This window comes from Botrytis porri (genome assembly GCF_014898465.1).
Source record: "Botrytis porri strain MUCL 3234 chromosome Unknown BPOR_009, whole genome shotgun sequence".
NCBI lineage: Eukaryota > Fungi > Ascomycota > Leotiomycetes > Helotiales > Sclerotiniaceae > Botrytis > Botrytis porri.
In genome coordinates this window covers 2,492,351-2,564,439 of record NW_024066083.1, presented here as the reverse complement: position 1 = coordinate 2,564,439, position 72,089 = coordinate 2,492,351, and the positions used below count along the sequence as shown (strand labels likewise).

General features: G+C 29.4%; 6 protein-coding genes across 6 annotated transcripts; 3 read left to right on the top strand and 3 right to left on the bottom strand.

Moving 5' to 3' along the window:
* Positions 1–9,504: 9,504 nt before the first annotated feature.
* EAF01_007495 (uncharacterized protein) lies at positions 9,505–11,077 on the bottom strand (the record flags this gene model as incomplete). Its single annotated transcript, XM_038915750.1, has 4 exons — positions 9,505–9,924; positions 10,000–10,117; positions 10,176–10,470; positions 10,525–11,077. 4 exons carry the CDS (start codon positions 11,075–11,077, stop codon positions 9,505–9,507), a joined length of 1,386 nt encoding a protein of 461 aa, XP_038769388.1.
* A 1,395-nt stretch (positions 11,078–12,472) lies between these two features.
* On the top strand, positions 12,473–14,800 carry EAF01_007494 (uncharacterized protein; the record flags this gene model as incomplete). The annotated part of the gene is made up of 4 exons (XM_038915749.1): positions 12,473–12,642; positions 12,780–13,380; positions 13,430–13,839; positions 14,779–14,800. 4 exons carry the CDS (start codon positions 12,473–12,475, stop codon positions 14,798–14,800), a joined length of 1,203 nt encoding a protein of 400 aa, XP_038769387.1.
* Positions 14,801–17,946: 3,146 nt separating this feature from the next.
* EAF01_007493 (uncharacterized protein) lies at positions 17,947–19,016 on the top strand (the record flags this gene model as incomplete). Its single annotated transcript, XM_038915748.1, has 4 exons — positions 17,947–18,043; positions 18,105–18,483; positions 18,580–18,835; positions 18,897–19,016. 4 exons carry the CDS (start codon positions 17,947–17,949, stop codon positions 19,014–19,016), a joined length of 852 nt encoding a protein of 283 aa, XP_038769386.1.
* A 1,739-nt stretch (positions 19,017–20,755) lies between these two features.
* On the top strand, positions 20,756–21,832 carry EAF01_007492 (uncharacterized protein; the record flags this gene model as incomplete). The annotated part of the gene is made up of 4 exons (XM_038915747.1): positions 20,756–20,824; positions 20,889–20,910; positions 20,960–21,028; positions 21,078–21,832. 4 exons carry the CDS (start codon positions 20,756–20,758, stop codon positions 21,830–21,832), a joined length of 915 nt encoding a protein of 304 aa, XP_038769385.1.
* Positions 21,833–46,817: 24,985 nt separating this feature from the next.
* Positions 46,818–48,614, bottom strand: EAF01_007491 (uncharacterized protein; the record flags this gene model as incomplete). The annotated part of the gene is made up of 3 exons (XM_038915746.1): positions 46,818–46,865; positions 46,919–47,542; positions 47,622–48,614. The coding sequence occupies 3 exons, from the start codon at positions 48,612–48,614 to the stop codon at positions 46,818–46,820; spliced, it is 1,665 nt and encodes a 554-aa protein (XP_038769384.1).
* Positions 48,615–49,866: 1,252 nt separating this feature from the next.
* EAF01_007490 (uncharacterized protein) lies at positions 49,867–51,465 on the bottom strand (the record flags this gene model as incomplete). The annotated part of the gene is made up of 1 exon (XM_038915745.1): positions 49,867–51,465. One exon carries the CDS (start codon positions 51,463–51,465, stop codon positions 49,867–49,869), a length of 1,599 nt encoding a protein of 532 aa, XP_038769383.1.
* Positions 51,466–72,089: the final 20,624 nt, after the last annotated feature.

Sequence of the window (72,089 nt, the reverse complement as noted above, 5' to 3'; positions counted from 1 at the left end):
TGAGATAGGATAATCACTCTATAAATTGCCCAGGTATTTGAGGTATTTATAGGGTATATAATATATATTGAGAATATTTAAGGGTATATTTGAGATTTGAAAGATTGTAGGTATTATAAAACAAGCTTTTTCTTAGTTCTTTAGGATCAAAAACAATTATAAGCTTGTTAACACTCTTTGTAATTATTTTTCATACCCCTTAGGACCTATACCTACATTTATACTGCATAGTTTTATTAGATATTTAAATAATTGAATAGTAATTGAATAGTAATTGAATAATAATTGAATAGTTAATTATATAATTGTTATTAAAATTAAAATATCAAAACTGTAAACATATTTACAATTTTTAAAAAGAAAACCGAGCCAATCCCATTCTATTCCGTTTTGAACCCCTTTATTTTGATTCTACTTATATTTAATTAAATCTCCATATACTTATAAAGTATTGGAAAGAATTTGAATAATATAATTTAATGTTTTTGATTCTATTATTTAATTAGGAATAATCTTTTTAAATAATAATTATAGAATAATTATATAATATTTATTTGTAAGTATTCTGGGTATTCGGGTTATTTGACAGGTATATACTCTATTAAAGCTTATAGGGTAGAGTATATTACCCTATGAGGCCAGATACCCCGAGTAGGGTATGAGTACCTAGCCCTAATATCAAGTCTCAATGTTTGATTAGGAGCTTCATAGAAGAAGACGATATCATGTTGCCACGAAGATCTTACTAGTCTAGTAATTATATTGAGGGCTAAATTTCATCGTGCTACAAGCGATATTTCAAACTACCGAGTGCCAGGTTCTCAAGGTCTTTGAGCAGCCACAGGGCCTGAAGCCATGAATCTAGAAACAGCGAGGAAGAACCGCCTTAAATTTTTGCAACTGCAGTCTTCTGACTACGAAATCAAACATTTGATGTTCTGTAAAGCGTTCTGTGGCATGGCTGACGGGCACTAAGTACTCGTCTACCAAGCAACAAAGGGAATCAGCGATAACTACCTGTGTTGCGACTCTCGCTAGAAAATTCAGCCATCGGGTTTGCTAAACCACACTGCAGCCTTCGAAAGCGTCACCCATGCTTCTTTTGCGGGCGACACAGCTTGCCGGACCGATCCTACTCGCCGTCGTGGCAGCCTGATGAAAGCCGGCGACAACTGAATATTGGTTATCTTGCTGATTGATTGGCAGCTTTCTATGCGAGTAGGCTGCAGTTGTTCGAATGGGACTCCAACCTTCCATTTCAAACATTTAAGCGCCTGACAGCCCCATCAAACTTCGCAGTCGCCCTCCTCTAATTCACATTCCAGAAGATAATCTTCGACCCGGATTGAGATAATTGTAGTATAGTGACACAAGGCTGTACATAGGTTCCAAGCAAAGACTTAGAATTGACAACTTACTTGATTGATTGATTGTTATTTTTCGTCCAGCAGGCGCGTGTAGCACGGCACGTGACCCTAGTAGGACATGCTGGACTGAAAAACACTAGCATTTTTTATCTCATGCTCATACCCTTTAATGATTACATAGTGTAGACCTAGATTTCGAGGTATATATATTCTAAGGGTTACTAAAAGATCTAAAACAGTTTAGTTTTAGTCTTGATATGAAAAATATAATATTTCGATATTTTTATAATTATTTATTTTATTAAAGGTTTATCTTCTTAGTAATCTTATTATTTATAAGAATCAAAGTACTATATATATAAAGAAGTTAATTTGATAAGTCTAAAATCTGATTTAAATATTATAATTAATTTAAACCTTTGTATATAATATTCTTGGTACTGTAATATTATTCTATTATAGCTTAAAATAATTTTTTCTAATAGAATTCAGTTTAATTATCTTATTGAAGTTAATTTCAATTGAATTAAAAAAAGAAAAAGAGATAGCTATATAAAATAAGCTACATGTATATCGTTGTACTATTGAATATACAATCATCTAGTCATCGGTTAATCTTTAAAAAAAAGAAATCATTCAACTACTGAAACGATCACGAATCAACTACATCTAAGGGCCTCACAGGAGGCTCCCCTATGCCGCTAGTGATGCGCGCCCCCGGCGCGCCGAGCGGCTCCCCAACCCAAGAGGTGATCCCCCCTCAATCAAGTACCATTACCCCAGGGGCAAGCATTGCCCCTCCACCAATTATAAGATCGCTCACAGGCTCTGCCCTTGGCGTAATTAAGGATCGATTCGAAAGGATCGATAAGACAGAACGGGAGAAGCGAGAGGTGATCGAGGCGTTCGCAGCACTAGCGGATAAGCTTGCACAAGGCTTCCAGGGTCAACAACATAGACTCGCAGTGAATATTAAAGGGACGATCATCTCCACACTGCTGGGAGCAGCAAAGGCTACTTCTGATCAATGGATAGGGCTCACAACAGAGCATTCACGAACAGAAAGCAATAAGCAGAAGACCTACACTGATGCACTGAAAACTCGGATAGTGCCTGAGGCAGAAAGCCCCACTAAGGCCCCCACCAACACAGGACGCCCTGCTCCTATTGGAGGAGCGAACACTGAGCGTATAGAAGCACGCAGACTCAAGAGGGAGAATGACCGGATCGAGAAAACGATCCTTATAATAGCTAATGGGGAAGCTCTGCTCTCAGAGACAAATCCCTTCCTACTAAGACTCAGAATAAAAGAGGCAGTTACTGGACTCACATTAGCAGAGATCCCCTTCCTTCAAAGGAATAATACGGGCTGGACTCTACGATGCAGCTCTAGCGCCAGCCGGGAGAAGATCATGAAAGCAGATAACTCTGAGCGGGTGCTTAAGACCCTCCATGCAACAAGCATGCGCAGACTAGAGAAGTGGTTCATGTATGCAGTCCCACAAGTACCTCACGATTTTTATCACATCGAAGGAGCTCCTGCTCCTATGCCTACTGAGCTTATCAAAGAAGAGATCACAGCTCAGACCGGCAAGCAGCCGGTCAACTACCGACTGGCACGTAGCGGGGTTAACCCGATCACTAAAAGAGCCACCTGGATCATTGGCTTCAATACTGCAGTATCGCGGTTCCGACTATTCAATAGTAGCTCCTACTCGGTTCTCCTAGACAAACCCCGGGAAATTCAACTTCACAGTACTGGCTGCCTAGGGTACTGCAACCCCTTCACCTGCAACAGAGCCTCACGATGCTCGACATGCAGTAAACTAAACACTGAGCACGAGGGTGCACTCGTACACCAACAATGTACTAGAGCAGCTCAATGCGCCAACTGCCACGGACCCTTCCGCGCTGGCCACTCCAACTGCCCAGCTGCCCCTAGGGTCTATGCTAAGCGACGGATCGTTCTGACCGCAAAGGAACTGGCCGCAGTCAGAGCTGTCGGCAGAAAAGACTACGAGACGCTGCACAGAGCAGATATAGACGAGGCAGAACATACCTCTGAATCACCTCTGTCTCCTATCGTAACAACCACAGAAACCCCGATCACTTCGGGGGCGAGGATCATAGCATATGAGAATGAGCGCCTCAGCAAGCGCCCACGCAGGCTCAGTACAAGTCTGCCGATCGCACCAACCGGATTACGCACACGCTCAGCTCGTAACCAGAGCCAACGGAATCTCAATATAGAAGCGCTAGCAGAGAAAGCCTTCACTCCAATAGACCTGGAGATGATCGATACAGAAAACTCTATAACAGTTGCCACTGCACCTAGACCCTCTCTATGAGTGATGCAATCAATGGGTACACTCAAAGAAACAAAGGCCTCACTATCGCTTGGGCGAACGCAGGCCGGGGACACGCGAATCATATCACACTACTACAATTAGCAGCGGAGGCTCAATTAGATGTGATCTGTATACAGGAGCCAAGACTATACTGGAATTCAACAACACAAAATCACAACGCATACGATCGATATCAGCCGACCGACAACTGGAACCTCCGAGGAGACTTGGAGGAGAACGAGCAAGGCCCTAGGGTCATGACATATATACGAAAAAGCGCGAACCTGAAAGTAGAGCAAATGAGTCGACTCGGAAACAGAGACCTACTCTGGATACGAGTCAATGGATACTCGATCCTGAATGTCTATAGAGCTCCGTGCACTTTGGAAATTATTAATTACATTACACACCTGGTTCCAAATGAGCGTACAGTCGTAGGAGGGGACTTTAATGCAAAGCACGATCTGTGGGAACCGGGGGTGATCACAGCCAACCAGGGGGCACAGCTCGCAACATGGGCAGACGAGCAGGGCATGGAGTTTATAGGTACTCCAGGCATACCCACTCACGCAAGAGGGCACGTGATAGACCTGACCTTCTCCAACATACCGTTCGCTTATACAGAGGTACTGGAAGAACTCCATTGTGGATCTGATCATGCTACCCAGGTCACTACTCTGACGAATCGTGGAACAACAGAGTGGGATCAGTATCGCTATCGGATAAAGGAAGTGGATCTGCCTAGATTAGATGGACTAATGGCCAACCAGCTAGCTCACCTCAATGATGTAGACATTCAGACTACAACTGAGATTGAAACCCACGTCAGTGAGCTGGCGAATGCGTTAGAAAAAGCGATCCGAGCAATCGGCAAGATTGATCGGAAGGTAGGAAAAGCCTCGCCGTGGTGGACGGACGAGTGCAGAGAAGCCCACCGAGCACACATAGAAGCACGGAGGGGATCAGACCCGGAAAGGAAGACTAATGCTACTCATCTCTTACAAAAGGTAGTGCGACAAGCCAAGAGATCCTACTGGGCAATGCGTCTCGACGGAGTCAAAGACGACAAAGAACTCTATCGGGTTATGGGATGGCACAAATTAACCCCCGAAAGTAATGCGAAATCCCCCTCCCTAATAATCGGCGAGCGGGTGATCTGCGATACAAAAGAGAAGGCAGATGCTTTATTCACAGCGGTTCTGGATCGTTTCAGGGCAGACGACGACCTACCAAACGATCCGCTGCTCAATCAAGCACACAAAGGGATACTCCCCTGGAAAAGAACGATCTCTGCAGAAGAAGTGGAAAAACATGTTATAGGAGCTACTTGCACTGCGCCTGGAGTGGATCGAGCCACTGTGCGCATCCTCAAGGCATGCTGGCCGAGCGTCAAATCACTGATCCGGGAGATATTTGCATCTTGCCTAGCTCTAAACTACTATCCAGAAGGTTGGAAGCTAGCGGAAGTAGTAATGATCCCTAAGGTGGGCAAGAAAGACAAAACGTCACCGCGGTCGTGGCGACCGATAGCCCTGATCTCCTGTATCGGTAAGGGGCTCGAACGGTATATAGCTAGTCAAATATCCTGGACAGCCCTGAGACACAAGGTAATCAGCCCGCAGCACTGCGGAGCGCTCCCCAGAAGATCAGGTACTGATCTAACGGCGGCTTTCACTCACGATGCGGAGCTTTCATTAGCAACGGGTAATGTGGTCTCGATTGTTACAATGGATGTTCAAGGAGCTTTTGACGCTCTCCTAAAGCGCCGACTCCTGAGCCGAATGATCAAGCAAGGATGGCCAACTCCGCTGCTCAAACTAATAGACTCGTTCCTTACAAATAGGAAAGTCAGAGTAAGACTCGAAGGCATCACAACAGAGGAATACCCAGTAGCATGTGGTACTCCTCAGGGGTCCCCCCTATCACCTATACTCTATATGCTATATCTCGCTGAGCTCCTCAACCGAGATACCAAATATCGCTTTGGCTACGCTGACGATATTGCGATCTATCACTCCTCCAAGCATCTCTCCACGAATGCCAGGATCCTTCAACGACGCGTTCGACAGATCATCCGATGGGGTAAGGAGAACAAAATCCTATTCGCCTCAGAGAAATTCGAGCTACTCCATATAACCAGACGACACGATACCACCAACCCACCACTAGTCGTTAACCCGGATCTGATAATCACTCCAGTACCGATTGTAACGAGTGGAAGCACTCAACCCACTCTAAGATGGCTTGGTGTCTTCTTCGATCGTCGGCTCTCGTTTCTACAACATGTCAAAACACGCACAGCGAAAGCCATGAAAGTAGCCTCGCACATCAGGTCGATCGCCCGCACTCTGCATGGGCCACCAGCTTCCTACTTGAGAAAAGCAGTGATCACCTGCGTCCTTCCAGTAGCACTATTCGGCACTGAAGTATGGTACGCTGGCAAACTCAAACCGAGCCTCGGTCAAAGCGAAGCAAGCACAGGCACAGGTATCAAAGGCCATCTCCGCTACATCAACAAAGTGATCAATACCGCCGCAAGAGGAGCGATCCCGGTATACAAAACTACACCGACCGCAGCTCTTATCAAAGAAGCCGGCCTGCCATCGGGGATAGTCGCATTAGAACACGCCAAGCTGCGATTCGCACTCCGCTTAAAAACGGTCGACAATCAGCACCTGCTAGTGAGCCGCCTGAAACCCACAGTACGAAAGCGCGGGCGAGGAGCAGGCACAGCTAGAAGGCCCCTTACAAGAATCCAACGGCTCGGCCTCCTCATCCCAGAGACCCAACGGCCGAAGTTACTTCGCCCGCACTTCTCGATAGGCTGCAGAACGGATCCGACGGAAGGGCTAACCAAAGAGGAAGCAGCTCAAGCCTTCAAAGAGTGGTGGCTGCAACTCCCACCTGAGGACTACACGATCTTCTCCGACGGATCAGAACAAACCATTGATCGTAAACACTGTGTCGGATACGGATATGTAATATATCACAATGGCACTCAATTAGCCTCCGGATCCAAGCAGATCCGGAGCGATTCACATGTGTTCGATGCAGAAGCGATCGGAGCGTGGCGAGGGCTGGAGCACCTGATCAGCACGTTTAAAGATCCCCCGAGTGGCCGGATCTGGATGTGTATTGACAGTACATCGGTCATCTGGGGTGTTCGCGGAAACGCGCCGCCCACAACGCAATGGGCCTTCCATAAGTGCCATAAGGCAATGAAACAACTTGACATTAGAGTGAAGTGGTCACCTGGTCACATGGAGATCGAAGGGAATGAGGAAGCAGACCGCCTAGCAAACGCAGGCGCAATTGGACCCATGGACCAGGCGATCGACAAGCTACCAACAATTAGCGGTGTCCGGACGATCGTTCGCCAAAAGCGCCTACGCGCAGAGACTGAGTGGTGGGAAGAGATGAATCCCTCTCTCTCTGCTAATTATAAAGAATGGTCTCCCAAGTACAACACAAAGGAGCCGAAGGAACTAACTCTGCCAAGAGCAGTCCTTCACCGACTACTAGCTATGAAAACAGGTCATGGCGACTACGCCGCTTACCATCAGCGATTTGGTCATCAAAACAACAAGCTGGACTGCTCATGCGGCAGCGCTAAGGAACCATATCACTTCTTTAAATGCACTATAAACAACCTAAAACGTTCAGACTGGCCCCTGGCCCCTGTAGAAATACAATCTAACAAACAGGCGATCACATATATCAAGAAACTCTTACACACACCTAGCAAGCTCACTCAGCTGATTACCGACTCAGAGTTCTACACTCAGATCTGTCCTAACTACTAAAGGACCCTTAGAAAGCGACCATCTTTTCAACAAAGCCCGCCGCCCCTTTTATAAACTTACCACTCAACTGATCACTCGAATATACCACACCCCTAAAAACCGCAAACCCAATATACAATATAAGAGCCTTGCCGCTCGGCTAAACAAATAGCAACCCACTCCCACTTCTTCTCCTTCACCATAGGGATCGGAGCCCACAACGAGCCTATCCACCCGGGAACCAAGCTCTACCCTAACAAGAACCCGGATCAGACGTACCCTTCTGGAAACAGAAGTGGATCGCACCTGCAGAGGAGCGAACAGCCCCTGGCATTGAAGTTAAATTGCTAAATTCGGTTGCGACGATCACGCCGCTCAAATAGTCCCTTATCTTAGCACGTCTAAATACCCTTAGGGAGGTTCAAGACAGACGTTAATTAATATAAAAAAATAAAAATAAATAAGGTTAACTTTATATTTTAATCGATATTGAAAATATCAAGAATTTGTTTTCATATAAAAATAATTCAATTAAATCCTTATTTATTGCTTTTTTCAAATTTTTGAAAAGCCTAAAATTAAAAGATAAAGAGATAATGATTAAATTCATTTATTTTATAGATTATCACTATTTCGTTTTCGAAAACTATTATAGCTTTTTTTTAATCTTATTAATCCTAAGCTCTAGGGTTAGCTTTACAATTTAATTAATATTGAAGATATCAAAAATCTGATCTTATATATAAATAATTCAATTAAATCTCTATTCACTTCTTTTTTTAAATTTTTGAAAAGCTTAAAATTAAAGGGTAAGGAGGTAGTAATCAAATTCACTTATTTCGTAGATCACCACCCTTTTGTTTTCGAAAACTATCATAGCTTTTCTTTAATCTTATTAATTCTAAGCTTTAGGGTTAGTAATACAGATCGATTAATACTAAAAATATCAAAAATCTAATCTTATATATAAATAATTCAATTAAATCTCTATTCACTTTTTTTTTTAAATTCTTAAAAAGCCTAAAATTAAAGAATAAAAAGGTGGTAATCAAATAATAACTTTTTGTTTGAATCATTATTACCCTTAAAATTATGATTATTATTCTTTTGTTTTCGAAAATTACCATAGCTTTTCTTCAATCTTATTAATTCTAAGCTTTAGGATTAATAATATAGATCGATTAATATTAAAGATATTGAATATTTAATTTCATATATAAATAATTCAATTAAATCTTTATTCATTTCTTTTTTGAAACTTTTGAAAAGCTGAAAATTGAAGGGTAGAGAGGTAATAACCAAATAATAACTTTTTGGCTGAGTCACTATCTTCCTTAGGGTTGTGGTCATTATTGGTACTGACCACCAAAAAATTCGTGGAATAATAGTTAGGATATATAACAAGATTAATTTAATATACCTATTAAGGGGGTGTATAAGATTCTATAATAAGTATACTAAATCACTTATTAATATCTTACTAACCAAGCTATATATGAATTAATAATATATATATAATATAATTTTATATTATAATATAGCTATATCTCTTATCAAATTAATTTATAATAAAATAAAATGAAATGGAATTATATGGAAGATTGTTAATAAATTGACTAAATTAATTGGTTGTATTTTTCTTTTATGATATAAAATGATTCTATAAGATTCGATTTAAATCAATCTTATTTATAAGTATAGAAACTATTAGAATTTCATTATAAATCATATAAACGTAGAATATTTTTTAAAGAAAATCTAGAAAAAGCAAGCAAATTCAGCTCAATCAAGCTCTCTCTTACAATTTGATTTCAATTCAACTCTTATATTATATTCGATTTGTCCTTCAAGCTAAAGTGACTAAGTCTTCCACTATTACTAGAATATTATTATTATTATTATTATTATATTCTAGAAATTACCTCCAACAGTGATCAAGCGGATTTCGTCAATCAAAAGACTATAATACAACATGAAAGGATAATGATACAACATCAACTCTTCTGTCTATGCAAATCCCTTAACAATGACAGGAGAGAATACTTTGCTCAACTTCTCCAAGTGCTTCTCCTCTTCGGCCGATAAGACACGAGCATCATCACTAGTCCTCTCCGCGCGAACAATCAATCCTTTTGGATAGAAGTACTCAAAAGTAGTATCTTTCCAATCCCACATGGCACACTTCTCGCGGAAGAAGTATGGGCGCCCATTTTTGTAAACAAGTTCATGCTTCTCTCGAAGATCCACCGCATGTCCAGTGCGGAACTGTCCGGATGCCGTTACGAGAATACATGCATGCCATGGAGTCTTGGAGAAAGAGTCTTCCTGGGGGATGAGTGGGAAAGACAACTTTGTAAGCCCAGTGGAGCGGTGGATTGAAAGGCGGACGTAGTTAGGCATCTGGCTCTCGATTACTGCGGCGAATGCCTATATTGTTTCCAACGCGTAAGCCTTGAAACACTGATTCACTCACAGTAGGAGTCTCATTGGAATTAAACTCACCTTGCCTCTGGTAATCATGTCAAGTGCTACACGTTTCACTCTGCGCCTGTACTCTTGGCCGCTCACAGGCCTCTTCACTTCTTCGCCAGCATTATCAGTCGATATCTTTGTGTTGTATCTATAGATGAGTTAGCGGACTTCCGATGCTATGCAAATCAATTGGGCATTGTAAATACTGTAAGTCCTTCGTCAAGAAAATTATATAACCGCAATATGTCGAATTGGCATCCTGATTTCGAAGCAACTCATCACGGGCATCAAATCCTGCTGGCAAGTATTGCTCCATGAGCTGCTTTCGGCATTCATCTACCAAGCTAAGATACTCGCTTTTCGAGACCGTAGCTTTGTCGTTCAGTCCAAGGAGATCCATTATACGGGTGAATCTGATATTCGTAAACCCCTTTTGAACGGCCATTTCTCGAAGAGCAGCCCCATACTCGAAGACTTCTTCGTCTTCAATTCCTACAAGATCTGCGGAATTTGTCAGTAATTTCATAAGCAGCTTGAAAGACGTTTTGAACTTACCACTATACACAAGCCCATCTGAGGTAATGGTTACTTCAGCACCATGCTCATAGATTTCACCAATATCGTTGCATAGTTGGTTGAGTCGGGCTAAGGCAAGTTCCTCTCCAAAGTCTGGCAACTTGCCGAGAACCTTGTCGACTTTGTTCACGCTCTTCCATGGAAAGGCAGGGAGCACCATCCTGATTGGTTCACCATCCGCGACGTGCTTTTGTACAATCGGGTCGAACTTGTTCATTCCGAGCCATAGACTGCCTGAGGGATCGGGCTCGTTCTGCCCGTAGCTCTGGATGATGCGCAGAATCTTTCTTGGCAAAGTTTCGGTTGATATTGAAGGATCCAGTGCGCGGACAGGAGCAGGGGCTACAGGAAGCATTCCTTGTAATTTTTGTTTCAATACAGGCTTGGTTGTAGCAGTATTGCTCAAAGGTACGTCGTCGCCAAATTTGATAGAAATCTCGAATTTGGCGACGCTCTCATCGTTACGTGACTTTTTGTCGTTGGTGATGTCGACGAGCTTGACTCCGAAAACCTTGGAGGAAATGATGGCCATTTTGAAGAACACAAAGTTTTATAGTGTTGGAGGAGTGAAAGTGTTTTGTAAGAGAGTTAGAACTGATTTGATTCATTAGATGTTGAGATTCTCTTTTGGAATTTGGGGATTCCAAGTGGTTTCTATAGGAAAAACGTACTTGGCAAAATCAGGTTTGAGTTTGCGACTGAATTGACCCGAGGCCCTAAAAAAGGAAGGTCCAGGGATAAATGCTATATTCATTCGATCAAGCAAGCATATAAAGGAAGAATTACGGTGAATAGCACGATGTCCCATAATACAATTCATCAACTCTAAGTTCTGACGCCCAGTATTATTTTTTTACCGGGATAATGAAGGTTAAAGTTCTTGAAGAGACTTCTTTGATTATATGAGAGTATTATTCAATGAAGTATAGAGAATTGGTAAGTCGTTAGTTGTTCGCGTAAAATCTCCACAAAATAATCGACCCCTTTTTTTATACCTTTACTACCCTGGTAACAAAGTAAGCTCGTACGTCTATAGAAAAGCTTGGTTATACCGGACTAGGATATACCGGAAACTTGAATTTACCGGACTTTTTTTTCATTTTTTCCTAAATTTATATGGGAAAACCGGAATTTTGATGAAAACCGGTATACCGGACTAAATTGACTAAATTCCGGTATAAAGTATAAATTCTGGTGGTCAATTTGGCTGAATAAGCTATATTTTGGATGAGTAAGCTTGAAAGGCTATTATCACATAATATTTTCTCGAAAATATCGGGGTTTAAAGCTGAAATCGGATATAAATTTTGGTTAGAAAGCTTGGGCTATTATTTTTTATACCGGAATCTTCTTTATACCGGATTTCATTGGTCGAAAATTTCAGTCCGGTATAACCAAGTTTTCTGTACTCTAGAACGCTTAGGTTACGTGTGTTTGATTCGTAATCCGTAAATTATCAATAAACTAAGGCTTCCTTAGGCCGGAACCTTGATTATGGTACTCGAAAAGAGGAAAAGAGCAATGTATAGCAATATCTAGTTTCAAGTTCCAAGATCTTAGGCTTGGTTCCCCTAAAAGTGTAGCATTATAACTTTGTTAAGGTTTCTTGTATAGAGACAGCGGTAAGTCCGGAAGCTAGAAAACTTACCTCTCAAAACTTTAACCTAATTATATCCTTGTTTGTCCGAATCACTCCGATCTGCAGCAGGGTGCAAAAGGTTTGAACGTCTCTTAGTTCTAAATACCTTATTTGTTCACATATGCTGGCTGCTATAAACTCTATTGTACTTGAAACAGAACGGATAGACGTTCGTTATTCTTCGCTTTAGAATTTTCAAGCTATTTTATTGTATTCTCGTCGAAAATATACTTGATTCTATACTTGGTTACATTGGTGCAAGGAGGCTCATGATTAACATCGAAAAAAATGAACAGCGTCAACCAGCAAAAAGTCACAGAAAGCCCTCCAGTGATGTCTGTAATCGAACAAACTACAGCAGGAGTAGTCGAACCTCCTCCCGAGGGTGGATGTTTGGCTTGGACTCAGGTAGCTATGGGACATTTGGTGATATTCAACTCTATGGGTTATGTATCCTCGTAAGTTATACCTGCTAGGCACTCTTTACTCCAAATCCTTTTTTGTTTTTGAATGGCTTGCGTATTTGGCAATTGAAATTCACCTATTTGGCATCAATCTGCAAGTCCCATCTGAGTACAACTGACGAGTCTTATAGCTTTGGACTATTCCAACAATATTATGCCCTTACTCTCAATCGACCCGTATCAGATATTTCTTGGATAGGGTCCTTACAACTGTGTCTGTTACTCTTCATTGGCGCGTTTTCTGGCCGAGCGCTGGATAGAGGTTACTTCAAGACCTTGATCTCCATTGGATGTGGCCTACAAGTGATTGGTACCTTTTCAACCTCATTCGCGACCAAATACTGGCAACTTCTGCTTGCGCAGGGTATATGTACAGGATTTGGACATGGACTTTTGTTCTGTCCAATGATCTCGCTCATATCCACCTATTTTTCTAAGCGCAGGTCAATTGCCATTGGCATTGCCGCATGCGGAAGTGCCACGGGAGGACTGGTTTTCCCCGCCATAGCTTATTCTTGCTTAGAACCCATAGGATTTCCATGGACAGTACGGATCATGGGATTCGTCATGTTGGCAAACAATTGCTTCGTTATTCTGTTGACAAAAACTAGAATTGCCCCAAAGGCTTCTGGACCTTGGGTAGACTTAAGCGCGTTCAGAGAACTTCCATATACTATGTACTCCATTGGTCTCTTTCTTACTCTTTGGGGTGTATATTTTGCATATTACTATGTAAGTACACTTTTCTCTAATAGGTTTAACAAGCTCATTTTCTACTCAGGTCAGCATTTTCAGTCGCGATATCTTACTTGTATCTACTCGGCAATCTACGACTGTTCTTCTTGTCATAAATGGAGTAGGTGTTTTTGGCCGTATCATTCCCGGTTTGGTCGCGGATCGATGGTTTGGGCCACTATATTGCTTGGTTATTGCCTCTTTCATCTCTGGCTTACTTCTCTTCTGTTGGATTGCTATTCATGGTTTTCCTGGACTGATGACTTGGGTTGTGTTTTACGGCCTTTTTGCGAATGCTGTACAGGCCCTCTTTCCGGCTGCTTCTACCACTCTTACAACAAAATTGGAGATGATGGGTACACGACTCGGAATGGTGTTTGCAGTTATCAGCATTGCATGCTTGACGGGCCCCCCTATTGCCGGTGCCTTGATTTCGGCAAACAATGGCAGTTTTCTGTATGCTCAGATTTTTGGGGGATGTTCAATGTTAATTGGAAGCATGGTAATGCTTGGTTCAATTGCTGCGAAAAGGGTATCAGAGAGAAAGTGATTATCTATAGTTAGGCTGCGCACAAATTATCTGTACCCGTGAATTATCTATCGAGGCTTTAAAATTACCCGCTTTGTACGGATAATCCGTAGATTATCTGCAAATAATCCACCTATCTATAAATAAATGGATTATTTGTGGATATATGAATTATCTGTGGATAATTTGTGGATTATCTGTAAATAATCTGTGGATATATAGATTCTCCGAAAAAAGCGGAGAATCTCCGCTTTTTTCGCTTAAAATATGAAGCTATTCCCAGATTATTTTCCAGCCCAAAAGTAATCCAAGCTTAGATTTATATTAATTTTTATATTAATTATAAAATTATATTAATATTATAAAAGATTACAAATAGTTATATAATATATGGGTAAGTGGATATTCGTAAGTAATTTGTACCCGCCCTATAGGTTACCTGTTCAGATTCTAAATTATCCGCTCCGCAGACGGATTATCCGTGGATTATCTGTCGAGGCCATTATCCGCCCCACGAGTACCCATTGCGCAGCCTATCTATAGTTCATATGATGATTAATCTACACTTCTTGTGTTCGCGAGATGACTTGTCAGGTTGCAGGGACTGTTCACTTACCTAATGTTGCACGGAAAACGTGACATGCAATGTCACGCCGTTTGTCACGTGTTACGACAATATTAATTACTCTTCTATCGTTTTTATATTTATAGACCTCCTGCTAGTAGGACCTTTGTCTCCTTTCAGAATATTATATATCCTCCCTAGTACTCATTAGACCTCACGTCGTGAAAATAAGATCTAATACGTAGAAATATTCATCTCTATTTCTAACGATAATTTTAAAGACTAAAAAACAACTTTATAGAACAAAACCTATTATTAAGTAGTTTTAAATCTCGTATCGACTTTCTATAGTATATAGAGCCCTTTTATGAAAGAATCATATAAAAACAAAATTCTCTCGATAGTGAATTAAGGATTTTTTACGTTTAAAATAACTTTACAGATGAATTTCAGAGCTCAGTAATAACGAATATATCAAGAGAATAAGTAAAAGGTTATATAATAGTATATTATAATCTAATTAAAGCTAATCTTATATTTAATTAATTTAGAATATGTTCAGTTCTTTACAATTCATTTAGAATTAATAATAATAATGATAAATTTCTTTTCATTCATATTTTATATTAGGTTATGGATTGTAGGCTTACCGTAAGTCAAGTCGAGAATGCTTAGATTTAAGATTTACTATTATTAACTTTCTAATATACATCTAGGCCCCGACCTTTAACACTCTCGTGTTACGGAAGTTGCCTCTAGGGTCACGTGGAAGTATCTAGAGATCTGTCGAGATAATTTAGACTAAACTTCAAATAGGAATTCAATAAGATTGTAACTATTTACAATTCTCATAATTATAATATAAAACTAATAAGATTATTACTTATTTAACTCATACTTACTAATTAGTTTATACTTATAAAATAACTAATATTTATTATTTAATTTATATTTATTAATTAATCTATAATTATTATATATCCTATATCTATTATAAAATAAATACTAATAAAAAATAGATATTTATCTTTTAATTACTATTTATTTATTTGATTATCATTATCTTTAATTACTCTTTTATTCTATTATCCCTATAGTACTGTTTTTGTAAGTTCTAATATTAAGGCCTCAGATTAATCTTATAATTCATATTACGGTGCGGGTACCTCCGTAACATCCCGGTACCACGTAATTACTTCCGGGAGCACTAAAAACCTTAATGGAAATCGACATTTGTAGAGACATAACGTAGTTTATCAGTGGGTCGGTTATATCAATAAATCAACCACTTTTACCTCGAATTATTATTCTATATTTAATATACATTTTCTTCATAATTAATCATAAAAATTCATTTTAAAGAAGTATATATAATCTTAATTATTTAAGCTATTAAATCAAATAAAAAATTATTAATTTGAAAGGTAACTCAACTTTATTATATACCTCGAATTACATTAAATAATAAAATTCGAGGTAAACCTAATATAATTAAAAGTCGATTAAAAAGTTATAATTTAACTGAATTGAAAGAGAAGATATTTATTCAATATATTCTTAATATAAATTTGAAAGGTTTTTTATTTAAATTTAAGAATATAGAAAATATAACAAATTATATTTTCGAATCGAAAGATACAAAATGTATTGAAAAGTTTTAAATATATCAATTTATAAAATATTGAATCGAATTAAAAATATGTTTTAATTATGTTTATAACTTTTAAAAAGTTTTCTATAAAAATCCCAAGTTTATTAAAGAATGGTTTCGATTAGTTACAAATATATAAGCAAAATACAACATTTTGGATAAAGATTTCTATAATTTCGATGAAATAGACTTTATAATAGAAATTATATGTATAGTAATGATTGTTATTAATACTAAGAAATATAATAAAAGTAAATCTATATAATCAGGTAATTTAGAATAGGCTATAACAGTAATATATAGAAATAAAAAGAACAAAATTATTTCCCTATTTCTAATAGTCCAGGGATAGGTTTATCTTTTTAATTAATATACCGAAACCGATTTTCCTATAAAATAGACTATTAAATTTATATTTAATGAGTGGATAAACAATAAAATAGATTTAAAATAATTGAAACACTTTGATAAGTATACTAAGAATTAAAGAAAGGGTAAATATCAAATATTAATATTGAATAAACATGAAAACCACAAATCAATAGCTTTTCAAGTATATTATAAAAAGAATGATATTATATATTTATATTTATTATTATATTCAAGTTATTTAATTCAATTACTTAATATTGGTTATTTTAGTAATCTAAAACATTTATATAATGATCAAATTGATGGATTTATTAAGGTATATATCAATTATATTTCGAAGGTTGAATTCTTTATAGCTTTTAAAACTGTATATAAAGAATCAATTACTTCTCAAAATATGAAATTAGGATTTCAAGGAATAGGTTTAATTCCATTTAATTTTGAAGCTATACTCTCGAAATTAAATATTCGAATTTGTACATCTACCTTTTTTTCTTTCAATCTAAATTAATAAATCTCTTAAACCCTTTGTAATTTAATTAAAACTTTTTTTCAATTAATATTAATTAAATCTTGAATAACTTATTATCAAACAAGTTTTTCTATATTTATATTTGAGATTATACTAATTTTAGTTAAGGGTATAAAAAGATTAGCTTATAAAAATATATTTTTAAATGTAAAAAATCAAATACTTTAAATAGTAAATGAAGTATTAAATAAGCATCAATATATATAAAAAATTCAATTATATTAAAGAGAAGTGTTTATTGGATAAAAAGCTTTTGATATATTATTTTAGTAAAAGTTTAATATTTAGATTTAATATGATGAGTATTAAAGAAAGGGAAATTCTAATAAAAAAGTATTTTTTAATTGATATTATAATAAATGTGGAAAGATAGGTTATAATACAAGAATCTGTCAAAATAATATAATAAATCCTAGATTATTAGATTTTTAATAGTTTTAATTAATTAATTTAATTATTATTAAATAATATAGTTTTGAAGTAACAATTTGAGGTAAAAGTAGCCGATTTATTAATATGGTCGATCTACTGATAAACTACGTTATAAGATATCGTCTTTTTGCTTAATGTTGTAAGTTAAGTTTAATAACATGTCACTAAAAACCTTAATAAAAATCGACCCTTACGGAGACATATAAGACATGGGTTTATACTTTGTTCTCAAAGTTTTAGATTAAGTTTAACAATGTGTCACTCAAAATCTTAATAAAAGTCGGCTTTTGCGGAGGAATTCTAAGCATATACAGTGTAGAGCAAAAGGACGCAAAGAGCATGACGCAGCTCTCTACCCTGGATGGGCTGGAACACGTTCCAACCCCATAAATTGTTTTTGTATTAAAATCCAAGCACATCAGTCTTATTTTGGAATGAGCTCCTCTGAGTTATCACATCTCTAAATCCTTCATTTCGACAAAATGGCTACACAGTCATCGGCCGCAGCTGTTCGGCTGCAATGTCGCTCAGAAAAGCATACTGAAAACACTGTTGGTCTAGCACCAGGCTACGTTCAATGTATGCCTCAAAAGTCCTTTTTTTCTTACTCAGTTTTCTGAAATAGTGTTAACATAACCAGGTAACCTTATGGTCCTCCCTATTGAGTATGCCGCCGACTTCATCTCGCTGTGCGAGCGCAACCCAGTTCCATTCGCTTTGTTGGCGACCTCGCGCACCACAGGTGACCCGCATACACTTTCAGACACTAGGTTAATTAAAGCGGGTGCTGAATCTGCGGCCGGCGATTCTGCAGTGCCTTTATTGGATCTCCGCACCGATCTCCCGAGATACAACGTATACTCCTGTGGGTCTCTCATTGACACCCCGAACAACGTGAAGGATTATTGGACCGAGTCCCACACGGCGTTTATCATGGGTTGTAGCTTCAGTTTTGATTCTGCACTTGTCGCCGCGGGGCTTCCGCCTCGGCACGTTGAAGCTGGTTGCAACGTTACTATGTTTGTCTTTCCACTAAAACTATTTCTAATTTTCTTGAGTTTTGTCTCAAAAATTTCTATCCTTATGTTGCTTCCAAAAGCTAATCCTTATTTCAGGTACACAACTACCTACAAGCTGCACCCTGCAGGTATCTTTACTGAAGGGACAATGGTAGTGAGCATGCGTCCGTACAAGGAATCAGACATACCACGAGTACGTGCTATCACAGGCCGTTTTAGTCGAACCCATGGGGAACCAGTAGACTGGGGCTGGGACGCACTGGAACGACTTGGCATCAAGGATCTAGAACAGCCGGATTTTGGAGATGTTGTCGGGGTGCGACGGAAGGAAGGGGAAGTCCCCGTATTTTGGGTAAGTGGCTTAACCCTGTCAGCTGTACGTTACGTGTGGGGTCATACTAAGTATTCTTTAGGGGTGCGGGGCGACTCCTTCGCTAGTTATTAAGTTGGCGGGAGACAAAATCAAAGGCCATGTAATTACGCATATCCCTGGGTTTTCTCTACTCGTAGACTTGAAGGATGACGAAGTCTGAGCTCTTTGATCGGCCGTCTACTAAGTTCCCCATCCCAAATTTAGAGTTGACAATGGGGCAAATAGTTAGGGAATGGTGGGATCAGGTGTATTGTGGGTTGAGTTCGCTTGATATATAACGTGAGAGGTTTTGCTTTAGTACCATAGAAATACGATAAAATTTATTCTTTCTGCTTATAAGCTCAGTAGAATGATATTCCTCCTAAGCTTGATGTAAACCTTATGTTCTTAGTGCTATTACCCGTCTCCCCGTGTTCAAAATAAGGCAACTTAACCCTCTAGACCGTCACCGCCTCACGAAATATCTCTTGCTAACCCCTGGCAAAGAAATTTTTGAAAGAGGCAGGAGGTGACGAGTGGACAGCTAGCAAGGACGGTACAAGATCATAAATACCGCATCGATAGAGACAGCATTTGGGCTCTAGAACGCTGGCTATGGTAAGTGGATCTGTGGAGTATTATCGCAGTCAAGAATATATCTCAATGGTCGTTAGGTCTTTGAGCAGAAGCACAAGTCACTAGGCTCGTTTAGTCGTAGCTTAACGTGCGCTGGCAATACAATACAGTAGTTTTCTGATTGAATTGACAGCCCGCGTTGTTCATGCTTTTGTATGTAAAGGTGCTTGATTACGTAGATATTGATTATCTGACTTAATTTTTTGATTGAAGACTAGTATTTTACAACCTACAACTGTAGATAGATAATCAACTTTATTTATTCTGATATATGAACCAAAGTATTGAATAACCATAAACGCCATATTAGATGTAACTTTAATAATAATGTATATGTATATCGTGTTCTCTTGAAAAATTGGCTGTCAGCTAGTAAGGATTATTAATTTAAGGTTGTTTCGGGCCAACTGGCTTTGCTTTTAAATAGAGTCAAGCACCTCAAAATAGAGTTTTCAATAAAAATATTAGGCATTTGATAAATAAACCGTTGAAGAAACACATCAGATTAATCCGGGGTTACCACAACCCTAACCCACGAATAACTCAAACAATAAATCCTTGCTAGCTTATGGACGATCTCCGTACGGTATATGGCGGCTCGTATCAGGGCTCAATAGTCAGGAATGTGCTGGAAATACGCTTGCGATAGGTTGAACCAGGTCCTTGGATTTAAGTTTCACTGCGCCCGAAAGCATACAGCTCCGGCGCTAGATAGGCCATGTCGACTTAATGGGTCAATGGGATCCCTGCTTCTTTCAATTCCACTATATTAAATGGAGATTTTCTAAAATCGGGCAATTGAATGGTTCGTTTATATTGAAGCCCTACTGCTTTCAGCACAAAGTTCAATGATTTATGTCACTTTCAAGAACTAAGGAGCTTCCCGCTTCCCCACAGTGGCTTAAGCCTATTGAGGCAGGAGCTGCATACTTTCCGGCAGCCGAGTAACTTCCTATTACACATTAGCAAGCTTCCGATCCTTGGTAGCTCCGGGATCCATCCAAATGACAAATTGTGTCCTGAGGTGACAATTTGGATACAATCGCTTACACCAAGAGGCTTTACGTCCGAGGTGTTCTGTGTTACGATTGCCCGTACAGGATATTTTATTTTACGGGGACGGTCTTGGCACCCCTTGCAGTTGTTCTCACTATACGGTGTGTACAGTGAAAGTCATGTGCATATTTAACCGTGGACGTTGGTTATGGGAGTATACTAGCATTCAGCAACTTCTTCAACAATTTCTCACTCCGGACATCCAGCCCAAAATTCTTCAAACTCAGCATGGCGTCATCCCCGAAGCGTCTCACAGGCGACAAGCCTGCTATCGATGCCTTCATTGACAAATTCGAGGTGCGTTGAGTCAGCCCCAGCTACTATCACCAACTCCCTCAAGCATCGCTGACTTATCCCTCAGATCTTTTTGTTCGACTGCGATGGTATGCTATATCCTTCTAATATTCGAGCGATATACTGAAGTTGCAGTAGGTGTATTATGGTCGGGGGATCACCTCTTCCCCGGCACTGTGGAGACGTTGGAGTTATTGAGAGCAAAAGGTATCGATTTCTCCGATTTGCGGCATTGGTTGGTCCTGAGTTTCTACAGGCAAGAAGACTGTGTTTGTAACGAATAACTCAACGAAATCTCGAGCCGATTACCAGAAGAAGTTCACTGCGCTGGGTATCTCAAGTAATATCGACGAAATATTCGCATCCGCATACTCCTCAGCGATATACATAGCCCGAATTCTGAAACTGCCGGCCCCAAAGAACAAGGTTTTTGTGATCGGTGAAGCAGGTATTGAAACGGAGCTGAGAGCAGAAGGCATTGAGTTCATTGGTGGAACGGATCCAGCGTATCGACGAGATATCACACCAGAAGATTACAAAAATATTGCAGATGAATCTATGTTGGATCCAAATGTCGGAGTTGTCCTTGCAGGCCTGGATTTCCACATAAACTACCTAAAGCTCTCTCTCGGTTATCAATATCTCGCTCGAGGCGCAAAGTTCTTGGTTACGAATACAGATAGTATACTTCCATCCAATCACACTTTCTTCCCTGGTGCTGGATCAATATCAATTCCTCTCATCAATATGACTGGTCAGACACCTATAGTTCTTGGAAAACCAAGTCAGGCAATGATGGACTCGATAAAAAGCAAATTTCAATTTGACCACAAGACTGCTTGTATGGTGGGAGACCGATTAGATACAGATATTAAGTTCGGTCTTGAGGGCAAGCTTGGCGGTACTCTTGCAGTATTGACTGGAGTTATGAAGAAAGAACATTGGGAGGCTGAAGAGGCACTAGTCATCCCCCACTATTATGTGGATAAGCTTAGTGACTTGCGCGCTTGATCTCTGTTCGATCGCCCTTTTACACTTGTGGCTACAAATCTCGTGGTCATATGAACATGATTATGAGTTGATCGGGTGGAAACCGGGAAAGTTCGTATGGACAAAGCTTAGACAATACATGAAATTGTAGTTTAGAACCCATAGAACGCAATGCAGATAGAAAAAATTGGAAATCGCCAGGATTTTAAACAAAAAATTAAACGCGATCTGCGCTATGTCAAATTCTTAATGCGATCATGGGGTTTTCCGACAGAAGCCACAATTAACTATAAATATTAATAGATTCAGAACAAAATCGATTTACTCAAATAAAGTAATTCAATTGTGTAACAAAAAAAGATTGAAGTTTTCGAAATTAAAAAGATTTAATATACTATAATCTTTATTTTCAGAATACAATTATTCTCAAAATTATTCGGTTTAAATATTCTTTAATATAAAAGATACAAGAATAAACAATTCATGAGTAAGTATAAGCTAAAGGTTTTGTAGGAGTATATCCTATATAAATTTGAGATTAGAAAATGAAATCGATATTTTTATAGTACATTCGATAAACAAAAATATAAGAAACAAATGATAATAGAATATTAAACATTTTATATAAAAACATTTCTATCTCGAGTTTTAATTGTTTTATATAAATATATATCTTGTATCCTAAATTACCCCCTTTTCTTATTGAAATATACCACTCATTCTATATTAGATTAAATATTAGATTCAGCAGAATCGCTGCTAATTGAAAGTTCATAATCGTAAGGAGGTTAGTCATATTATTTATTGTACAAGAAAACAGCTACTATTGAAAATATTAATGGCTTCTGACATTTAGATCTCTGAACTCCCCTCTCAAGGTGTCAATACCATTCTTTCTCACGTCCTGCATCAACTCGAAAACTTTAGGCGCGATGACCTTCTCATCGAACTCAAAATATTTGTATGCGTCCGCCCCAGGTAGCAAGTGTCCAAATGAAGACATCGAATAGCCGGAATCCGCATACCTCTCCCAGCCATTGACAGCATAAGCTTCAATCACAACACGTGGTGTCTGGCTTCTGTACCGTAACACTTGCCGCTTGTACTCTAAGGATTGCTCGTCGAAGAGTCTCTGGCAAGGAAAGCTAATGACCCGCACCCTCAAGCCAAACTCACTCTCCAGGAGACTTGCTGTTTTCACTGCGAATACCATTTCGGCACCGATACCAATCAAAGTCACATCGGCTTCCTCTTTCTCGATGAAAACGTAGGCACCTTTCTGAACACCCTCGCGTGATGAGTACTGTGGATATTGCTCGAGGTTCTGACACGAGAGGGATATAATGATAGGTAGGCTGCGTACAAATTATCTATACTCATAGATTATCTACAGATAATCTACTTTACAGATTATTTTTCAGAGGTTTTACTCACTTTGTGGATTATCTATTAAAACTTTAAAATTACTTGTTTTATATAAATAATCTACAAATTATCTATAAATAATTCATTTATCTATAAATAAATAAATTATTCATGAATATATAAGTTATTTACAAATTATCCATAAATAATTCATATATTTACAAATTATTTACAGATTGTCTATAACTTTTTTACAATATTTATAATTAATATAAAAATTAGTATAAAATTAAAATGTTTATTAATATATTAACTATTTATATATAATATTGATATTTATTTTAATAAGTTTTAATTATTCTTTATTCTCTTTTTTATTCTTTTCTTTAGTTATTTTCAAAGTTTCTATATTAACTTTACTGGGTTTTATTATATAAATAAATAAGAGATAGTAATTGATACTTTTTATTTTCTATAATCTTAATATTATTATTAATTTGAGGGGAAAGGAGAGTTTTGTAAACAATTAATACTTCTCTAAATTGTAATGTAATAATAGATTGTAAATATAATTTAGAATTATAATAATAAAGTAATGATTGAAAGAATAATTGAGATTAATAATAAAATAATATTAATAATAATAAATTAACTAAGATTAAAGATCATTTTCTTTTATTTCAATCTTTATTTTATTGAATTCTATTAAATTGTTTTAATAGATCAAACTTTATATCAAAAAGATATTGTGAATTTATATACTTTTTTATAAATTTTCTTTAACTTTCCTATTCTTTTTGAATTTCTTAATTAAAAAGCTTATTCGTTATAATAATATAATTAAACTTTTCAATAATTAATTTTTTTATTTACCTTATACTTCAAATAATATAAAAGTAATATTAAACTATAAATAATATTATAATTTAAATATTTTCATTAGAAACTACATACATTTTTATTAAAATTAAATACTCCTTCAATAAAGATTTTAATAAAAAGAATACAAAGAATATTTCTTATTGTTTATATAAGATTAAGGAATAAATGTCTATTTCTTTTCTAAATAAAATAAAGAGATTGCATAAAAAAGATCTGAAAAGATTTTATTAGTAAATAGAAATCAATTAATATAAAGATTAGTATAATTAATATATACTTGTGGAAAGATAACAATTCATTTCTAAATCCATTTGTTGATCTTTTAAGAACAAAGGGCAGAAAAATATAACAAATCTATTATTATTATTAAGAATAGTTATTATTATTGAAATAATTAATACTTTATAATTTTTATTAAAGAAATTAATAAAACATTATTTATACTTTATTCTTTAATCGATTATATCAAATCAAATCTAAAAATATTCTTTTTAAAATAAAAATAATTTAAATATAAAGTTTAACATTATAACAAATACTAAAATATTATATTATTCTTTAAAAATTTGTTTGTAATATTTTATTAACTTTTTAATTACAATTTGAATATTAGTTTAAAGTAATTGAATTCAATTGTAGCTTAAAGCTTGTAAACATTAATTATATTCTTTAAATCTTTTAAAAAGTTCTTTATAAATTTGAAAGATATATATAATAATAAAATTCTTAATTCTATTAATATTATTAATGAAATAGTAGAATAATAAAGTAATATTTATAATATATTTATATTATACTCATTATAATCCAAATTGAATATTATTATATTAAAGATTATAATAATATATTAATTATATATATATTATAAGAAAAACACGGAAAAGTAAGCATTCTAAAAACTTGAAATAAAGTTATAGAATTATTATAGAATTGTAAACAAAGTTTTGTAATACTCCCACAAGGTTTCTTTAATTAAAACAAGTTTAAATAAATATATCATCGTTATTAAAGACCTAGTGGATACTTTTATAGGAATCTTTTAAGGTTATGGTAGTATTTAGAATAAAGGAAATAAAATTTCCTAAAATAAAATATTAAAAGACAATTAATATAATGATATCTAAACTTTTAAAGACAATTATTAAACTAACAACACGTTAACGCAATTTAATAGAAGTATTGAAAATAGAGATAAAAAAACTTTACAATATTTGGGCTATTTATTACAACATTAGCGGAAAGGCACCGGGATGGTTTCAGAAAGTGTTGGGAGCTTTAAAAGAGGATATAGAAAAAGGAATATAAAAAGCACTAAAAGGATAACAAATACAATTATATGCAGATATACTAAAAGCCAGATTGATATCTATACGATATACTAATATGAGCAATCTGGTTAGAAAACCTATTATTGTATACACTCTTTAGAGTATTCAAATTAGTTTCAACATTATAAATATGAAGAAATATAAGAATATATTTAATAAAGATTTACTAAAGAATATTAATAAGGAAGTAAAAGGGATTAATGTAATAAAAATCAATAGAATATTAGATATCAAATTTACTATTATAATCAAAACCTAAGAGGGGTGTAACAAGCTTATAAAAAATCTTACCTAAATTAATATTATCTTTTCAAGTATAAAAGTAAAACGATCTACAAATTAAATTATTATATATAATATAAGAATAAAATAGATTAATTTAAAAAAAAAGCCTAATATAAAAAGGATTCGAGGTTGTCCTTATAGCAGACAACCTTAAGATTAACCTAAATATAAATTACTCATTTTGACTATATAAGAAAATTATTGGAGAAAAAGGAAATATTATTTATTGTTATTACCATATTCTCTTTAAAAACAGCGAATTGGACTCTATCTAATAGTTTATTTTATAATAAAATATAATTGAAAATTAATCTTTATAATACAATATATTTATCAAATTAGTATTATAACTATTAAGAATTTAGAAATTATAAATTATTTATATATATTAAATAAATAATATACGGTAATTATACGGGAATGTATTATTCAAATTAATATAAAAATAAAGGAATTGAGAATAATAAAAAATAGAAATGTGCTAATTATAAGGAAAACCATAAAATATAGGATAGGTATAATTATTACAAGTTAATGGAGAAATTCAAATATATGAAACAAATGGCACTTTTTATCTCAAATCGCTTTATAATAAAGAATGAATATAATTAATTTGGCATTTTAGTACAAAAAAGCCAAGAATCTAACACCATTTTAAATAGTTAATTTATATTTACTAGTTTATAATAGCCAATATTATCTTAATAATAGGAAATAATATGACACAAACAATCCAGGATATTATTCTTGAATTGGAATTAGAGCCCTAGCATTACAAAAACAAAACAAAAATCTACCCCGAATAGTAATCCATTTAATAATTAAAATTAATCTTTAGAATCTTTATAATACTATACCAAAATATTATTATATTATAGTATAATATTAATAAATAAAAATCCATAATAACCATATTTTTATATTATAAGGAGGTTGTGTAATACCACATTGTTATGATTTAAAAACCTTGGATTAATTTATTTAATAAATTTATCTACAATAATAATCAATAATGATATTTTATTTATAAATAGAAAAGCAAAATTAAAATAGTACTATATATAAATAAAACCTTAAATATCTATAGATGAATATTTAATATCTTTATACACAATCTTTACTTTATTTACCTTAAGATTTAGAATGAAAATATTAAATAGTAAATACAAATTATTAATATCTATAACCCCATCCTACTGACCAAACATAGAGCTACTAGATTATTAATTTTATTAACAATCTTTTATTAATTAGAAAATCTAGATTAAGAATATATAATTTTAGGCGATTTTAATCTTTATTATTTATTTTAAATAAAAAAAAAATTTATAAAAGTATATAACAAAAAACTTATTGATTTTTACAATTATTTCTTTTTATATTTATTATTTTAAAAAGAATTATAATATAGAATAGAAAAATTTAAGAATTTATAATAAACTTTATTTAAATTTTGAATAGGATTCTGGATTAAGTTTACTTTATTACTATCTACAGATATTTAGATTTGGGTTTGAATTATATTCCATTTTTTATTAGAATTATAATATAATCATATATCTTTAAATTACCATCGAGATTCTTATGGAAAGTTATAAATATAGATAAGTTTAAGAATAATATTATAGATAATATATTAGATATTATATTATTAAAGATAATAAGTGAGATTAATAATTATATTAATTAAATATATTATTGCTTATAGACGGTTATAAATGATAATATATTTATAATGGTTATATCTTTATATTCCAAGTTATATTAAACAAAATACCGCGCATTCAAGAACGTACGCAAGAATATTGGTCTCCTCAAACACAATCTTCGCCAGATCTTTCAGTGGGATGAACAAAACCACATAGTATTTGCACCGAAAAAGCTAGAGATAATACACCTCTTCAAAAAGAAAAAGGTATACATCCAATATTTGGAAGTAAATGATGAAATAACAATCCGCTTTATTAATAAGATAGGCGACAAAATTACACAACCTGCTCTACATTAGTTGGAAGTTTAGTTTGATCGGAAGCTTTCTTTCAAAAGATATATAGTAGAATATAAAGCGAAAGCCTGCAAGGTTGTAAAGTATATCAAAGGGCTCGTACAGATATGGTATAGCCCGCCAGTTGTGGTGCTATATAAGGTAGTAATTACTTGTATTCTATTCTTTACCCTTTATGGATCCGAGGTATAGTATATAGATCGAATTAAGTTAAATCAGGCTAAAAGAGCCGCCCATAATATAATAATAAATATAGAATTAAGTAATCATATTATCAAGGTTAATTGTACGATTGTACTAGTAGTAAAAGGGGTTTTACTTGCCTAGTATACTATTCCAATTATTATGATTTTAAGAAATATAAAACTATCGTTTAACAAACTAGTATTTAAATAAGTATAAATAAAATTCATATTTCAATTTTATAAGGTGAACGAAAATTATTCACTAGTGATTCGTTTAATATAAGTATTGTTCACAATAAAGGAGCAGGCCAGTGGAATGCATGTATTATTGACTATGTAGATTAATTGTACTAAGGTAAAATCTAACTACGAAGTGGAAGTGATATATGCACAGTAGCTTAGAGCACGTGCCACAACTTCCAACACTCCCCCAGAGAGCTTACTCTCTCAGCTTCAGTAGTTAGTTTCTTTAAAATTCCTTTTATACGCCCAATAACTGATTGCTTCGAAATTCGTTATTCCTTGATCGTAGGGTTACTGTTTTAATATGGTAGACCATCAAAATCCGATCGTATGCGAACAGACCTTAAGCTTATCTGTTATTCCACGTGATTTTCTTGAAATCATTAATTTTTTTTTTTTTTTTTTTTTTTGATAAATTCGACGTAAGATGAATCCAATGAATCTGATGAAATAGGTGAAATGGGTGGATTCAGTGATTTTGGTCGATTTGGTCAATTTGGTCGATTTAGTCGATTTTGGAGCACATACCACAACTTCCAATACTCTCCCAAAGAGCTTACTCTCTTTGAAACCCCAGCATGTTCTTGAATCTCTCAAATATCACCCTTGCGCATGGTTTTGTTAATCCATCTGCAGCCATATCACTTGTATTGACATAGCTGGTATTGACTAGATGTTTTTCTGTGAGATCTCGAATGAAGTGGTGACATATGTCAATATGCTTTGATCGCTCGTGTAGATGTGGGTTCTTGGTTAACGCTAGCGCTCCTTGGTTGTCTCCGAGCATTTGAACTCCGCTGTTGCTCCCGATATACTGTGGTCGCTCTAAGTCCCTCAAGAGTTGGGCTACCCATTGCCCTTGTTTGGTGAACATCGCCATGGAAATGTACTCAGCTTCTGTACTAGATGTAGCTACAGATGTCTGCTTCTTGCTTGCCCATGAGATTGGTCCACCATAGAACATTACTACCCCACCAGAGATGCTTTTTCGATCGGTTCTATCGCTTGCCCAGTCTGCGTCGGTGTATACTTTGATGGTGCGTTGTAGGAGGTCATATTCTTTGCAAATATCTGATTGAACTCCCCCAGGCCCAAAACGTAGTTTCTGTTTAATAGTTGACCTCAAATATCTCATAAGGTTTTTGAGTGCAACGCTGTGATGTTTGGCAGGGTTAGACATAGCTTGTGCTAATCTCCCGAGACCGAATGCGATGTCCGGTCTAGTGTAAACCATAGGGTGGATCGTACTGCCGATTGCTTGCTGGTATTCGTTTACATCAGTGAGCTCGTCGTCTGGGAGCGTTGGTCGTAGTTGGTTGTAATCCGAGATTGGTATCTTCCTTGGAGTGTGTTGACCATGGGAGATCCCGAATCGGGTAAGCATTGCATCCAGATACTCTTCTTGATCCATAGTTAACACTCTCTCTGATCTGTTACGAATGATGCGCACTCCTAAGATCTTACTAATCTCCCCCAGGTCTTTGGTGTTGAATCGAGCAGAAAGGTTGTGATAAAACCATTGAATATCTCGTTTTTGTGCAGCAGCAGTAACAATATCATCTACATACACTAGGAGAATTAGCTGGCGCGGGTGATTGGTGTATAAACACGGATCCGCAAGGCTTTGTACGAAACCCATCTTGGTTAACTCTCCTTTCAGAAGAAGGCTCCAATCTCTACCAGCTTGCTTTAGCCCATAAAGACTCCGAAGTGCATGTAGAACGCGGCCGCGACGAACATGAACACCTTGAGGGGGTGCTAAATAGATTTCTTCTTTCAAGTGTGATTCGGTGAACGCATTTTTGATATCGAAATGGGAACACTCGAGGTCCTCTCTTGCAACAATTGCAAGGAAAAGGCGAAGAGTATCGAGTCGAACAGTGGGGGCGAAGGTTTCGTTGTAATCTTTACCTAAAACTTGGCTGAACCCTCTAGCCACTAATCTGGCCTTGAATCGCTCTACCTTATTATCCTTCGTCTTAACAACAAATACCCATTTCGTTGAAACTAGATTGCTCCCTTGTGGTAAAATGAACTCTTCCCAAGTGCCATTCTTGACCAATGAGTCTACTTCTTCTTGAATTGCAGCTTGCCAGTCTTTCGCGTGCTTTTTGTCTGCCATTGCTTCTTTATATGTATTCGGTATCTTGATCCCGAGTATTTCCGTTGCTGGTAGAGCGGTCTCAGCTTCTGCTGGTGCATCTGCTAAAATAGTCAAGATCTTCGAAGCAATTTCATTATTCGTCTCCTGTTCGAATTGATGAATATTTGGAATGGCAATCATGGCGTGCTCAATTGATTCTGATCCTGGCTTATTTAAGGAAGCAAGTAAGGCCCGAATGATTTTGGAGTCTCTCTGTTCTTCTATATCGTCGTCATCGCTTCTCTTTCTCTTCCTAAGATTGTATCTCAAAGGTGGTGTGGAAGTAGATGCAGATGTAGATGCAGTAGGTGGTAAAGTTTCATTAGGTAGTGCAATATCAGGTAATACACTCTCAGGTAATGTACTCGAATTCGATGGTGTATGATCAAGTGGTAAAGTTATATCCTCAGGTGCCCTTGACTTCGGTGGTGTATGATCAGGTGGTGAAGTTATATCAGGTAAAGTAACATCACTTTCTTTGTTGTTTTCCCCTGCCGGTCTTGTTAAATCATCAGCCACTTGTCGGATATTTCCATATTCATCTTCATCAAAGCGTGGTATTTCAGTCTTTGTTCGTTTTGGTATTGGCAAGCGCACCTCTATCGAGTCTGTGATTATTTCATTTGGTGATATTGGTGGATCGACTGGAATAGACGATGATTCAGGGACATTCTTAGGTCTGCCGCGAGGCCTGCGATCAGGTTCTATATTCTTGGTACCTTGTGATCCAGCTACACAGTTTCTGAGTTTGAGATCCAGATCCCCTCCTTTGTAGCTTTCGTCGATTGTAACACGATAAGAGCGGTAAGTATAACCTAGCTCTGGTGAATAAACCTTTATATGCTTGGTGGTGTCTTTTGAGTATCCCAGGAATATCCCAACCCTTGCTGTGTCGCGAAGTTTATCATGCCTTTGTCCTTTTGGGATGGTTTTGGGGTTGATATAGGCGTAACATCGACTCCCCCAGACCTTGCATGTATCGATATCTGGTAATGTGCCTGTAAATGCTTCGAGTGGGCTTCGATCGATTCCATTTGCATCTGGGCCAATACTAGTGCGGTTTCGAATGTATACGTCGTGCTCGACAGCTTCGTCCCAAAATTCTAATGGTAAATGAGTTTCTTTCAACATTGCTCTCATGTCGGTTTCTGCGGTGCGTATATTGCGTTCAGCTGGACCATTTTGGTGAGACGATACAACCACTGTAACCTCTGATCGCACACCAGTCTTCCATTCCCGGACGGCTTGAAGAAGCTCTGGTGCATTGTCGGTTCTGGCAGCAATTACAGCTACTCCTGTAGCAAGTTCAATTTCTTGCTTCCAGGCTTTCAGTAAGGGTATTGCATCGCTCTTCTGTTTCAATAGGATGACCCAATTTACCCTTGTGGCGCTATCGATAATAAGGAGAAAGTATCTGTGCCCTCGAATGGTCCTTGGGAAAGGGCCAGCAACATCGAAATGGATCAATTCTAGCCTTTTGGATTTTCGTGCACTTAGTTGACTTGGGATTCTGTTAGTCATCTTTGTGAGAGCGCACACTTCACAGACATCAAGAGTTGAAGGGACCTTGATCGGTCTCTGGAGTGTAGTGACTTTGTGCAGATTCCTGATTTTGTCAGGGCCGAGATGATTGAAGCGTCTATGCCAGATAAGGTATCTTTCCTTCTCCGTCATGGTTAATTCTTCGACTTCCCCTTTTGTACCATCAATGATCTCTGCAGAGAGCGCAAAGAATGCAGAATCTTCGTATCCTGGTTTCACATGCGAGATGATATACATCCCATCTTTCATTGTTGCTTTGATGATCTTATTATTCTTATCGTTTTCTGGTGTGAAATACATCTTCTTGAGACTGAATGTACCCTTGAGTCCTGCCTCACAAATTCTCTTGGCTGAGAGCAGGTTGACCCCCAATCCAGGTACATATAGCACACCAGCTAATGATGTCCTTGTTCCATCCTTGCACACCATGTCCACTGTTCCTCGCTCATCCGAGTACATAGCTCCCCCACCAACCGTTATCCTTCGTCGCGGAGTACGAATTAGACTTCTGAATAGAGAACGTTGGTCAGACATGTGTGAAGTGGCGCCGGTATCAGCGTACCATTGCGATGGGGATGCCTTACTAATACTTTCTTTGGTGAGATGACAATGCTCAGAATCAGACTCACTATCGACGACACTTTCAGTAGCATCGGAGCTTGATTCGGCGATATGAGCCTTGTGCTCCCTGCGTTTTTTGTCTTTTCGCACTGGAGAGGTGGATTGTCTTCTCTTCTGTTTGTGCTTTGAATCGGATTTCAAGAGACGCTTGGCGCGACGGAGCTGGAAGCATTTTAGGACTGAGTGGCCAGGTTTGTCGCAGAGTTCGCAAGTGATGATGGATGTGTCGGTCTCCGAGCTTGTGCTAGCCTTACGCTGGCGATGAGGTGGGACATATTTCTTTCCTTTTGCAAGGTGTGCCGAGTCTCCAGAGGTCTGGATCTCTGCCTCTTTGACCTGTAGATGCTTGATCTTATCGTCAATGCTTAGAGTAGAACTGACGACACGGATCATATCAATGATGACTTTGTACTCATCAGGGAGAGACAAGGTCAGGCTTTGAAAGAGTGATTTATCTGTACACAAAGCACCGGCTGAAGCATCCGCAGATAAGAGCTTTCGTCGAAGATCCTTGAGCTTATCCCATGCACCTATAATAGTCATATCAGGGGTATCGTCGAAAGAGAAGGTCTTGATCTTGAGGAGGTACTCGTCTGCTGCGATATCATCGATTCTGGAGTATTTGACGGCTAGATAATCCCAAAGTTTCTTTGCTGTATCATATTCGTCCACTAAAGCCTCATCATCGTCAGATAATGAGCGACAGATGTAAGATAATGCACTAGCGTCGTCCTTAAGAAAGGTGGCCTTTTTGTCGATATTGAGTCGAATCTTTGTAGTGGTACTGCCGCTGCCGCTGGAGACTTGAAGTTCTTCGAAATCCTGGATTAAGTTGTCGGCTGCTGCAATCCGTGCATATTCATGCAATGTCTTTTCGCATATATAGAACCAACCTTTTCCTCGAAGTTGAATTCTTATTTGACGAGTCCAGCGTTCGTGATTCTCTTGAGTGAGAGGAGGGATGCGCTTGGAGTAATCCTTGGATCCAGTGTCTTCGTTCATTTTGAAGGTTCTGCAAGTAGAAAGCTTGCGTCGATGACCTAGGCGTGATTGATGGTGGAATGAAAGAGTGGAAGAGGAACTGTTTAAGACTGCGCTGTCCCGATTGGGATGTACTAGTGTTTGAAGGGAGAAATTCTCTTCAAGGCGGGGTAATTAAGAATAGTGAATTTTGATTTGTAGATAATGATTTTTGAAGTGATATCGAACACTATGTAGCAGGTGATGCTCTTCAGCGTTAAGCTGGAATGAATGGTCTTTTCAGTAATAACTCGTAGTTTTCTTACTTGAGGAAAAGGCGCGATGTAAGTGGTTACTTCGCTGTCGCTGCTCAGCAATCTGTTTGCTGTGCGCACCTCGTATGTTGACGTCGCGTTGCGTAGGAGCTTCTCGTCGTCAACCTCTCCTTTGGCAACGTAAGCTATTCAAAGAGCTTTCGGCCTTAGTCTTACTGCAGAGCTACCGGGCTCATAACCTGTTCACAATAAAGGAGCAGGCCAGTGGAATGCATGTATTATTGACTATGTAGATTAATTGTACTAAGGTAAAATCTAACTACGAAGTGGAAGTGATATATGCACAGTAGCTTAGAGCACGTGCCACAACTTCCAACAAGTATCTTAATATAAAATAAATAACATTAACCTTTATAAATTAGTCAAATTAATCCTGAAAGTATTAAGATTAATATTTTCCTTATTGTACTTCTCTGTAGAGAGTCATACTAATCCTACAAAAAGTGTAAAGAAAAAAGCAATTGTATTTGAATTTATATAATAATAAAACCATCTATTTAACAATTATATTATAATCTTCTTAAATAATACTGAATAATACTATTAAGGGCAAAAGATAATTGGTTATAATTATACAATCTATTAAGAACAATTTCCAATAATATTTGGTTATAAAGTAATTAATCTGCTTTTATACATCTTTAACATCAAAATAATAAATGCTTTTAAAGGTTTAGAGTACATTATCTGACTAAAACTAACTAAACAAATCATTATATACATTAATAATATTTTAGTTATTTAATATATTAAAGATAATGTTTTTGAATTATTTTAATAAACATTTCTATATTATCATAAGATTATAAGGAATAGATAAATGACAATCTAATAATTGCCTAAACATATTAGAATTCTTAAAAACAAGAAGGCCAATCGATTCGCCAATCTAAATACTTATAACAATTACATCAAAAACGATAACTTATTGCTCCTCATTATTAATAGAATAAGCTTGATAATTAGAATTCTTAGTTGAAGGGTAAAACAGAGATAATAAAAGCGAAATGAGGTTATCCTTATTGGCTAATATTATTACTAACACCTCAACTATTAAGTTAAGGAACCTAAAGAATTTACCCTCCCCCTCCCTATCCTTCAGCAATTAGTAATATTCAAAACTAAATATGAGAATTTTACGTTTTATTACTAGCACTTTTAATATAATAATATTATTTTGGAATACTTTTATAGATATAATAAAAAATCTAAATATTTAATAGTCTATTAATATTTTCATATTTAATTCAAAAACTAATTAAACAAACTCAATTTAATTTCATAAAATATAAAGAATATAATCAATTTTTTTATTTTTTTTAAAGACTTTAATAAGTTTTACAACCTTTTTAACGATTATTAATTATTTCAAACAATTATAACGTGGTTTATTATTGAGTGGCCCATATCATCAAGTGGCCCACTTTCATCTCAATTTACACTTTCAAACTCATATTATTCAACAATAATTAAATCAATTGATTGAAACTATTAAGAATCTAATAATCTAGGATCTATTATATTATTTTGACAGGTTCTTGTATTATATCCTATCTTTTCGTATTTACTACAACATTAATTAGAAAATACTTTTTTATTAGAATTCCCTTCTTTTTAATATTCATTATATTAAATCTAAATATCAATTTTTTATTAAAATAATATATTAAGAGTCTTTTATTCAATAAGCACTTTTCCTTAATATAATTGAGTTTTTTTTACACATTAATATTTATTTAATATTTCATTTACTATTCGAAGTGTATAATTCTCTATACTTAAAAGTATATTCTTATGAGCTAATCTCTTTATACTCTTAACTAAAACTAGTATAATTTTGAATATAAATATAGGAGAACTTGATTAATAATGAGTTATTCGAGATTTAATTAATATTAATTGAAAAAGAGCTTTTATTAAATTACGAGGGGTTTGAGAGATTCATTAATCTAGATTGAAAGAGAAAAGGGTAGGTATGTGAATTTGAATATCTAATTTCGAGAGTACAGTTTTAGGATTAAATAAGATTAAACCTGTTCTTTAGAATCCTGATTTCATATTCTAAAAAATAATTGATTTCTTATATACAGCTTTAAAAGCTATAAAGAATTCAACCTTCAAAATATGATTGATATGTACTTTAATAAATCCATCAATTTGATCATTATATGAATGTTTTAGATTGTTAAAACAGTTAATATTAAGTGGTTAAGTTAAATAACTTGAATGTAATAATAAATGTAAATATATAATATTGTTCTTTTTGTAATATATTTGAAAAGCTATTGATTTATAACTTTTATGTTTATTTAGTATCAACATTCGATATTTACCCTTTCTTTAATTCTTAATATACTTATTGAAATGTTTTAATTATTTTAAACCCATCTCATTATTTGTTTATTTATTAAATATAGGTTTAATAGCCCATTCCACAGAAAGATTCATTTCAATATACTAATTAAAAAGATGAATTTATTCTTAAACTATTAAAAATGAGGAAATAGTTTCACCCTCTTTATTTCCGTATATCATTGTTATAGTTTATTCTCGACTATCTAACTGTACTATCTTACTTTTGTTATTTCATTTAGTATTAATTACTATTATTATTACATATATAATCTCTATTATAAAGTCTGTTTCATTGAAATTATAGAAATCTCTATTCAAAATATTATATTTCACTCGTATATTCACAATTAATCGAAATCATTCTTCAAAAATCTTAGGATTTTTATAGAGAACTTTTTGAAAATCATAAATATAACTAAAATGTGTCTTTAATTCGATTTAATGTTTTATAAATTGATATGCCCAAAGCTTTCTAATACATTTAGCATCCCTCGATTTGAGAATATTATTTATTATATCTTTTATATTCTTTAATTTAGATGGAAATCCTTTTAAATCCATATCGAGTATATATTGAATAATTATTTTTTCTTCTAATTCTATAATCTTATAACAATTAGCTCGAATTTCTGTATAAAGAAGTAAACCTTTTATTCTATATCGAAAAATCGTACAAGGAATATTATAGAGTATAATAACCTTTCGAATACTTAATTTTTTATCTTTATGAATAGTTTTAATAATAAGGAATATATGAGCTTCTTGATTATTCGAATTCATTATAGATTGTTAATAAAATGTGTGTTGAAAGAGATAGGTATAAATTGAGGTGAAAGTGGGCCATTTGATAATATAGGCCACTCGATGATAAACCACATTACTCAATCTTTTCAAAAAGCTTTTAATCTTCTACTCTTATATTACTAATCAGAACTATACCCTCTCTAAAGCTACCTTCTCTTCTCCATTATTATATACAAATTATATTAAACAAAAACTAACAATATAGAGCTTTATAATTAGTTATAAATCTAATTAGTTATAAATCTAAACTATTTAATATAAAATGAATTAAATAATATTAATATTATAAACAAGAGATAAGCAGCAGAAGTATACACAATACTTCTAGCCGCTTTTCCCCAATCTATATCACAGTCGTAGAAGAACAGAACGCATAACTATATCAACACTCTCACTAACATAGTCCATCCATAATACCCCCCGAGAGGTTGTGACGAGCCCCTGCGGCTTGCCCCCTGGATGTAAATTAAAATAAATAAATAAATATATTAAACAAAACATTATATGGTATTAGTTAAACGAATTCGATCACTTTGTCGGAAATATATTGCTAATCTTTTTCCTAGTCTTCGTAAGATTCTCAACAAGGTATAAAAATTAAAGAAAAAGACAATTCAAAACGAAATAATGAAATACTTTTAAAAAAGAATCGAAATAATAATGAAAAAGAAAAATGATATATAAACCTTGAAAAGGTGGGCCAAGAATAACAGCTATTTATCTAAAATAACACTCTAATTTCCCAACCTTTATCAAAAAGATGAGATAGTGATATTAAGGAAAGATAAAGCGATAATATTTAGAAATTATTTCTTTACATCACTACTAATGGTAGATCTATCTAATATAGATTGATATATAAAAAATCCTTTTAAATATCTTTTTGTAATGAATATAAAGTTTTAATTAATTAAAGTATACTTCATTGAAATAGTAATGAGATTGAAATTCTATAAAACATTGGAATTATTAAAAATTACGAATTTTATTATTAAACTTATATTGAAATTCGAACTAATAAATATCCACTATTACCATCTATTCCGGGTCTGTATAGTCTATGAATACCATTCGAAGATATTTAAGAAAATATGTATGATTTTTCTCCACAAATCGAGGAAGAATAAACAACAAATTAAGTTATATTGCCTAATTACTTTTTTAAATATTCTAAAAAAACTTCTAAACAAAATGATATTTAAATAATTGTTTTATATTATAGAAACCCATAACCTTTTATTCAAATTTCAAATGAGGGCGTGATTAGGATGAGATATTATTATTGTTTTGAAGATATTTACTAAATAAACTTATATAATATAAAATATTAAACTAAAAAAAATTATAAGTATATTTAGTTTAGATATATTCAAAGTCTTTAATAATGTCTTATACTTTAGATTAATCTATATTTTAAGAAATAAGGGGATATCTACCTGGGTAATTAATTTTATAATAAACTTCTTTTAAAATAGAATTAATAATATTTATATGGATAACTATATTAGTTCTCAAATGAAAACTTTAGACAACATTCCTTAAGATTCCCCACTAAATCTAATTCTCTTTTTATTTTATAATAATAAATTTATTAATATTTGTATAAGAATTAAATAATATGCTAATATAGTAGGTTTTATAAATAATATTAATATTCTTGTATAAAATAATATTATAATAGAAAATATATGTATTCTATATAAAATCCATAAAAAATATATATAATAAACAGAATGATATAATATATAATTTACTTCAGCAAAATACTAACTACTTTATTTTATTCGATATTTCAAATTCTATAATATAAAAGCTTTTCTCCAGCTTAACTCTATTATAATAACACCAAAACCAAGTATTAAGGTATTAAACCTTCATTTGGATTTTAAGCTATCTTGAAGAGAGTATATCTAATAAATAAAAGAAAAATTGATTAATTAGATATTCATTTTATATAGGACTATAATATCAACTTAAGGAACTAACTTATATTTATCTTGATAAATATATAAAACAATAGTACTATCTATAATAACATATTCCAATGATTATCAAAATGATAGCTAAATCTATTATTCCTAATTTTCAAAAATAAATAAAATGCTTATCTCCGGATAATTACTAATGCCTATAGAGTAATACTTATTTACATACTATATATAAAAGCCCTCACAAAACCCCTGGATATTTATTTAAATAAACTACAAGCCATAATAAAATTCAAACTGAAAGGAATAGGTATATTAAAACTGATTCAAAAAGAATACAATAGAGCGCATAAAAGACATAGATTTATAGAAAAATCGAGAAGAACCTATACCATTTTTGGGAGGGTAAAGCTCAAATGGGCCCTGTTCAAACTAAAATATGATAAGGTTATTGGGAATTATGAACAGAGATATAAGATAAGAGAGGATGATAAACGAATCCTATATTGAACAGATATAATAACCCATTTCCAACTTTAAAGCATAATAGACTGGATAGCTATATGGAGAAACACTCTTTAGAACCATTGTGGACCTAAAACGCCTATAATTTTGGATTACTGAATTAGCAGGGGCTGGCTCAAGGTCTATAATGATTTTAAAAAAGGGATTAGTTTAATAGTATTAAATATTAGAATGGAAAAGATAAGCCTGAGAGGCTTCCTTATAAAACGAAAAATTCCAGGATATATGCTGGAATATATACGATATAAATAAAGAAATCAGATTATTAATCACATTATATTTTACTATATAAGCATAATATTATAATAATAAAGGCTTCAAATCCAGATGTAACAAATATACAACTTTATATAAGATTTGGGATTATTTAAGGGAATAGTTATATAGTTTATTAAAATAGAACTACTTTTTCAGCATATATTTTCATTAGAAATATTAATATATGAATATTAAAAATATAAATCAAAATTATAGAGATAATTATAGAAATATAGTAATGTTAATAAAACCCTACCAAATCTCAAACTTTATTTTCAAAGAATTGAGATGTAATTTTTATATTAGTTTTGTTATTATTATTAAGATTCTTTTTTTGAAAATTATATTATATTAGTTAGTAATAGTAATAAAAAGGATATAAGAAACAATCTATATGTTACGATGGTCTGCCACAATAGACGTCACGTGACCCCGACGCTTAGGTAACCGGATCAGAGGGATCATTAGTGATCCAGTTGATCGGATCAGAGGGATCATTTGTGATCCGACTGAGCACAGAGAACGAAGGTCTATATAAAGGAATGGGTTTCATTACAGTGTAGAGCTTCGTGCTCAAGAACAATCATTAGTTTCATTACTATAGTTACGAGAATTGCAACCAGTTACCAACCTTATTGAATTCCTACTTGAAGTTTAGTCTAAACCACCTCGAGAGAACTCTAGACACTTCCACGTGACCCTAGAGGCAGCTCCCGTAACACTATAACAGTATGATACATATTAATAAATTAGGTAAAGGAGAATGTAATGAACTTTATAACCTTAATCTATTATATCTGTATAATAGCTTTAGTGGTGGTAAAAGTATAGCGTAATTTTTTAATTATAATGTATATAATAGTTTTAAATATATTAAAAAGATTATAATATTTAAAAGGAATCTTAACAGGCTAATTAATGTTAATGGTATTGGCGATAATAGGCAATTTTTTATAAATATGAAGGTTATAGGTGGTTATAAAGATATTAAGGTTTTAATTATTATTATAAATATTAAAATTATTTGTAATCTTTTATATATCCTTCTTATAGGCGATAGTGATGTATAAGGTAGTCATTATAATATTTATATAATTTACAAAAATTTATACTAACAAATATTTCATTAATTGGAAATTCTTAAAGCTAAGATTTGGAGACGAGATATTCACATTATAATATATATCTTTCCTGGTATAATAATAGAGGTACTTTTTATAAGTATAAATATAGGTTATAGTAGGATTATAAGTAAATTGATATAAACATTTAACACAACAGCTACAAAATGGGTGTATAATAGGACGAGAATAGGGAGGAAGCTTCTGGGCATTTACTATTTTTTTGAAAGGTATTTTAAAAGGGCACTATTTTGAAAGCGATAGATTGAAATTCGAGTTAATAGGGATAAAAAGATGATGAAATAGATATAGAATAAAATATAATAGAATATTTGAGGGAATATAAAAGGATTTATATTTTATTATAAAGAATAAAATAAATAATAAATAAAAGATTAAATGAGGTAAATTAAAAGGAAAAGAGTAAGGAAGATAAAAAGTAAATAAAGAAATATGGTTGCTATAAAATAAAGATGGGTAATTGTAGGGTTATATTGTTATAATGATAATAATATTAATAATAATAAAAATCATTATGTTATAAAAGAGGCGAAAGGGGATTTATATTATTATACTAAGTGGAAATAGGTTATATATTATTAATTTATAGAATAGAAATAAAATAATTATAACAATATTATTTTTTGAAAATACAGGTATTATGAGCTATAAGTATTAAATAGAATAGGTATATAATATAAGCGATTTAATAGGATATTGAGAAGAGGTAGGTTTTTATATCTTTTTCTTATTTATTTCATTCAGTTAGATATAGATATAGGTGCATCGCAAAATCTTAGTATAGCTATATAAATCGAATCGATTATGAATTTATTACTACTATTATACTGATATAGTGTACGTACTAATAAACTACGTTATATTTAAATAAATATATTATAAATATTTTTCAAAAGGTCTAACTTTTCTTTTTATTTATATAGAATAATTATAAGTATATTAATAGAATATTAAATACTATATTGATATATCTCTTATAAAATATTTATTAAAAAAACAAAACCTTTTGAAAAGTATTCATCCTTCATTTTCCTATATTTAAAAACCTTCTTTTTTATAATTAAAACCTTTTCATAAGACCTTTAAATATTAAAAAGTCTAGTTTATTATAGGAATTTATAGTTTAATCTCTTCTATTAATTATATTTAATATAATAAATTTATTATTAATAATATCAATAATAATGATTTTAATATAGATATATTAAACCTCCCTCCTCAATATTAATAACAATGTCTCCTTAATCTAAATGAATATCAATTCAATAACTTCAAAAGAAAATAGAAATTGATATTCTGATTCGAATATAATAAAGATTAATGAGTTTTTCCAAGAAAATCTTTCCTTGGTTTTTTCGTGTTTTCATAATATATATATAATATGATTTTATATTATAGAATTACATTATCATATTATAATATAGCAATATCTCTTATCAAATTGATTTATAATGAAGTAGAATGAGATGAAATCATATAAAAGATTGTTTATAAATTAATTAAATTAATTAATTATATTTTTTCTTTTATAATATAAAATAATTCTATAAGATTCGATTTAAATCGATCTTATTTATAAGTATAAAAACTATTAGAATTTCATTATAAACTATATAAATTTAGAATATTCTTTAAAGAAAATCTAAATAAAAAAAAGCAAGTAAATTCAACTCAATCAAGCTCTTTTTTATAATTTGTTTTCAATTCAACTCTTATATTATATTCGATTTGTCCTTCAAGCTAAAGTAACTAAGTCTTTCACTATTATTAAAATATTAATATTATTATATTCTAGAAAATTACCTTCAATATTATATATATTAATTAATTTCTTTTAATATATACAATTATTAATAAAAAAGGTTAAATATAAAAGTTTCTTTTTTTCTATATCGAAAATAATTGAATTAATTATTTAATAGATTTTTAAGCCTTATATCCAAATAATGTATTTCTTTTATTAAAATATCAATTTTGTTTTCTCCCCTCCAAAAAGCTTAGAATTCTTCAAAATTTATTATCAATCAATTTCATTTTAAATAAAAATACTTAATATATTTTATATGATTTGAGATTATAATAATCAAGTTAATTGAAGTTAAATACTTAATCAATTGTTTATAATAATCTTAAAAAATATTCTATAATTAAATCTTGTTTAAGTATTTATTAAATAATAAAAAACAAATCAAATATATAATTAATAATATTATATAGATAATTAAGATAATTTTATATTAATATTAATAAAGGAAAGGGGTTTTAAAGTTTATAATTTTAAAGATTAGATAGCTTTCCTATAATTTATTATTATTAATTAAAAGTATTGTTGATTTCAGCTTTAAATATTTTAAGTAAAATAGATAATCATGAGTTAGTATTCGAAGTATTTAGTATATTAGCTATAATAAGAAAAGAGAATAAAATAAAGATATAAACAAAAACAAAGATGAAAATGAAGATAAAAACAAAAACGAAAAAGTACAAAAGGTATAAAAGATTGTAAAAATTATAAAAGAATCTACCTTGAACAAATAAAAATAAAAACAAAGAATTTCTTTTTAGAATTGAATTGTTTTTATTATAATAAGATTTTTTTATAGAATAAAATATATTATTATAATATAAGAAATAGATATTAGATAAAATATATAATATTTTATAAAGAGTAAAGAAGAAGGTGAAGAGGTATCGACTATATAGAGGGTGGATATCTTAGGCATTTATATAACTATGTATTAAACCTGTGATATAAAACTAAGCAAATTAGAATTAAATCATATTTCAATTATTAATTTATTTTTATTACTAATATTAATATTAGAATTATTAAAATCATGTTTTTTATTTAAATTTTTATATATATTATGATATATATTTACCTTTTCTTTTTGATTATTAGTATTAGGGTTTTTATTGAACTCTTTTAATAAGTCTTTTTTAATATTATTATTATAATATAATATATCCTTTTTAATAATAAATTAATAAAACTTCTTATCTTATTCCTATTAGATATATGAAATATTAAATTCCTAGATAATTTAAATCCTATTAAAATTTCTTTTTCTGATTTATAATCAAGTTTATTATCTCTTTTTTCTCTATGTTTTAATATATATCTAAAAAGAAATTAGAATTTTAATATGATTTATATAAGATTCTTTATTATATAATAACTTAAAGGATGAGCTATTTATCGTTTTATTATAATATCTATTTTTAATATAAACTATACCCTTTAATATATTAGGTTATAAAAGTATTAATAGATTTTTATTTTTTATAAATATTAATATTCTTTCTATTAATATCTATTTAATTTTTAGACTATTTCATTTTGAGAATAATAATAAAGATTAATATATTCCAATATAATTCTTTTAAATTTAGTGAATATTTTCTATTGATTAGAATTATATTCTTTGATATTATTTAATCTTATTATTTTTATTTTAATATTAAATTGATTATATATCAGATAAAATACTTCTTTTAGTATATCAAAAGCATTTGATTTATATTTTATGAAATATACTCATGTATCTTATATAGTTTAATTAGTGAAAGTAATAATCAAAAATTCTTTTAATATTGATATTTTAAATGATTTATAAATATTAGTACTAATTTTATCAAATTTGTTGAATTTCAAATTCGAAAGGGATTTATTAATATTTTAGATTATTTTATTATATATATAGGCTTTATAATAACTTGAGTTTATTTTAGAATTTTTTAAATTTAGTGTTTATATAATATAATCTTTATTTATATGATTTAAATACTTATGTTATAGGTCTAAATCCTTTAGATTTATATTATTAGATTCTTTTTTAAATTTAAATTCTTTTTTAGATTCATTAATTTAATTTGTTTTAAAATCTTTCTTATTATTATTATGAATAATTGTTCCTTTGATTTTATATTAAAAGTTATAATGTTTTTCTAAAAACTGTTAATAATTAGTTTTTAATTTATTTTTGCTGTCAAATAAATTGAAAATAGATTAATATTTTAAATTGAAATTGAAAACTAAAATCTAAAATTAAATTATATAGTATTTTTTAAGAAAGTTTCTAACCTTTCACTCATAAAATGAAAATAAAACAAAAGTTATAAAGTTCTTTCAAAATATATCAGAAAATTAATTTTCAATAGATTTTATTTTTAAATAAATTTTAAATAACCAAGTTCTTTTCATTAAGTTCTTTTATATTAATATTAAAAAGTCTTTATATATATTCTCTAAAGAAACTTCATAACCTTTTATTTCTTATATATAAATAAAACAAAAGTTATAAAAAGATCTTAGAATTTACTAATAAAATAATCTTTTATTAATCTTTATTTTCAAAAAGATTTAAAACAAATTAATCATTCAAATTAAAATTGAAAATTAAAACCTAAAGCTTGTTATATAATATTTCTTTAAAAAGCTTTATAATCATTCATTTACAAAATGACAATGAAATAAAAGTTACAAAGTTTTCTTTAAAGTATAATAATAAATCAATCATTTGACTTTTTTTCTTTCTAAATAAATTGAAAATAAATTAATATTCGAAATTAAAATTGAAAATGAAATCTAAAACTTATTTTGTAATATTTTTCAAAAAACTTTTTGACTTTCAATTGATAAATTAAAAAGAAAATAAAAGTTATAAAGTTACTTAACAAAATATTAATAAATTAATTTTAAATGAATTTTTATCTTTAAATAAATTTAATTTAAAACAAATCAATATTCTTTAAAAGATTATATATATTAATATTAAGAAAATATCTATAATACTCTTTCGAATAACTTTATAACTTTCTATTTATAAAATATTAATAAAACGAAAGTTATAAAGCTTTTCGAGAAAGTATCAATAAATGATTTTATAATAGAAGTCTTTTTCAAATAAATTCAAGATAAATTAATATCTTATATTAAAGTCTACTTTATTTATATAATATTCTTTTGAAAAACTTTATAACTTTTAACCTATAATATTATTTGATAATAAAAATGATAAAGTTTTCTTTAAAAATATTAATATATCAATTTTTTCTAGAACTTCACTTTCTACTACATTCAAAATAAATGAATTTTTTTAACACTAAATCCAAAATTCATTAACAACACTTGTTTTAAAAAAACTTTATAATCTATTATCCTATAAATATAAATAAATTAAAAATTAAAAAGTTTTTTTCAACTATATCGATAAATTAATTCATATTATATCATCATCTAAAATCAATTCAAAGTGAATTAAAGTTTTTCATTAATATTTTATTAAGAAACTTAATAACCTCTCATTAATAAAATAATAATAAAACAAAACTTATTAAGCTTTTAAAAAATATATTAATTTATAAATTTATTATAAATTTTTATTTTCAAGTACATTCTAAAATTTATTATATAATATTTTTCTGAAAAAAAAGCTTTATTACCTTCCTTTTATATCATTATTTTATAATAAAACTCATAAAGTTTTCCTCTAAAATATCAATAAATTAATTGTTTACTAATTTTCATTTTCAAATGTTTTTAAAATAGATTAAAGTTTTCATTTAATATTCAAGATCTTTTTTTTAATATTTTATTAAAAGACTTTGTAAATTTTCATTATTAAAATAAAAGAAAAATAAGACAAACTTTATAAAGTTTTTCTAGAATATATTAATAAATGAATTTATAGTAGATTTTGATTTTCAAATTAATTCGATAGCGGTCATCAATTTGTCTTCATCTTCTAACTCACAAGTCACAAATTGACCAATGATAAATACAAGCCATGATTTAGTTATGAAAAAAAAAACATCAAAGTGTCTAATGAAAGTATTTACGAGATACTTAAATTTAATCTTTTCCTCTCTCTCCCGGAATACAAACCTTGTCATGGTAAATTTACAGCTCTTTCCACCAAATTGATTGATACAAAAGTACACATCTTCGAAGCTTCGCCATGAATCAGTCTATAACGAATATAAAATTGTAATATGGAACCAGCATCGTCCACTATCCCCTTTCCGCAAGGAGAAAGAAATCCTCACAGTGCTTCCATTGACCCGTACTCAAGATCACAGCTTAATGCTTCGCTCAAACTCAGACTTCCATCACGACACTTTTCGTCTTTCGTCTTGCTTCTCTCATCTACTCTTCAATTCACTGAAGCACCTTTACAAGCAAAGGTGACATCCACCTACCCTGTCATCCCCAGTCCCAATATCTCTCTGCCTAACGTTGAAACTGCACTCACATCTTTCTCCTGCCCTCTCCTTAATCAGTTTTCTTCTCACTGCAATTCCCGAAACAACCGGCCCAACGATTGTACATAGAACTAATGCCCAGATTATCACCAAGAATATCTGATCTTCCACTACATCTAATGTTCTAAATCTTTCAGTAACCTTGTGCGAGAGACCTTGCACATTTAAGATCCTAGTTGGCGTTTTGGAAAGACTTAAAGTGCCCGAGCTCTGCGCTTCTGATGCTACCAGGAAGCCAAAACCTCCTCGAGCAATCATTGTGGACCCGACTATAATTGCATCGAGATGAGGGGGGTCTGTTTTAAATTTTTGATCCACGGGATCATTCGCAGGAATTTCTTCTGGTGAGCCACCTTGTTGGGGAAGTTCTTCTGGTACTGGAAGTGTTCTCTTTTTGGAGTCTGTCCACTTGTGAGACCACTTTGTGGTGAAGAATTTAAAGTAGACAACTATTCCCACGGAAGCTTTGGCTAAAAACATCAAGAAAGCGTAGAATATTCCTTTCCACATGATAGAACCAGAAAACATTTCAGAAACGGGGATGGAGAAACCGATCGATGCCTATTTCGTATTAAATGTGTGTTTCTTTCAGTCCTTACAAATCAGGTATGATATATGGAAAGGTAGTAAAAGCACTTACGAAGAAGAAAGGAACTAATATATGATCCATAATCGGCTTATAGTACTCCTCAAACATCATTGTAGGTCGATCAACATCCATATCCATATCCTCTCCACCACCCACACTTTGCCAAGTATATCTCACCACAGCACCAGCTAAGAATGCAGACAGTAATATCGAACCTTCTACACAAGCAGCAATAGTTACAAGAACTATGAGCACCAAAGTCGATAATAAAAATCCAGCATGCCGTGAAATCCCCTTTTCGGTATCAATATCCCCACCAAAAGTTTCTTGGCCAACTTTCGGATGTGTAAATATTGAATGGAAACCGCGAAGCAAACTTTTGAGAAGGAAGGGCGTTAGCAAGAAAGTGGCAATAATAAGGCTCAAACTGGATATGGCAGGACGGGCAATTGTCCAAGAATCGGATTGGCCTTGTCCGAGTGCTGTTATGATTTTAACCATAACCAGAACAAGAATATCATCTAACATTGCCGTGCCAGCTATCAAAGTACCGGTTGGTGTCTTCTGAAGGTTTGCGGATGCGAGGATGATAAATGTCGACCCTAAAGATGTGGAGCAAAGAGATACTCCTGCTGAAAAAGCTGCTAATGCGGTAGGATATCCTGAACCTTCAATACTATCGAATTTCATACCCAAGATGAAAAATGAAAGAGCCATAGGCATCAGGACTCCAATCATCGCAGCAAACAATGTTAACCATATTGTTTTCCTTAATAGATGAAGATCTGTGATGAGGCCACCTTCAAACACCAAACAGATAAGCCCCAGATATCCGAGATATTGTACTGTTTCTTGGATTTCTATGCTGAGAAATGAAGTTCCAGTGATAGGCATTCCAGAGAGAACCCCGATAAATATTTCCCCAATGAGTCCGCAATAGAGGAAGGAATCGAGAAGGTCGCGGATTAAGTTGAGAATGAATATAAAGATGGAGAGAGGAAGTATGGTGTCAAGCCCTGGTTCGATATAAGAAAGGTATGCCATCTCTTTCGAGTTTGGAAGTTGGTAATACGGAGAAAGCGAGAAAAGGATCAGGGTCAGATTCTCATCGATGAACTGATGAACCTAAAGATAAGAGTCTCAGAAACAAGCTAATGAAATCTATTATCTTGACCATCATCCAAATTGTTCTCGTAAAGTAGATCTGTACCTTCCAACACAATGCTGCCTTATCAGATGGCGTCGGGTTTAACAGCCCATAGGGTGAATCCTAGATCGTCTCTTCCCGTCCCATGCTCTTCGGTGTAGTTTATTACACGTGCAAAAGGACCAGCTCACCACTCGGGGGGGATTGATAAATGAATAAAAGTTGTCATTGACTCACCTGAGTAATTTTCTATATATTTATGATCTATCGCCTCGTACAAAGCGTAATCATTATTGGGAATGTTAGACGAGTTACATGAGGGGGGTAGGACAAGAGACTTTTTGGGCGGAAAATAATACTGTGATCAATTGGATAGTTTTGTCCAACAGTGTGAGATAATGTCAGATTTCGATGCATTATCTGATCGTCAATTACTTAGAATAAAGTTTTACCAAGTTAAGCTATGTACATTGGTTCTTTCCAACCCCCGTCATACAAGGGACTTGCCATCTGACTGGTATGGTATCTTACGAAAATGCATCAAGGGCTCAGCGTTTCTGACTCAACTCGAGATACATTCGACATATCAACGGTAACTGAACAGCATTAAGAAAGACACAAGTTTCCGAGTTATTTTCCGATCGTTGAAACTTCACGCAACGAGGAATTAGTTATCCTCAAGCTGGATTAGGAACAAAAGAATTTCTTCCGACGCATATGTAATGAAATAAGAATAGAAAAATCCCTCAAAGACAGAACAATAATCGAGGAACAAATTGGAATAAAGTTGGTTTGTAATAAAATCAGGATCATTTGGTTAGGAATTTTGAGTACCACCACGATCACTTTTTGCTATTGCCATGGTTACACTATCAGCACTTGCAATTATTTGAATGTCCCCAGTGAGATCAAACCGGGAAATATGACACTCCGACACCTAGTGATTGAGTGACTTTTACCCACATTCAGTACGCAGGAGAATCTCTTATTTCATAATCATGAGTAGTAGATACCTATCGACCTTGAGTTTCCTCCGTCCATTTGTAAACATGTAACATAAGTCAACTACCCCACTTTCCGACCACCCCCTGTTTCCGACCACCTAAAAAATTCATATTATCTACACTTAAAACTTTAATAACTCAATAACTATTGAACTTCAATGAAATCGCCTGTAGAATCACTTTCTATAGCACTAGAGCTATCATCTACCTCATCTTCACGATCTCCAGCTTCAATTTGTGTACGCCTTATAGCTCTAATCCCTGCGAACTTCGAATTTGGAGATACCACAACCTTTCGCCTTTTTCTAGGTAATGCTTCATCTAATTGATATTCTAGCTTTCTAATCTTATTCTCTGCCTCTAAGAGTTCATAATCCTTAGCATCGAATCCTTTTATAATCTTGCGAAATAGTAATCTTCGTGTTGGCAAATCGATCTCCTTCTCTTGAATCATTATATCTCTATATTTTCTGATATCGGCTCCTTTTTGAGGGGTTTTCCATTGAATAAACGATGAATATATATTCCATTGAAGAATAGGATCATCATCAGATTCAGGATTAAGTGATAAAACCTCTCTATTGCTATTTTCAAGCAAAAGTCGACTCATAAGAGGTTTAGCCATATTTTTGGGCCAAAGACCACTAGCTTGCCACCCAGACTTGATATTTTGAATAGTTAAACCTTCTATTCTAGCCTTCTGGTAGCAAGAAAGGAAATTGCGCTTTCCAATTGGTGAGGAATCGGATAATAGACTTAATTTATTAAGTTCGATTCGATATGCACTTTTTAGGGGTGAGAACACAGATAAATCGAGTGGTTGTAGTACGTGTGACGTATGTGGTGGGAGAAATAAGAGATATATGTTGTTATTAAAGCATTCTAACATAAATGCTGTAGTTTCATGGCTTCCGTGTCCGTCCAAAATGAGGAGTCTTGAATTTTCCGGCTGAATAGGGGTGGTTTGAGGGATATAGATCTTTTTCAGCCATTCTAAAGCTGTAGCATCTGTAGTCCATCCATTTTCTGTAGCGGTAAAGTTCCAACCCTTGAATAGAGTCAAATCTGTTGGAAACCATTGTTGTTGAACTGATTTTCCCTTATATATTACAAGGGGAGTAATGCTTTTTCCATTGGCTGAAATGCATTCTATAAAAGAGGTCCAAATTCGAGATCCAGGTTGCTTTTTTTGAATAAATCTTCGATCAGTGCTTCCTACTACTAGTCCATTAAGACCCTGACCCTCCATTATACCTGCTTCATCCATATTCCATCTGTTGGCCGGCTTAATAGCCTTGATTTCAGGGATTGCGAGGTTCCGGAACCACTTCTTAATAATATCAGATGTAGCACCTGAAACTCGTGCAGAATCGATTTGATGTTGCTTCTTAGTTCCAATATTAGGATGCCTTCGAAAAAAGCTATGTATCCATTTCTTTCCAAGTGAGGGATCCTCCCCTCGTACAATAAGGAGGTGCTCTGCCATCTCTCTGATTTGACGATGTGTAGGGCTAGTACCAAGAGCTTCCTGTACTAATATCCATTCTGCTAGTCGATTCTCCTGAATTGGAGATAACTTTTGAAGTATTTGGGCGCCTTTTTGATGCGAAACTCCACCATATATTCGATCGTGAAGTGTGGTACGTGGAACACCATAATCCAAGCTAGCTCTTCGTATGCTTGCTCCATTTGTAATCGCTCTAAGAGCCTCTGCGATATCTTCTTCGGTATATCTATTCTTCATATCACAATTATAATAATATCAAAATTTCAAATCAATTGATTAAAGCATTGTTGAGTTATTCAAAGTATAAATTTTATAATTACTCAAAGCGGTGTGGTTTTTGAGGTGGTCGAAAAGAGGGGGTGGTCGGAAAGTGGGGTAGTTGACTTATTGAATACTGACAACATGGCATTTACTAACAACAAGAAAGGCGGGCGGCATTGAAACAAGTAGAACAAATATCGGAAGAAAATACTTCCGTAAGAAACATATCTTATGACGTGGTGAATGATTGATATTGATTGATTGCAGCAAGAGCTTGTCATCTTATTAGACATGAGAAGGTGGAGGAGTAAGTCGGGTACCTCATTTTCTGGCCACTCCTGTTTTGGGCCACCTTTTCACCTCAAAATTAACCTTTTTGACTTTCTTATTAATAAATAGAATTTATTGAAAACTTACATATATATATAATTTAGATCATTTTAGGCTTATTCTGGAATTTTCAGATCTTTAGGATTTTGCTAAATCGATTTCTAAGGCTTCAAAATATCGATTTTTAAATTTTTACAGAAATGATATATAAATTTAAAACTTTACTAAAAATCACTAAAAATAAATTATGAGTTTTAATATGAAATTTTAATATATTGAATCTAAATGATTCAAGGAAATCAAGGACATTAAGGAAATTCTAGTAAATAAATATTTATAGAAATACTTTTGAAATTATAAATATTATTAATCTTTATCTAATATATATCTCTATAACTATTTATTTTTTCAAATCTTTCAAAGAATCTTTATAAAAATTTCAGTATAAAATCTTCAAAAATTAATTATTTTCTTTTTATCAATTGTGATTGAAAAGTTATTAAACATTTAAAAATAATTTTAAGTTTATATATAATTTTTATATAAACTTAAAAATCGATATTTTGAGACTTTAGATTTCAATTCAGAAAAATCAGAAAAATCAGAAAATCTCAGAAAACGTTTAAAATAATTTGAATTATATGTAACGTAGTTTATCAGTGGGTCGGTTATATTAGTGGATTGATCACTTTTACCTTAAATTGTTACTTTAAAGTTATATTATTTAATAACAATTAAATCAATTAATTAAAACTATTAAGAATTTAATAATTTAGAATCTATTATATTATTTTGATAGGTTTTTATATTATAATCTGTCTTTTTGTATTTATTATAATATTAATTAGAAAATACTTTTTTATTAGAATTCCTTTCTTTTTGATATTTATTATATTGAATTTGAATATCAATTTTTTATTGAGATAATATATTAAAAGTCTTTTATTTAGTAAGTATTTTCTCTTAATATAATTGAGTTTTTTTGTATATTAATGTTTGTTTAATACTTTATTTATTATTTGAAATATATAATTCTTTGTATTTAAAAGTATATTTTTATAAGCTAATCTTTTTATACCCTTAATTAAAGCTAATATAATCTTAAATATAGGTGTAGGGAAGCTTGCTTGATAATAAGTTATTCAAGATTTAATTAATATTAATTGAGAAAGAGCTTTAGTTAGATTGTGAGGGGTTTGAAAGATTTATTAATTTAAATCGAAAAAGGGGGGTGTCACGGATCGGCCCCAATCGCAACTGCGATCGCTCATATGCGCATACGCGCATATACACGATTATGTGTACATAGCTAATATATAGGTACGCTTTATGAGTACTTTGCTCTCGATTCTATAGTTATAGATTTTAAGGATAAATTGTACTCTACTTTTACAATTTTTTTATAATAAAGTGTTATATTATTTATAATTCATTATATAATTATATAATTATCTGATAGTTGATTAAATAATATTTTATAATTTAATATCTTCTTAAATGAATTATATTAATTTGATATTATTTATAAGAAAAAGATCTATTCCAAATAATTCTTAATAAAGATATATTCTCCTAAATATCTGAATTATAAGTACCACTATTATATTTATATGTACTAATCTTAATGTTAATCCATTCGTATTGATATCAGGAGTACGCCGATCTCCGATCAATTAATTCGCTTGTTAAGAACAAAAGTAATCTTATAAAAGCGATAACGATATTGCCTTAGGCTTTAATATCAATATTTGTAGAAAAGGAAAGGATAAGGAAAGAGGAATTATTCATTAATTTTAATATAATATTAATATAATTGAGGTATAAATACATTTACTTATAGAATAAGTATAAACATTTCAATTTTTATAAAAATAGATTATTTAACTACAAGTATAGATTAATAATGCTCAAAGTATTACTAATTTATTTTACATTCTTTTATAATAACTTTATGTAGCTCCTCTTATAAAGTACGAAGTCCAAACTTTTAATGTTTCTATAAAATCCATTAAGTAGGATGCTTTTATATCTGGAAAAAAGAAAAATCATTCTCGGGATTGTATTTTGAAATGATTTTATTCTTATTTAGAAAGGAATACCTATTTGTTAGTAGTTGTACCCAATTGCGACTTGCTATTCCAACCCGTACCCCATCTATATTCTAATATTACTTTTACGGAAAGGCTATATATCCTGAAGCCCGTTAATCTCTTATTAAAACTTAAAAATGATATAGAACTAAAAGCAAGCCTATAATAGCTATTAATTATTAAGCAATTAAAATTATATATAATATTATTTATTTTAGAATTATAATATTAATCTTATATAATAGATTAGATAGAAGAGGAAGTATAATAACATTTGTATTTCTTATATACCTAAGTCCCTCCCTTAATGAGACTTCAATTGGTTAATAAGTTTATAATAATTTATAAAAACCTTATCGAAATTGATTATACATAAACTGAATACGAACATTAGGTTATATCTAATAGTGTTCAATAAAGTAATTTTATATTATAATATTAAAAGTTTCGATTACTTATTATACAAGTAGAAATTATTAATAATAAAATACTTTTCTATAATTTAAAAAGGAAAATGTTCAGTTTCCTTTAACAAGCTATTAGCCTCCATATTAAAGAATATACTACTATTGAAGATTATATTAATAAGCTTATAGAGATTAATAAACTCGAAGTTATCATTCGAGAACGTAATCGTTATAGACAAATTAGAAATATATTAATCAAGAAAATTATTAATAATACCCTTATGTAAAGTATATCTAAGAGTACTTTTCGATTATCTAATAATTTTATCTCATTTTTCTAAGCTTGTACTCTTTATCCTCCCTACATTTTAAATAATTATATAAAAACCTTTAAATTAAGTATTATTTTAATTCTAGAAAACAACTTTAATTGTAATACTATAATCTTTATTTTTGGGGGCAAATTGTAATATAATACTATATACAAGTAACTTTAATATTATAATTGAAATCCAGGAGGCTAAAGAATCCGAAGATTTCTATAATGTTAAAGAAGGTGCTAAGGAGGATATAGATTCAAAAGTATAAATAGAATTTGTCAAGTTTATTTATACTATTAAAGATTAATATTTAAATTAAAACACTTAAATAGAAGTTTCTGTTTAAGTATAATTTAAGATATAAGGTTTTTCGATTTGACAAAACTAATGGAAAATGATTTTATAATTCTATCCTATACACTTTTAAAGAATAGATATTTATATAAAATTTAATTTCTTATAGATTTTAAAGCGAATAATTACATTTTTATCAACAAGACATTTCTTACAATACTATTTCCTATATTTAAATTTGCATTTTACTATTTAATATTACTATTGAAGTCAAAATCTATAATAATGTAAAAAACAAAACTATTACTCATTATATATGTTTTAATTTTATAATTAATACCTAATAACAATTATACGCATTATTTCTTATTATTGATTGAAGTTTATATAGTATAATTCTAGATCATATATAATTGACAAAGGCTTAAGTTAAGCTAGATTACTTTAATTAATGTCTCAATTGATCCATAAAATGTTTTCCTATTATTTTTTTATTAACAAATATATCTTTAATTAAGAACAACCTTCAAGTTTTTAAAATCAATTATTTGAAATAATAAAACATTAATAATTGAGATACCCAATTAAACAAAATATATTATCAATTAGATAATAATTAATAAAATTTAATAATAATTCTACTAAAAATACTTATTACCCTTCCTCAAGATATTAAAAAGACACCCTCAGTGTTTATTGAAGCTCAAATTTCAACGAATCTGGGGAAGAAATTTGTTTTTTCTAAAATCCCTATTTAAGCTGTATATAAATTATTGTTTCTTTATATCTCCAATATATTCGATATCTATATACTTAAATTAATACAATTTCAATTTATTTATAAAAAGAATAAGAATTATAAGATCTTTATATGTTACGGGAGCTGCCTCTAGGGTTATGTAGAAGTGTTTAAAGATCTTTTAAAATGGTTTAGATTAAACTTCAAATAGGAATTCATTAAGATTATAACTAATTACAATTCTTGTAATTATAATAATAAAACTAATAATTATTCTTAAGCACAAAGCTCTATATTATAATAAGACCCGTTTTCTTTATATAAACCTTCTTGCTCTATAGAACTCATAATTCTGTCCTACTTGAATCTCTTGGATCCTAAGCTTTAAAAGCTTCTGGCTCCTTAAATCCTAGGCTTCAAAGATTCTAACGTCCTATCACATAACACTTATCACATGATCCAATGTTACCCGTCGTAACATTATGATTATATATATAGAAATTGATAATATTATTTCAATTTGTAAATTTAATTAAGATAATAATTATCGAATCTTGATTATAATTGTTTTTTTAAATGATTTCAAATTAAAAATAATTGCTATTCTTAATTACATTATTATAAATATTAAAATAAAACTATTAATTCCTAAAGTTTATTAGTAATACTATTCAGTATTTTTCAAATGTAATTCTAATATTCTATTTCCTTTTTGATTATATAATTATAAGATTATTCTTGAAGAAAAAGATAAAAAAGCTTTTAAATATAGTTCTTTATATAAAATATTATTTAAATAATTTGAGATTATTAAAAAATATATTATTAAGAATTTTGTTAAAGAATTTAGAAAATTCAATTAAGTACCCTTTACTGTGCCAATTCTCTTCATAAAAAAGTCAAATGGAAGCTTAAGGTTCTATATAAACTTTCGATTATTCAATTCTTTAATGTATAAAGATAGGTACCCTTTACCTCTCATTAATAAAACACTTATATGACTTATTAATGTGAAAGTGTATATTAAGTTAAATATTTGATAAACATTTTATTATATTCACATAAATCCTATTTCTAAAAAGTATATTATCTTTTATATTTAATATAGTTTTTATAAATATAAAGTTTTACCTTTTAAATTAACAAATAATCCTACAATTTATTAATGGTATATGAACAATGTTCTATTTAATTATTTAAATAACTTTTATATTATTTACTTTGATAATATATTAATATATTTTGAAAATAAAAATAAATATAAAGAATATATTAAATATGTTTTTGAATAATTTGAATTTATTAGTTTATAGGTAAATCTTAAAAAGTATAAATTCAATATCAAATATATTAAGTATTTAGATTTCATTATCTTTATTGAAAAAGTATAAATTAGTCTAAAAAAGATTGAAGTAATTATTACTTGAACTTATTTCATTATAGTAAAGAGTGTTCAATTGTTTTTAGGATTTTGTAACTTTTATTATCAATTCATTAAAGATTACAATATAATAACGAAACCTTTTTACAAATTTATTAAAATGTATTTGCTATATTTAAAGATAAATTTATCTTTACCTCTCTCCTATATGTTACGGAGGTACTCACACCGCAACATGGATTATAAGATAAACCTAAGGCCTTGGTGTTGGAACCTATGAAAACAGTATTGTAGGGATAGTTGAATTGAAGGGTAATTAAAGATAGAGGTAATTAGATAAGTAATTAGTGATTAAAAGATAGGTATCTATCTTTTATTATTACCTACCCTATAGTAGGCACAGGGTAAACAACAAGTACAGGTTAGATAAGCAGTAGTACTATTGGAAGTCATGGGAGGGGTGTTATGTGATGGGTTGTTTTATTGATCCTATCGATTGTTATTAATGGGATTAGTGGGATTTTATTATTCTTATTACTTTTGATGAATGGGATTAATGGGATAACAAAAAACGAAGGTCTATATAAGGATATGGGTTTTATTATAATATAAAGCTTTATGTTTAAGAACAATTATTAATTTTATTATTATAGTTATGAGAATTACAATTAATTATAATCTTATTGAATTCCTACTTGAAGTTTAATTTAAACTATCTCGAGAGATTTCTAGCTACTTTTATATGACCCTAGAGGCAGCTCCCGTAACACTATAATACTATGATTATATGCTATTCTATATATTAAAAACCAACATATCCGATGATATAATCACTAATATATTCTCCCAAAAATATAATAACAAATAATTACTAATTACTTACTTTTCGAAAACAATAATCATTGTTAAACTAAATTACAAAGTTTATAATAAAGAAATACTCGTAATCATTAAATCCCTAGACCATTAGAAAGTCAAATTTGCTGAACCCTTATACTAGATCAAAGTCTACACTGATTATAAAGCTTTTAAGTACTTTATATCGATTAAATAGCTAAACATTTATTAAATATACTAGACGAAATTATTCATTGATTATAACTTTCTTATTATATACCATGCTGAAAAGAACAATCCTCTTATAAATACACTTATATGCCGTACTAATAAATTAAAGTAATAGAATAATATTAAAAAGAAGAACTATTTTTAATAATTTACAAAAGATAATTAGGTGGATATTAAAATTATGTACAAATCCTTGCAATAAAACCCGAATATAATTATACATATCAATATATATATTATTATACTACTTTTTAATATTATAAATTAAATTATTAAAATAAATAAATCTTTTTTAAGTTTAAAAGCTTTATATAATTATATAATTAGATTGTACAAGTATTTTATTTTCAAAAAAGAATTCTTACTTTATAATAATCGATTTTATATATTGAATATTAACAATTTGTAAATCTATCTAATTCGCGAAGTTTATGACTCAATCTCAATTGTATATTCTAATATAAAGAAAACACTTGTTCTCTTAATAAAATAATATTATTAAAATAAAATAATTCAAATTGTAGAACAATATGTACAGAACTATTATAAATACAAGTATAGCTTCATTCTAAAAGATTGTACTCCTAATCTTCTATATTTATTACTCATTTCAGCCCGAGCATAACAATATATTATTATAAATTACTATAGTTTTAATAGAGATAAATATAATTATAATAATATATTTATTATAATTGATTGATTAATTAAATAAGTAATTTCTATATCTTATTATAAATTAATTACTTTAAGAAATCAAGCCCGCCTATATTTATATCAACTTTTTAAAAAGAATTCAACAACAATTTGAAAATACAAGTCAAATGCTCAATTGTTTATCACCTATAAACTAATGATTAGATTAAGATTTACAATTAATACTTTTAATAATACTTATAACTCTTTATAAGCTATTATTAAAATAATTAATCTGAATTCTTATTAATAATAAATTATATCTAGCTTATATTTTCACACAAATCTTTAGATAGTCAATCTCTGTATGAAACTTTATATAACCATCTACCCTACAACCCCTAGGATTAAAAATCTAATTTAACATTATTAATTAATAATTTGAATATAATTAATATTAAAGAGTATATTAAATATAATAAACTAGTTTTTACTTAAGTAAAAAAGAATATCTTATATGTACAAAAAAAAATGTTTCAATTAATGAATTCGTATTATTGATTAATCGACTTTAATATTAGAGGTTAGATATTACTTAATATAAGAGATTTTCCGATGTAACAATCTTCCAAGAAACTGAATTACCTTATTTAAGAATGATTCAAGATTATTAACTATGCTAAAGATTCCTTTAAATTAGATCTATTATTAACTATAAAAATCCACCTCATATTTCTATTTAATAAATTTTACAAAGTGGTAGACAATTTACTTCTTAGATAAATTCTCAAACCATCATTTTTAATTAATATTATTGGTAATATCAAATAAAAAGTGGAATATATTCTTATTATTAAAAAAGTATATTGATAACTTAAGTATAAAATATTATGATTAAACATAAATAATAATCTTATTTAATATTCTACCTCAAATCTCAAAACAGCCCCACATTTCCTTTATAACTTTTATTTACAAAATCCTTCTTTATTAGAAATTTTTACGCATTTATTCAAATGGATTCGCCTTTACGAAAGTAAAAAGGACAATTACAATTTCACAAATAATAATCAATATATAAAAAAAATAAAATAAAAAGAACTTTTTTTATTTATTAAATTAATAAAAGAAATTATAATCTTATAAGTAATCTAAAGTAATTAGATAAAATTGTATTACCAAACTATGAATAAATAAATAAGTTTAAAGGAAATTAAAAAGATATTTTTTATAAATAAAAATGATTATAGTTGGATGAGGTATAATAGTAAAGACTAAATAATTTAAATCAAAATATTAGTTGAGTTTCTAGTCAAAAGTAATAATAAGGAAGAAAAGAATAATTATAAGCTGAAAGATAAGACAATAGCTAATTATAGTTTAAACGGTAATAGAGTTAAGTTTATGCTCAACCTCCTCTAATTACATTCAAACTGCCAGAAAATCGACTTTTATCTAAATCAAAACTAATTAATATTACTACTCCAATTCTTCTTTTTATTCTATTACTTTATCCACCCAATAATTCATATCCTTTCGAATAAAAATAACTAAAAGTATTTCTTTTGAAATATAATTTTTTAAATCTTTTTACCAATTAAATTATATCAATAAAATTAATTTTACTAAAATACAATAAAGTTATAACTTACCTTCACTATATTACCGTATTTGATAATGGTTAATTGATATTGAAAAAATAAAGTATAAATCTATTTCTCAAGTAAATGTTTATACTTATACTTTATATTTAAATAAAGTAAACAACAAGTTTAACCAGAAGTTTAATTAGAAATATAATAACAAATACTATTACCTTTTCCAAAGTTATAATTACAAATACAATTAGTATAAATCTAGTTGTCCTTTTAAATATATTGTTCCTATACTAACGCCACCTTCTTTAATAACCTTTTACTCGAAGACCCTAATTTGTTAATATTAATAAAGCTAATGCTTCAACAACGAACTATATTAAAATTACAATTGGATTAATTTTAGTATAAATTCTTTATAATCTTCTTCTTTGTAATTTCGTTTTTTTTTAAATCTTAGAAATGATATATTGCTATAGTCAATTTGTTAGTAAACTTTTTTTCATAATTATTAATGTGATTGAAAAGAGGATTATATTTCTTTTTTGAATTCTACCTTAAAAAACGATGGTACGAATATATTTAATAAGCATATCAATAGTTGACTATATTTTCGAATGTATTATCTTTAATACCTATAACCATACTTATTAAATAAATCAATTATATACCAAGAAAAAACAAAAGAAAAAAGTTCATTTACTCATATCTTTATAATCTAATTCATTATTATTATAGTTCTTTAATACGAATTTCAGGACATCTTTATTATTATTCAATCCTTTTAACGTAGTTTAACAGTGACTCGGTTATATCAATAGGTCGGCCATTTCAAAATATATATAAAATCAGCCTTTTTCAATATTTATATTTTAATAATTAATTATTATTTTTGAAAAAGAAAAGAATATTAAATAATAATAAAAAGTCAGTTATTCAAAATATAATTTTTATTCAAATAATTCTTTTCGGTTTCAAAAAAAATCAAAATTATTACGATTTTCATTACAAAAAAGCTTTTTTTATAATAACTATTTTAAAAATTATAATTTATTAAAACTAATTAGATTTTTATAATCTATATATAATTAAATATTTAATATTAGATTTTTAGAAAATTATATTAATAAATAAAGAAAGTACACAATTATACACAAACATATTTTGTATATAAAAATGATAACCAATTCACTAATATAACTAAGCCACTGTTAAACCACGTTATAATAGAACACTTATTTTATAAAACAAAAGATATAGTTCTTCATTTCATTATAAATTGTTAATAGAATATATCAGCATTGAAAGATATAAAAAACATAATAAACAATTTACCATTATATATATCACTTCCCACTACTTCAACTACACTAATAACAGCTTACTCTTATTACTATAAGTTCTCAATGGTATTGAAGATATACTAATTGTCACGGGTTCAATACGTAGTTATATGGATGCCTAAGGCATCCATCCTCTATATAGTCGACACCTCTCCACCTCCTTCTTTACTCTTTAAAGAATATCATACATTTTACCTAATACCTATCCCTTATATTATAATAATATATTCTATCTTATAAAAGAGTCTTGTTATAATAAAAGCAATCTAATTCTAAAAAGAAATTCTTTGTTTTTGTTTTTATCTACCTAAAATAAGTCCTTTTATAATTTTCATGATCTTTTATACCTTTTACACCTCTTCATTTTCGCCTTTATCTTCATCCTCATCTTTGTCTACATCTTCGCCTTATCCTTTTTACTCATTATAACTAATATACCAGGTATTTCAAGTATTAACTTATTATTATCTATTTTACCTAAAATATTTAGAACTGAAATCAACAATACTTTTAATTAATAATAATGAATTATAAAAGAGCTATTTAGTCTTTAGGATTATAAACTTTATAACCCCCTTTCTTTATTAATATTAATATAAGATTAATAGGATTACCTTAATCATTTATATAATATTATTAATTATATATTTAATTCATTTTTTATTATTTAACAAATATTTAAATAAAATTTAATTATAGAATATCTCCTCAAGATTATTATAAATAATTAATTAAGCATTCAACTTCAATTAACTCAATTATTGTAATCTCAAATCGCATAAAATCTATCAAGTGTTTTTGCTTAAAGTGAAGCTGGTTAATAATAAACTTTAAAGAATTCTAAATCCTTTTAAAGGGAGAAAATAGAATTGATATTTCAATAAGAGGAATATATTATCTAAAAGTAAAACTTATAAATCTATTAAATAATTGATTTAACTATTTTCAATACAAATAGAAAAAAGTTTTTATATTTAATCTTTTTTATTAATAGCTATATATATCAAAAGAGATTAATCGATATAAATAATATTATTAATAAAACCTTAATTTATATTATTAATAACTCCTTTCTTAACAAATTTAATAGACTTTACATCTTAATTAATATAGTATATAAAGCTTTGATTTGATTTAATAAATTTAAAATAATCAACAAAATATCTTTTTCAACTTTTTATATTTAATTGGAATACCTTAGTACAGTATATTACAAGTAATCATACAAAATAATTATAACAATAAAGATGAAAATCTTCTACAATCTTTAACAACTACTTATATAAAATTCTAATTTTTATTTTTTTATTAATATTAATAATTAAAGATAGAAGTTTGAAGTTTAAAGTCAGAATTTATAAAAAAATAAATATCTTTTAGGATTAAAAACGAATTTAAACTTTATATAATATTATATATCTTTAATTAATATATTATTTATTATACTAATATTATTTGATTTTATGGATCTTGATATTTTTAGAATATAAGATTAGCAATAAGAAGAGAAATATTAACTTAATCTTTATTATTATTATAAGAAATCTAATTATTTAATATAGAATTATAATATTAAAAAATAAGTGGATATATAATGAGCAACTAAAGAAGGTTTAGAATTTACAGGTCCCTAAGGAGGTTTCAGTGATTATAGATTGTATTAAGATGTTTTTATTAATTAAGGTAATTAACACTCTAATTAATATCAAAATGAATCTTATAATTAAAATGATTTCTAGAAATATAATTCTCAAAGTAATTATAATAATAATAATAATACTTATACTATATTCTATTCTAAGTAATAATTGAATATATTTTAGGGATTTATTGAAACTAAATCTTTAATACCTTTAGAAAATATATCTAATACTTTATTCTATAATATATCAATATCTTTAATTAATAATCATATAGGAAAAGCTTAACTTTTATATTAAATCGCTTGTAAAGATTATTAAAGGATATTAAATAGATAAGACGAGCTGTTATTAGTAAAGAGTTTTTATAGCTTAGTATTATAAATAGTAAATCTTTATTTATTAAAATCATTATATTTTTAGTGTATAAATCTTCTTTTAATATGATTAGTCTGATTAATAAAAAATGCTCCGGAAAAGCATTTGTAAATTAATCTTTTATTATTAATTATAAGATATATATTTAAATTCTGCCCTATTAAAGAGAACTTTACTTAACAAATAGCAAAATTGTAGATATTATTATTAAATATTTTATTATGAATATAGTTATAAAATTATATTATAAAATCTAGCTATTTTTTGTTACCAAATTATCTCTTGATATATCGGTTATCTTCGGCTTGCTATGGCTTTAATACTATAATTTATATATAGATTAATCAAATATAACTCTTTCCTTCACATTATTCTATTGTACTATATAATATTGTTTTCAAAATATACTATACATTATTCGAACATTAATAATCTATTTACTACAATTAATTATAGATCTATTAATAATTCGGGAATAGTTTTAAATAAAAAGAGTTTTGGATGTATTATTATTGGTTAAGGAATTTCTTAAAGAAGCTTATTGATTATTATATATAGAAAACTACTTCGAGGAGGATGAGGGATACAAGTTTATTATTAATAAAAACGAATTAAATATTGAAACAATATTTATATTGGGTATGAATTATTATTGTATAAAAACTTGTAATAGAGATTCTTATATATAAGTTTAGATGATAGACAATCTTCTGAATATATATATAGTTTTAGTAGAAAAAATGATTGGTTAATGTAAACAATAAATCAATTCAAAATATAATCATCTACTATTACTTTTAATATTAATATTAAAAGTGTAATCATTTTTATTAAGCCTAAATATAAAGGATATTTGTTAGCTATAGACCTCGAGTTTTATTTCTTTTTGTTAATAAGATAATGTTTATATAGTAAGGATTACTTGAAACGAACTTGATTAGGTAGTAGAATGTTAGACTATAAATAGTAAGGAATATTTTAATACAATCACTTTATTATAAACAATTTATCTTAATAAAGAAAAATATAGGGATATTCTACTCGATGAAAAGAATTTGATTAAAACCCTATCTCAATTATTATTATACTTATATGATTTCGTTTATAATTATTATAAGCCGGCTTATTTACATAAGATCTTAAAAATAAATATTTCTAAGTTTTTAACTGGAAAATCCAAAGTCAATAATATTGAAATTCAATAAAAGCTCCCTTTCTAATTATAAGATAAGTTACTCATATTCCTTCTATATTATATAAATACTTTTTCATTATATTGAATATAGGATTATAAAATTAAATTAATATCTGAAAAGAAATCATTATATTTTAAGAATTGTTTATTATTATTATTAAAGCTCGAAGTTGTATATAAATAGATTAATAATAACCTTAATAAAGGCTTCATTTGAGAATCAAGATTACGTAGTACTGTATCCTTACTTTTAGCTGTTAAGCCAAGCAGCGATGTATGTATATATCAAGATTATTAAGAATTAAATAATGTTATAATAAAGAATTATTACTTATTCTTTATTATTTACAAAATTCTGGATGCTCTTTACAATATTATAATATATATAAAACTGGATATTATTGTTGTTTTTAATAAACTTTATATTATAGAAAATAATAAATGGAAAATAATTTTTATTATTTGTTTTAGTCTTTTCGAATTGTTTGTTATATTCTTTAGCCTTTATAATACATTAATATTCTTTTAATATTATATTAATTATACTCTATTTAATAAATTAAACAAATATTATATAATATATCTGAACAATGTTCTTATATATTCGATAAATAAATTGAAGTATAAGGAGTATATTTAAATTATAGTATAAAAGTTGGTAAATATTGAATTATAGATTAATATAAACAAATATGAATTCAAAACTATTTCTATTTATTATTTGAAATTAATAATTATAATTAAAAATATATAAATAAATCTTGAAAAAGTTATTATAATTATATTTTAAAAACAAATACTTTCAATAAAAAATCTGTAATGCTTTTTAAAGTTTACTAATTTCTATTAACAATTTATAAAAAACTTTTTAAAGATTTACTAATCTCTTTATAATTTATTATAAAAGAATATTGATTGATTTTAAAATATATTATATAAAAATGTTTTCACTATATTTAAAAATATATTTATAATAATATTAATTCTTATATATTTTAATTATAATAAACAAACAATTCTAGAAATAAATATTTTAAATTAAATATTAAAAGGAATATTTTTTTAATATAATTTTAATAATTTTTTATAATTAATAGCTTACTTTTTAATAAAACACTTTATAATAAAATATAATTATAAGATTTATAATAAAAAGCTTCTTATAATTATCAAATTTATAAAGAAATAATAATCAAAACTTTAAAATTCTTATTAATCACAAAAGCCTAAAATATTTTATTGTGATAAAGGTTTTAAATTAACAATAAATCTACTAATCTAAATTCCTTTTTTATTATAACTTCTATATAATTTATTGATTAAAGTTTAAAACTATTCAACTAAACATTTTAAATTAAAAGAAAAAGGATAAATCAAACTTTACAATTCAAAACAACAAATATTTAAAAAACAAAAAGCGTATAATTTTATTAACAAATAAATTTGACATTAATTTTTATAATAAACTAAAAGCTAGTATTTATTTAATACTAATAGATCTTGTAATATCTACAAAAAATAAATTAATTAATAAATTAATTAATAATACCTATAAAAGATTAAATATAACTCATTAACTTATTATAACAATTAAGAATTAGTATATATATAGATAATTAATAAAATTTAAAAAAATATTTCGAATTATTATATAAAATTGTTATATAATAAATAATAAAATATATTATTAAAAAAGATTATAGATTTTATTAAATAATAAATTAAAAATATAAATTATTTATAAAATATACTTATTTAATTTAATTAAATATTTAGATTAAATTAAGATAATTGATTTTATTTTTCATATATATTAATAATTATAAATATATTAGAAAATTATTTTATATAACGTAACTTATGGTGAACCGGGTCATATGGGGAACCGGATTACATTTAGCCCATCACTGACTTCAAACCCCAACAAATTTTGCTATGCATATTGAATCATTTTTTATGCTTTCTCAAATTAAAGAGAAGATATAGAATGCTATTATTATATTTCAATTAAAGGAATTTAAATCAATTAGAAAGGTTGTAGAGTATTTTGAAGTTTCTAAGTCAACTCTTATAACTAAAATCGCTGAAAGGAAATTATATACTTAATCCTACAAAATGGCTCAAATTCTTTCAAATGTAAAAGAAAATACTTTTATATAATAAATTTCACAATTTATTATTATTAAATTCTCTATTATATCTATATTAATAAAGAAAATAGTCAATGAAATTTGTCTTCAATATATTCAGATTACATTATCTCGAATTCCTATTTTAATAGAAATTCTATTTATAGATTATAAATGGATCTATAGATTCCAAAAACGATATTCAGAACTTAAAACATACTACTTATATTAATTAAAGTTTAATCAAACTAAAAAGATAACACTAGAGAATATTCAGACTTGATTTAATATATTTCATATATATCTCATTAAACAAAAGTATAAATTAAATAATATATATAATATAAACAAAATTGAATTTGAAATTAGAAGTACTCAAAATATATATATTATAATTAATTCTACTCAGAAATCGAATTGGAAAATTATAGTTAATAAGTAAAAATGAATAATTACATTTGAATGTATTAATATAGTTGAAAAGGCTTTATTATCTATAATCATTTTCAAGACTTAGAATACAAATTCTATATAAATTCTAAAGAATATATCTTAAAGTTGATAGTTCTTTACTAATACAAATAAATGAACCTTAAATAATTATATTTTAAAATAACTAAAAAGAGTTTTCGAATTAGAATTCAAGAAAATGTTAAATAACCAACCTTGACTTTTAATCATAAATAATTATTTAAGTTATATTACAGGTAGCTTTATGACTTTCTATATAAAGAAGGATATCGATTTACTTATATTACCTTCTTATTACTTTTACTTACTTTAACCATTTAATATTACAATATATAAATTAATAAAACAATATTATACTTTAAAAATCAATTAATATTCTCGAACTAATATAAAGCAAATCCAAAAAGCTAAATGAATAGAATTCTTTCAAAATATTAAAAAAAAAGTATTGAATTCTTCTAATATTAAAGCTAACTAAAGAGAAGCTGGTTTAATACCTTTTGCCCTACGAAAAGTACTCAATTCATTACTATTTAACTCTTCCCAGCAATCTTTCATTCTACAAATAAGAACCTTTAATTAAGATCTAAATTTATTTATACTTAAAAGCTTTCCTTTAAATAGAATAAAGTTAAGATAAGTAAATCAAACCTTTAATAAAGCTTTAACAAATAATAATTCTTTTATATCATCAATTTATCAATATATTAAGAAAATGATTAAACTTATAGAATCTCAAAATATTAAGATAGCCCTACTTCGAAAACAATTTGCTAATACTTAGAAAATAATTAAAACTCAAAAAAAAAAAGAATTAAAAATAAAAGAATTAAATTATAAGATCAATTTATCTTTAATAATAAAAAAGTATTGAAAATGATATATAAAATAAAAGAAAAATCTAAGAAGAAAAAGCTACAAAAACAATTACATAAACATCCAATTAAAGAATTAGAAAAGGAGATTGAAAAAGGAAAGCCAAAAAATAATTCAAATAATTTAGAGTTAGAATTAAATGAATATATAGCTTATAGAACAAGATTATATAAAGAGAATTGAATTTTGTGACCTGGTTCCCCATATAACCCGGTTCACCATAAGTTATATTATATAAGTATATAATCTTTATATATATACAAAGTCATTAAAATCGTCCCTACCTAAATTCCTATATCTATTATTAATCCCTTTTCGAATTTAATTTGATATATTAATAAATTATATTATATTACTTTTAAATTATATATATTATAATTTTATATATAAGTATATTTTAATTATTGTTTATTAATTAATTAAAATGAAATATTTTATAAAGGTTAGAATACTTATAATAAAAAAACTTGTTGATATCTTTATTAATTATATTTATATTTTATATAACCTACCAAATAACATTATTTTTAATTATAGTATACAATTCGTATTCAATTTCTGATTTTAATTAGCTAAATAACTAACTATAACTTTTCAATACTTTTTAATATTTTATTTACAAATAAATAAATAAATAAAACAAATAAATTCTATTCTTAAATAATATTTATAAACCTTCATAACTTTTTATTAGAATAAATAAATATAATAAATATTTTTTATTAAATTTATATTGAATAATATAACTTTGGAAATTACTAATTATTTATTATTCTTTATTAATTATAAGTTTAGTTTATATATTAATATAGAGTCTAATAAATCTTACCTATTAAATATAATTATAATATAAAAACAAAAGTTTTTTAAAAATAATAAAATAATGGATAGAATAAAAAGAATTTTATTATAACTATAAGCTTTTACTAAATAAGTAATTATAATATATAAAGAAGATGTAAACTAGTATTATATCGATTTATTATGTTATTATATAGATTAAAAGGTATTTGTAAATATTAAGAATATAAAAACCTTTTGAAAATAAAGAAATTAAATAATTAATGGATAGGGTTGTATAAGATTATAAAGGTTTATTCTTGTTTTAATCTTATTCAATTGCTAAATAATATTTGAATATTTCTTGTTTTTCATTACTTGTTATTTATTCCTATAATTAATAGAATATATTTTTTAGTAAAAATTATAATTAATAAATTAGAATTAATTATTATTAAAAATAGAATTCTTAAAAGAAAGGATGATAAGAGTGAGTTAGTATAAAAATAGATTTTTAAAGAAATTATAGATAATTATAATGAAAATGATTATCATTATTTAATTAAATAAAAGTATTATACTTTTATTTAATAATTAGTAGCAAATTTGAAAAGGAATGAAAAACTATTGATAAAGTATTATTATATATACCCTGAAAAGTTTAGTTTATTAAAATAAATATTGAATAATTTTAAAGTTAAGATAATTTTGTTATTTATATTAAAACGTTTAAAGAAAATATAGGAAGCTTGAAGATTAATTTGTAAAAGAAAAGTCAAATTAATATAAAGTATTTAAGTTATGAATTCAATGAATTCAATTGTTTATTTAATTTATATATAATAATAAACTATACAATAGATTTAGTTTACTTAGAACAAACAAGTTCTTAAGGGGGGTACTATTATAAATTCAATACATAATTATATAGTGTTACGAACGACGCAACATAGGCACGGGACTGGGGCACTAAGTCACGTGGTTGGCTCAGTCTGCCTCAGCGGGATAGACACTGAGCCATGAAAGTACAAACAAACCAGTACTGAGCCGTACTGATCACACTGAGCAAGAAGGTCTATATAAGGGAATGGGTTTCATTACAATGTAGAGCTTCGTGCTCAAGAACAATCATTAGTTTCATTACTATAGTTACGAGAATTGCAACCAGTTACCAACCTTATTGAATTCCTACTTGAAGTCTAGTCTAAACCACCTCGAGAGATCTCTAGACACTTCCACGTGACCCTAGAGGCAGCTCCCGTAACATATAGATACTTAAGGTATTCATCCTTTATATAATCAACATTTTTCCACCTCCTTCTTTACTTTTTATAGAATATTATATATTTTACCTAATATCTATCCCTTATATCGTAATACTAATAATAAAAAATAAGAAAAGATAAAATAATTAAAAAAGAGTTGAAAAGAAATAAGAAAATTAAAAAGATTTATACTCTAAAAATTCAAATCATTATTAAAACTATAAAACAATATATTTTATTTTTTATACACCTTTTTATTATGGAAAAGTAAAGTTTATATTCAAACTACTTTACTATATTATTCAATTAACATGGTTTAACACCGAGTGCACCATATCACCGAATACACTACTTTTATCTCAATTTACACTCTTCAATTTCAACACGCGATTTATCAATCATTTATTATATAATCAATGAGAAAAGAAGCTCAAATATTCTTAACTATTGAAACTATTCAAAAAGATAAAAAGCTCAGCATTTGTAAAGCTGTTAAACTATATAATATAATATATACGATATTTCTTTACAAAATAAAAGGCTTGTTCTTCCATATAGAAATTCGAGTGAATAGTTATAAGATTATAAAATTAAAAAAAGAGATGATTGTTTAATATATACTTAATATAGATTTAAAAGGATTTCTATTTAAATTAAAAAATATAGAAAATATAATAAATAATATTCTCAAATCGAGGGGTATGAAATATATTAAAAAGCTTTAGGCGTATTGATTTGTAAAGTATTAAATCGAATTAAAAATATGTTTTAATTATATTTATAACTTTCAAAAAACTTTTTATAAGGATTCTAAATTTCTTAAAAAATAATTTCGATTAATTACAAATATATAAGCGAAATATAGTATTTTAGATAAAGATTTTTACAATTTTAATGAAACAGGTTTTATAATGAGAATTATATATATAGTAATGATAGTAATTAATGTTAAATAAAATAGTAGAAGTAAGGTAGTATAATTAAATAATCGAAAATAAGCTATAGTAATAATATACGGAAATAAAGAGGGTAAAACTATTTCCCTATTTTTAATAGTTTAAGAATAAGTTTATTTCTCTAATTAATATATCGAAATAAATCTTTCTATAGAATAGATTATTAAATTTATATTTAATAAGTGAACAAATAATGAAATAGATTTAAAATAATTGAAATATTTCGATAAATATATTAAGAATTGAAGAAAGAGCAAATATCGAATGTTAATATTAGATAGATATGAAAACCACAAATCAATAGCTTTTCAAATATACTATAAAAAGAATAATATTATATGTTTATATTTATTATTGTATTCAAATTATTTAATTTAATTACTTGATATTAGTTGTTTTAACAATCTAAAATGTTTATATAATAATCAAATTGATAAATTTATTAAGGTATATATTAATTATATTTTAAAGATTAAATTCTTTATAGTTTTTAAAACTATATATAAGGAATTAATTACTTTTTAGAATATGAAATTAAAATTTTGAGGAACAGATTTAATTCTATTTAATCCTAAAACTATATTCTCGAAATTAAATATTCAAATTCATACACCTACTCCCCCCTTTTTCAATCTAGATTAATAGATCTTTCAAACTCCTTATAACCCAACTAAAACTTTTTCTTAATTAATATTGATTAAATCTTG